Raw genomic sequence first — 72,089 nt, forward strand, 5'->3', positions numbered from 1 at the left:
TCAACATCACAAGTGATGCGTTAGCGTTAACAAACTTGACTTAACCCGGTCTGGTGGAGCACTCTAACAACTGCACAACTTGGGTTTTACCAAAAAAAATAGCGTTATTTTAGTTAAAAGTCAGCTCAAAAGCTGTTTGGCAATGTTTTGCTGGAGCTCTTTATGATATCTATTTCATAATTAATCCACCAACTACCAGTAGTGTGGAAACAAGCAGCTTTGGGGTTTGTTGGAGGATGATCCCGGTGCGTAAAATAGGCAGCGCCAGTATCGAATACGGTTTTCTTGGCCTATCAAAAAGAAAACTGCTCTCGCCTCACGAATATCAACATTGGTGCGGTGCGACAGGCCTGAAAGTTTATCATTAATCCGTGTGCCAAGGAAAAACGTTGTCTCATCTGATTCCAAGAGATTCACCCCCTCGATGACATACCCACATATACAGCCATCGTCCATCTATCGGCCTATTGTGCTCGACCGGGATGTCTTACTCGATAAGCTCAGCATGTAGATCACTGGACCAGCAATTAAAACATCCCGGTTCGACTCGCAGCAGTTCCAAGGAGAAAAATTATGATTGTGACGCGTATTTACACAAACACGGCTCAAGGCCAAAGCCCATGAAGCTCTTCTCAAGACTCAGAAACACCTGAAGACGGCCGAAGATTTAATTGGCTGAAACGTTATGTGTATGCTAACGCACCAGAGGACGATGCTTCAAACCAATATTCAATCTGTGTTTCCAAAGACCACCATTTCAAAGATCGCACCAAGCGGGGACAGCCACTATTAACACGTGGAAAGCAAACACTGTACTCAATCGAAGCTCAGTTTACAAGCCACATGTGACCCAGGTCTTGCCGATATGCACAGTACTGTTCAACGGTTTCTGTGCATTTGGTCGCATTTGATAGACACTTCTACAGCACAGCGCGTGTGAACACAACTACCAGCCCTTTGAGGCGCATCCAGAAGCTGCCCAACTTTTGTGCCAGAGAAGAGCCTGGAAGATTTAGGCGTGCACATGTGCGTGAAGCGAGCCTGACTGATCGCATGGCCACGATCGCGCGACGTACGGCGCGCTGTGTCTGCTCAGAGCTACCATTGCCCACAGGCAGCCCGGCAGCCTGGCTCAGCGCTGTACATTCACAGAGAGCGATCGGCGGCGGTCCGCGAAGCCCGACGGTCAGCTGGCTATGCCAGACTTCAGCACAGAATCCGGACGGCGCCCATTCACTAACCGCGCCGATTCATCTACCGCGCCCATTCATCTACCGCGCCCGTTCATCTACCGCGCCCATTCATCTACCGCGCCCATTCATCTACCGTGGCGATTTAGCTACCGTGGCGGTTCAGCTACCGTGCCGATTCACCAACCGTGCCAATTCGCCAACCGCACCGATTTATTTACCGCGTCCATTCATCTACCGCGCCCATTTATCTACCGCGCCCATTCATCTACCGCGGCTATTCATCTACCGCGCCGGTTCACCAACCGCACCGATTCATCCACCGTGCCGATTCACCAACCGTGCCGATTCACCAACCGGGCCGATTTATCTACCGCGCCCATTCATCTACCGCGCCGATGTATCTATCGCGGCGATTCATCTACCGCGCCGGTTCACCAGCCGCGCCGATTTATCTACCGCGCCCATTCATCTACTGTGCCGATTCACCAACCGCACCGATTCATCTACCGCAGCGATTCATCTACTTCGCCGGTTCACCAACCGCGTCGGTTCACCTACCGCGCCGGATCATCTAACGCGCCCATTCATCTACCCACCGCCCGAGCCTGCAAGGTTTTTTCATTTGTCAACAGGAAAATTGATGTAGTCTTTTTTAAGAATGTTAGATTGCAAGTTAACTAAAAGTTTTTTAAGGATGCACATTAGACCGGCATAGAGTGTTGGTTTATGTTTATTATTTCAATTATTTTATCCTGCATCCATCAACTTTATCGTCTCCACAGGTGGACGCGAGTGCAGGACGAGACAGACTGTTCCTGGATGTGCTTTGAGTGCATACGTACTTAAATTTTTGCATGAAGACTCAGATGTGGCAAAACCTTCTTTGCGCTACATAGAACGCCGCGACAGTTGGGGAACGGTCCGCTCTACTTTAGCAACCCGCCGCTGCTGAGAATGGCGCCTCATGCTGTAAGGGCCCCGTAGACATTTCGCTGCCATAGAGAATCCTGTCTCAAGCAAGTGACCATCGGTACCAGTAACACCAGCTGGCTCTGCCCTGATTCTAGAACTGACTTCATTGGTCGAATGAAATGCATTTCATGTCAGAAAAGGCATATCAAATTCATCTCATCAACCATATGATTCAAACGGATTTCAGTTACACTTTGGCGATAAAGCATGTCAGAGCTCATTCACGTATATGGAAGACTTTCGATGCGCTGTGCCATACGGCTCCTGTACTGGGCTGGCGAGGAGGGAACGGGCATTTTGGCGTCAGTCACGTATTCCAGCATTTTCACAGCTGCTGGCTATCATGCCCGATCTTATCGATTTGAAGTCCTTGATAATGCGCAAAGTAGCGGTAAATCCACTGAAGGTAATTAAGGAACATCTGCATCACACCACACGTCGAATGTCACTCCGCAGCCTACTGCCCACGTGGCGCGCTCACACCCGCTTACAGAGCAGCACAACGCGCGCGATTCCAGCCAGATGTATGGCCCGACAAACCTGGCGCACGTGCCGCTTTCAGCGTGGTAGGGCTGGTCCCCGCAGGCCGTGTTTGGAGTGCGGTGACGGACGTGCAGTGGTTATTTGGAGCGCAGCACACCCGGCGCCGCTGATGGACAGGCCCTAGAAGCGAGAGGTAGGCGGCTCTGGTTTGAAACAAAGCACTGCGCCGGCTTCGGACTTCGTGGAAGGCGTGCGTGTCTCCAGCACCGGGAAAAGAAACATTTCCCGCAGGTGGGCAGACGGTGAACTTTGGCGCGTGTCAAATATCTGGCAGCGCAGGCTGGCCGAGCCTTCAGACAAATTGCCCTATGTTTAGAAAATTATTTGGACGGGGGTGTGAGAGCTTGACAGGCCGACCCGAATGGCTCCACACTTGGCGTCAGTGTCGTCCAGGTCAGACAGTGCATTTACGAAAATAGCTGGAGACGCACTTGCTAAGTGTAGCTCAAAATTATAAAATGAAGCACGCATTGAAACAATATCATTGAGTTGGCCGTCTTCAACTATCCGAGATTGTGCAAATATGAGACATGACCTAACGCACTCTATTACGATTAGGTCCCGGGGTATACGTAAGCAATGCTGGCATGGTAGATACCCATGCACCAAACCTGAGCACGATTGGTGCAGCATGAAATTATTTCTTCTGAAGCGGCTTGGCCGTTTTAAATGCCGAACCCAGTCTGACTTCGATCGATCAAAAGGTGGTTTGGGCAAACTGCACTAACGCTGATTTCATGAAGCATGGTGTAGTACTCAGTTGATAGCAGCCAATCAAATTCAGCAGGTTTACCGGCAGCAGATTCTTTTGATACATCGCTCTCGTGGATGCAGTGCGTTTGCCCGCTATTAAAGTGACCGGGCATTTTCCAGAGAATGTGCCATCTAAATCGGCGGGGACTATATTTTTCATTTTCTTCTTGTGTGCACTGCCTCACCTCTACCCTGAATATCCCTCGAACTGATTGACCAAATGGGCTGTTCCAACCGGTGAAATATGCTTCTGGACCGTGCTGTCCCAACGGGTGTCAGTTCGCTAACTCACAGATATTTGATTGCGTCACACGCCTGGTCAAATACCACGGTTTTTAAACAAAATTATTCTTGATTACGAGACCTCACCTCGCTGCTGCAGCACAGAGGACACAAACTATGACTTGGCATGTCTGCTGCATGTCAAACACAATATGTACGCGGTAGGCCTAGTGCCGTATCACGTCAATCTATCCTGGAATCATTGCACGGTCTCGTCCCAAAATACGTGACTGACTGCTCAAATCTGACTCAAGTCATGACTGCCTGGCCACCGTTCTTACACTGCGCGATGCACCAATCTGTGGATGCATGGCACAGTGCAGTGCAGATGTAAGGGACATGAAAATGTTAACTCATCTTAAGCATGTGTTGGCTTCGTACGTGTACGTACGTACGTGCACGTACAAAGTACGTGCGCTTCTAAGGTCGGAGCGTGAGGAAACATGCAAGACTGGGCTCAAGCAGGCCTTCTAAGGCCAGAGAGCAAGGAGGCCCCCTAAGGCTGGGGCGCAAGGGGTCCTTGTGAGTTCGGGCGTAAGGAGCCATGAGGCTTGGTGTAAGGAGACCTAGGGTCGGGGCGTAAACAGACCTTCCAAGGGCGGGGCGTCAGGAGACCTTCTGAGGGTGGGACGAAAAGACCTTCTGAGGACGGGGCGTCAGGAGACCTTCTGAGGGTGGGGCGTAAACAGACCTTCTGAGGACGGGGCGTAAGGAGGCCTTGTGAGGACGAGGCGTAAGGAGACCTTCTGAGGAGAGTGTCATCTAAGCATGGTGCCTCAAGGGGTTGGCATGCCCAGGATTTCCGCGGAGGCAACTTGCTGAGCACCATCAACGCCGTTCCATCAAACCAAAACTATCATCGCTTAACCGGGGAAACGGTGGTAGACATTATGACGTAGTATCCGGCATTGCAATGTGAACGAAGCTTGTCACGTCATCACGTATGCTGAGTTTGACCAGCAACGCCTGCTGGTCAAAGCAACTAGCGGTGGCTGCCGGCCACCACGACAGGCGCTGACTGACCGTCACCACGACAGGTGCTGACTGCCGGTCACTACGATTAGCGCTGACTGGTCACCACAGCTCGTTGGCGCGAATACCTGTCCCGTGCGTTTAATCAGGTCAGCAGGCTATAGTCGTTGTAGCCAGCCGTCAGTTCAGGCCAGGCCAGGTCAGGCCAGGTCAGGCTAGGTTAGGTCAGGCCAGGTCAGGTCAGGTCAGGACAGGACAGGACAGGACAGGACAGGACAGGACAGGACAGGACAGAACAGGACAGGACAGGCCAGGTCAGGACAGGACAGGTCAGGTCAGATCAGGTCATGTCGGGTGTCAGGTCTCGCTGTCGTATGTCGTCCACCACGGCGACAGAACCGGCGCTGGCGCTCGAGGCTAATTTGATTCCGCTTCGCCGCAACCAGGGCAAGGGATGACCAGATTTCTGTCCTTAAAAATGCGTATGATTGACGATTTGAGCCGTAGCAATGGGTAACTTTGTCGCTTTATCCTTAGGTGCGCTAGGGCAGCCTGACCTTTCTGTTGAAGTAATGCCTATTAATTGGGGCTTCGCGTTTTACCGACTGCCAGCGCCGTTTCGAGACGGATGGCTTTGTCGGCATCACGTGGGGTGTGGTGGTTGCGTGGCAGGGATGCAAACCCAAGACCGACAGAACCCGAGCCGAGCACCCTAACCATATGCTTAAGGCACTCTAACCATATAGCCGAGCGCCGTAACCATGCCGCCACCACCCTGTTCGCTGCCAAGGGTCAGCTCTTCATGGAACAAGCCGGATCTTATCAGCCAAATATCCTTTACGATCAGTCCCCTTTGTGACGCTATTTTGACCTTGCGTAAGACTAGCGAAACTTCAGTTTATGAAAATGAGGATTCATCAGGATGTGTCACCAGGTGCTGAGAGTTACAGATCCTTTGTCAAACCCGCCCCTTTCCCTTGCAGATGGCACAACTGTATTGTCGTACATTTTAGGCCGGAGAAACTCCTTGCGGGTGACCGGCAGGGTCTACAGGGCGTTCAGGACCACAGGCCGGGTGAGAATTGCCCCATTCAACTTGCTAGACTCGGCAGCTTGGAGGTGACAAACACGACGACGAAGACTTTGTGATGTGGCGAGTGATCCTTGTCAGCGTTATTCGTGCCGAAAAGCGTTGGTGCTCTGGAGACTGAGGTGCGATCGCAGCGGTCACAGACCATGGAACAAGGTAACGCCAACGCTTGAGGCGAATGTTCTGTCTTGATAAGAAGCTAATTCTTGGGCAAGATTATTTGTGATTCTATTAATTTTTCTTTAGTTCTGCTTCTTTCAGTTTTGCTTTTGACTTCGTTTGCGCTTTGGCTTCTGCGCAATATGCGTAACAGTCGACTTATCCGAAATCCCCTAAATATCATTTACTTCAATTGAAATCCTTCAGGCGGCACACTTTCAGTTTTGAGGGCGGTGAGATTGTAGGCAGGGCCACGGTTTTCATTCGCCGAGGTTATTCCTACGAACTGTAAGTGACCCAAATAACGAAACTCCACCAGAATCCCGGCGCCGCGCGAGCCGCTTTCCAAATGAGCCAGCGATCCACTCCCTTCAAAAATACGCGGATTTGCAGTGTTAATTATTCCAGACGCCGCCGGCTTTGCCTGCCGACTAAATTCCACGGGGAGCTGATCGTCGCAAGCGGCGGGAGCGAAGCGCAGTTTGCTTCGGAGGGAACTAAAAAATGGAGCGTTTGTTTAACAGCTTAAGTCAAAAGGAAATGCGGATCAGTCATTTGATTTCAATGCGCCACGCATCCCGTTTCGTACCTTAGATTAACACCCATGCCACACATCATGTAAGAAAGCCGAATATTTTCTCGCGACAGCTCATGATTGATGAACTTTCTCTCACGGTCATGTCAGTGGTGTTTTGCTCAAAATCGAGAAACAGCGTTTATCAAAAGAAACGCGCTCCAAAAAGATTTTAAAGAGTCATTTTCTTACATTTCGCTATCTTCTTTATGCCTCTTGTAACGTCAGGTCATTCAAGGTCAAACTTGGGAAAGCTTTGACATTTCTAACAAGTTTGACCATTTGAAGGCCGTACTATTTAAACCCCAATTACTTGATAGTTTTGGAGGTATCTCTCCGGCATACATTGCAATGGTGTGGAAAATTTTAGTACTGTATGGGACGCGCAGTTCAATATTTTGACACAAAAGGCGTGTCTCTACCTTCTCTGATTTCCGAGCAGTGGTAGTGTTTTGAACAATCCGTGCAGGCGTGGGCGGCGGGCCAACACTGTAACATTAACAAAGCTCTAAATCATGAATATAACGTCAAAACACAAAGCTACCTATCAAGGTGCTCAGAATTAGCTCAAAATGTTTGTGTAAGTTTCATGTCGCCACGGCTCATGATTTTTAACACGCGCTCAGGTGGTCGGCTGGGTACCCTTTGCTCGGGTGGGGGTCATCTTGCCCAATATCTCAGGATCACAGGAACTGAAAAAGCTAAAGACACCAAACTCACAGTACGTGTTTGCTTGCATGGAAACTCACGTAGCTTAAAGTTTGAGCTTCCTAGGTTATGATCTTCGGGTCAAATAATTCAAACAAGATCAAACTTCAAGAAGGTCTCCAAAGTGCCCCCGGAGCCCATATAGCCGTTCTAAGCAAAAGTTCGCATATTTGAGTTTTGCATTTGAATTAGTGACAAAGACTAATCTAGGCAGTCCGTTCCTAAAACAAAATGCTGACCGGAGTCATTTTAGGTCAGTGACCTATTCTTACCTTTAAGAAGTTCATGGAAGATGTATAATGCAGTTCCCGTTATCAACAGATTCGAAACGTGCGCCGGAAACTACCCAGACAGCTAGCCCTGGCGTAATAAGGCCGGTTGGTTTTCACCGTCGTCTGACCTTCATGCCTGGCGTAAGATCAATGGAATTTATTCATTAAATTCTTTCGTTCCTTAAGAAAACATCTCAGAGATGCATGGCTCCGTCTAACGCTCTGTTGTTCCATCAGATTCATTGATTCCCTAGAAATTGACTTCGAACCCATGGTCTGGCTTTGACCTGCCTTGGGTCAGCGACCTTACAAGATGCATCTGAATTTATGAGACTAAATGTCCTGCTATTCAATTGTTAACGGCTACGTTAAATTTGGCATGACTACGCTGCACCTTCCGGAAACCATCACGGAAAAACCTTTGGGGGGGTCAATTTGACCCTCACCCGAGGGCGTGCCAAATGTGGGAATGTACAGCTGGAAATTTCGATGTTCGGGGAAAATGACCTGTCACTAAAGAAAGTAGGATCAATGGACTAGCAGCATACAAGTTGTTACTGATTATACAATGTCGTTGAGAGCAATCCACTGGTGCTTCCGGCAAGACCCTTTCGGTCTTAGCTGAAACGGCAGGGTATTGCATCGACCTCACTCGTATCAATCCATAGGGGAATCAAGGCAAGGGCTGATGTAGCCGCATGGACCAAAGCAGCAATGACCTACGCCAGTTTAACCTGGCAGGTGATTACAGGCCACATGTGTGACTATCCACCCGTGCCTATCGCGTCATTATTTTCCCAGCTCCAGAAAGCAACGTGGCCCCATCATTGGCTTGTGAGGCCGGTCGCTGACATCATAATCGCTCGGACGAGTCCATTTCACCCACATGAAAGGTATGATCGCTTGGACGAGTTCATTTCACGTATACGGAAGGTATGATCGCCCGGTCGGGTTCATTTTACGGTTACGAAAGGTATGACCACTCAGACGGGTCCATTTCACGCATATGAAATGTTCTTTCCGCCATGCAGGTACTGTCACTCCTGTCGACAAGAACGTTTCTTTACTTGGCACGGAACCCTCTTGTTTCAAAGAGGGCGGACTATCAGCAGTGACAACGCACGTTACTTCAAGCTAGTATCGATTTGTTTTCTTTTTAGACTCTTTTTAAGAACGCTCCAGTCCAGGCTACTGGAGACGGCCACGCAGACGTGACGTCACCATAGGACTAAAGTTTCGTAGCCGTAGCATGGTCCGTGGCTGATATTACGCGAAGGCTGGTAGATACTAGAAACATGATTACGAACGGAGATTTCACCCAGTAACTGCGTGGCTACCCTGTTCTACATATTTGTTTCAAGTGCTATGCGAATAGATATTGTACATTTGCATTCAAAGCCTTCTAAACACAAATCATTACTACGGTCTGCTTCCAAAAACAGATCCTGCTAAACGATGTTTTCTATGTTCAGTGTCCGCACCATATTCGTCGTTATCAACGCGCCTGAACATAGATATGTAATGCCTCTTTGTGAATGAATGAATATCATGTGTAATGTTTACATTAAATTGATACCTGGGCAATCATTGTCCATTTATCGTCCTACTGCAGTGACTAAATAGCGTGAAATGTGAATACAAGTTAACGTGAGGAGGGCAGGTGTCAAAAATGTCACTGTTTCTTTAGTATGATCCTGCTAGTCGTTGGTTAAGTTGCAGATCTACAGTGTCTGATGGACTAGGTGAAAAAGTTACGCAGGGAATAATACCCCGACCACCCTTATTTGTCCCCAAGACTATTTCCCAGCTGAGATAAGGGCCACCACTCTTGACCGCCGGAAATCGCAAAACTTGCCAGAAATCGTCACGTTTTACAGGGAAATATGCGAACTGAAATGGCGCGCTTTGCATTTACGCCTCCCGGGGTTTTCCCCTCAGTGCTCTTATTAGGGCAAGCTAGCCCTGCATTCAATCCGGCAACGCCCCTCCTAAGGCTACAAGATGTGCATTCCAACTTCTCAATGCGCGTCCCAGGGTGCTACGAGCTCGTCTGGCCGCCGCATCTCAACCCCCCCCCCCCCCCTTTATGTTATTGTGGTTGTTGCATGATGTACTCTTTCACACAGACTGTTTCTAAGCGCTTCTGCCTTGAGTTCTCCGGGATGAATCACTGGTGAATGGGTGAGTGGGTTACCCCATGTCTTTGTCGGAGGCGGACTGATAGCACATTTCAGCAATGATTTTGTACCTCTGGGGCAAACTAACACCATTTCCCAGCTATAAATGCTTCATTAAATGTGCTAGGACTTAAGAAATTGGTATGTGGAAATATTTATGCTTAAACCAGCACGCAAAAAGCAGCGATTTCACGCGACCGTAGCATTGGTGCCATGCGACTTAGCCCCATGATGACGTCACGGCATCGCTACCCAGAATGCAGTAATTCGGGGGGCCTACTTCAGTGTAGTCTCCACGGGAGCAGCGGATTCCAACTCGGTGCGGCTCGATCGAAAGCAACTCCCAATTCCTGTCCAAGCCGGCTAACAATTTTACAATTTTACGATTGACCGGAAACGGTACTGGTTGCTCCTTAAATGCTAAAACCAAAACATGTGTCTCACCTACCCTGCACGACGATGCTAGAATCACGTGACATATGATCAGGCCCTGCGACCGAGCGGAACGACGCACTTGCTCCAAATTCAGCGGCCCGTCTGCAGCAGTGCTGCTTAACGCGCAGGTGAATCATTTGGACACTTTTCTGAACCGCGTGTGTGGGAAGCCGCAATAAAAAGTGCTTGCAATCTGTGACTCCTGAAAAGTTTTGCTATGTGTGGCCCGTGACGACGTAAGCACCTGCATCATTGTTGAATTTGCTGACGAGCTTTTGATCCCGTTACTAAGTTGTGTCAGTTAGATTTGGTGTCTTTTCCGATGCGTGGGAGCAGGCGCAGATTGTTCCTTTGATCAATAAAGGTGACAAAAGCACCACTGAATAACCGGTCGGCGTCCCTGCTCCCTCTCTTCCGTAAGATCCTATTGCAAACGTGATTGCTGATGTCGTGTTTTGCCAGTTCTGCTCACCGAACAGTGTGGTTCATCGCTAGGCGATTTGGCGGTACGAATCTATAACGTTGACTTCCGGCAGCGTGGGAGGTCTTATCGGACGAATACGAGACAGCTGCCATATACACTGACCACTTGGCGGCTTTTGAAAGTGTCAATCACGCACTTGTCATCAAAAACGTACTCAGTCCTGCCATTGTGAGTTTTACACTAAAGTGGATTGTTTCCAGTGCGCAGCCTGGATTTTCTGAGGGAAGGAGGAGGGGGAAACTCGTTGAGAGCGCATCACGACGAGTTTTTAAACTTTTTGCCAGGAGCCATCTATGGTGAAACGCATGCGGACCTAAGCGGATGGGGTGGAACCCCACCTCTTGACTGTACTCCGTGTCGTCATGTACCGGTCAGATAGGCGCTAGAGAGGGATGGTCAACGGAAAAACTACCAACTGAAAACCAGCAACCTCTCGCGCTCCAGAAGGACCACTTTTAGCTTCACTCTTCTTTGCAATATTCATAACAATTTACCGCAAGTTGCTCTGTCGAGTTGCTCTCGGTATGCCGCTTAATATCCAATGTTGTGTTGTCAAATTGTGTCGCCATCTCACCATAGCTGCTCGAACTCGACTTCCATCTGGTAACAGCATAGTCCGTCAAGTGGCGACTGACACTCAATCGCATCAAATGCAAATCGTAAGAACTGACGCTTAGGCGCGCGCCCGTACAAAACATTCTATCATTAGTGCAGAGAATGAACACATTACGGAGATGCGTGACCTGGTGCCCTCCCCCCCCCCCCCCCCCCACCCCCCACCCCCCACCCCCACCCCGCGCAGAATCAAGCGCAAATTTTCACCTGGACACGATTACACTCCAGTTATCTGATGATCACGATATGCTGTACTTACACCCCATTGACAACAACAGAAAGCAGGATGCTACATCCATCATCAGTAATTTAGTGCCAAGGTCGGCGCATGTACGGCGCGTCATTACCGTCATCCCGAGGGTTCTCAGTTTGTTACGTCACTAAAACACCAATAATCTACAAAACAACAGGGGGACTCCGTGCCGGGGGTACGTGAAGTCAAGCTCCCAGCGGGAAGTCGGCGAGACGCTGCCTGCAAAACTATCCGTGCAAGCAAAACGGGCTCTCCAAGCGGCCATAACGCCAAGGGATGGCTCCAGCAACCAATAAACCAGCACGCATCTCTTCCTAATACTAGAGAAAAATGCTGACGCATGCCTATTCGATACAGTTCCTCAAGAGCGACGCCGTCCTCCGCATTGTCGTAGCACGCTTGGTTTTTATTAGCTTGAACCCTTTGACCCAGTTTGACTCTTCAAAGGTTACATTCACCATCATTCAGCCACACCTGTGTGATGCAGACCAGCGGAGCGTTCCTGCGCCTTCTTTCGGGAGGCTTAGATTGCTTAGTTTTGGAGAGCTTCAGAGACGCCCTCAACGGTGACGAAAATACAAAAGCCCCTGGAAGGCAAATATCAACGGAACCAATCCATGATGGAAATGGCCACCGAGGACGCAAATAAGCTGAGTGAATGTGGCCGAAGACGTAAAACTCTTGAAATGCAACGGTCAGAAATTTAGCTGACAAGTCCTAAATGCACGGCAGGATGTTTGTATTCTAAGCTGTGCGTATTGCTTGCATATTACACTTGACGGCAACCAAGACAACCATCACCAGCCGTTATCGCGAGACACCGTCGCCAGCTGCTATCTCGAGACAAGATACCATCGCCAGCCGTTATCGCGAGACAAGAGACCATTGCCAGCCGTTATCGCGAGACAAGACACCATCGCCAGCCGTTATCGCGAGACAAGACACCATCGCCAGCCGTTATCGCGAGACAAGACACCATCGCCAGCCGTTATCGCGAGACAAGACACCACCGCCAGCCGTTATCGTGAGACAAGACATCATTGCCAGCCGCTATCACGAGACAAGACACCATCGCCAGCCGTTATCGCGAGACAAGACACCATTGTCAGCCGTTATCGTGAGACAAGACACCATTGTCAGCCGTTATCGCGAGACAAGACACTTGTTCTAGACTCCCTTCGCAAGACACCCCTTCCAGCCAAGCAACCCCCAAAACAGGCTATGGCTTTGTTTGTTGGTTTTTGTTTAGGGGCTGTTTTGGCAAACGTGCACACGGCTCGACTGGAATATGATGCGTAAGGTCCTGAAAATGGCGTGGGGTGTGAATATAGTCAGTGAATAACGGGCTAGGCCAGCATAGAAAACAGAGCTTTCTATTAAATACCTCACCTTAAAAACGTTAAAGTTGGAGTGTCACAAAACACATCTGTGTTTCCTAACATGTGTAAATTTCCTGACTATCCTGCCGTCTTTTGTCTTTCGCTATACGTAAGAACCATAGCTTTTCCCAACTGTCAAGTTCACAAATGTTTTCAAATGCCCAAATTATCACAGTCAAACACTTTGCTGTCGAAATATTTTGTTCTCAATAAGTTTCCTCTGCACTCCACCTCGCTGTGCTCAAACGCTCCTAGCTGGACGTGGGTGTGATGCGCCACTCTAAACAGAGTACATTGGCAGCATTTGGCATGAGATTCAGCTAAGACTGAGCTCCACATCACCATCACGACCACCATCCCCATCATCGTCGTTGTCGTCGTCGTCGTCGTTGTCATCAATGTCATCATCATCATCGTCGTCGTTGTCGTCGTCGTCGTCGTCGCCATATCAGCATCAGCATCAGCATCATCATCGCCACCGTCGTTTTCGTCGTCATCGTCGTCGTCGTCATCATCATCATCATCGCCATCGTCATCATCAACAACAGCAACTCAACATCATCATAACCAGGAACGGAATAAGGCGCCGCCACCAACCTAAATACCCAATGTGATTTGAAATTCATCGCTCCAGATCGATTTAACACCAACCGTCGAAATGATGATACAGTAGCACGCATACAGTAGTCGCTGAAGGTTAACAGACAGCATACATACAATTATTTCACCTATGGTCAACGGTTAAGGTGAATGCGTGTTTTGCAAAACCACCGCGACTCACCATGCCGAGCTGTGCTGTGTACCGGGTTGCACTTTACGAGACATTGAACGTTATTTGAGAGTGTTTGGCATGGCATACATTGACATACAAGAGGCAGAATGCACCGAGAGGCAATCAACGGTCAGAGTACAGCAGGACACAGTGCAAAAATCACATACTTTGCCAAAGGATGGCCGCAAAGGCATCCTTCCCAAACGTATTGAACAGTCAATTGAATTGAATTAAACAGCCGATGTCCGGATACCAGAGAACCGCAGAATGACGCAAACAGCGAAGTGCACCCCTTATGGTGTGCAAATGCCGCATCCCTTCATGCTCACATTTCTTGTGGCATAAGAAAACACTCCAATCCAATTCAACATGAGAGCGCTGTCCGAAAAGGGAAGGTGCCCGCGGGCCGCTGTCACCGCTGTCACTTCAGTGACATGAGCTTCCAAGCGCGGCGTCTTCTCTTTGCGAGATCGCGAATGCAGTGGCTGTAGGAACAAGACCAGCAAACAGGCAGCGGTGAATGACTGACGCGAGGTGCAGTGCGTGCATGTAGGAGCTGCACATATAACTGGAGCTACCGATGTGAACCACCAAAAACCATCTATCACAAATACTGTCGACCAGTCATGCCAGCGTTGAGAAATATGTTTCACTCGCGCACACTGAGTTAGTTCACGTGGATTGCATTGCAAAATAAAAGCGTGCATGGGCCGATACCGGTAAGTCTACAGACGGCCGACTTGACCCGAGGCACCATAACCCGTCCATTCCAGTGCCCAGAGTGCGAAGCAGTGATATAGCCAAGTGGCCACCCGCCATCTGCCAGACCGTCTGTGTGCTCATGGCCGTGCTGGAGGCGCCAACCTGTCCACACGGCGGCACTGGGGGCGCCAACCTATCCACACGGCGGCACTGGGGGCGCCAACCTGTCCACACGGCGGCACTGGGGGCGCCAACCTGTCCACACGGCGGCACTGGGAGCGCCAACCTGTCCACACGGCGGCACTGGGGGCGCCAACCTGTCCACTATAGCTTCCTTCGGTTGTGCAACCCTCCTCCTCCCACCGCGCACACGCACACGCACACGCACACGCATACGCACGTGCACAGGCATACGCACGCGCACACGCACACGCACATGCACACGCACACGCACACGCACACACGCACACGCATACACGCACACGCACACGCACACGCTCACGCTCACGCACACATGTACACGCAAATACACACGCACACGCATACACGCACACGGTGGAACACAAGCACACAATTTACAGAAGTTATCGTGTGAATGAAGAGAGCATAATCCATCTCGTGAACGCTGATCTACGCGCCGTAACAAATACAGAAAGTAACACATGGAATGCCGCATAGCGAGGCTCCGCCGAGTGGCCGTGTACTGGAAGCGGGACTCCGCTGAGTGGCCGTGTACTGACAGCGAGGCTCCGCCGAGTGGCCGTGTACTGACAGCAGGACTCAGCTGAGTGGCTGTGTGCTGATAGCAAGACTCCGCCGAGTGGCCGTGTACTAGCAGCGAGGCTCCGCTGAGTGGCCGTGTACTGACAGCGAGGCTCCGCCGAGTGGCCGTGTACTGACAGCAAGACTCAGCTGAGTGGCTGTGTGCTGATAGCAAGACTCCGCTGAGTGGCCGTGTACTATCAGCGAGACTCCGCTGAGTGGCCGTGTACTAGCAGTGAGACTCCGCTGAATGGCTTTGTACTGACAGCAAGACTCCGCCGAGTGGCCATGTACTAGCGGTGAGACTCCGCTGAGTGACCGTGTACTGACAGCGAGACTCCGCTGAGTGGCCGTGTACTAGCAGTGAGACTCCGCCGAGTGGCCGTGCACTAGCAGCGAGACTCCGCTGAGTGGCCGTGTACTATCAGCGTGACTCCGCTGAGTGACCGTGTACTGACAGCAGGACGCCGCTGAGTAGCCGTACACTGGCAGCTCTTCAGTTGATCCGCACACGAAAACGGGCCTAACTGACACGGTAACGGTACTGTACACGGACAACGGTACACGGTAAAACTGACACTGTACGCTGACAGCAGCTCCATGGCATCTTCTCTTCCGAATCGGCGCTATCATTTGGCTAGAGCTGGCTGGTATGCTAACGTATGTCGCCTTCCTTAAGGGAAGCAGTGCTCGTTCGGTTTGTGCTCGCTCTTTACTGAAAGAAGTGATTCCACTACGGCAGGCTCTCTTGTCGTCGGCCACATAGACATTCCAGCCCGGGGTGGCGCCACGGATTCTGAGTTGGGGGGGGGGGGGGGGGCAGGATTTCCCAGGTGGCCCCCTCACAGAAGGGCCTTCTGCGCATTGTTGTTTTCAAGGGGAGGGGGCACCGAGGGCATGCATCTGTCATCAGTTTCTAGATGTATTATATCCAAGTAAGGGAGTGAACAGAGTTCAAATTTCCGAAATGGGGCCTTATTATATGTAGCAAATGGTCTCGCTAACTTTGAACGGGGCATCCTGTTCCAGAGAGGGGCCTAGAGGTAGAAGCCGGCCGTAGCCATAGTCGGCCCCGAGCTATGCCTAAAGGTAGTATATAATCCAGAGCGGTATGCTTCCGAATCAGACAGGAGCCCCTGAATCTAGCCGAGGGGTCCTGCTGTCCCAAAACAGGCATCCGAATCTGGAACTGCGGCCATTTGATGCATGCAAGGGGCCTACTGTTCCGGAAATGGGGCCTCTTGAAAATGAAGGGTGCCTTCCAACCCAGAAAAGAGGCCTACTAGTTTGCAACGAGGTCTCTCGAGCCGGCAAAGCAGCCCCCTCAACACGACATTTGGCCGCCTGGTCTGAAGCATTGGCTACCTTATTCACAACAGTGATCTCATGATTCAGAAATGACTCTATTGGTGAAGTAAAGGTTCTTCTGCGGCCGATTCGTTACTCCCGACACTTGCCGACGCCACTACGTTTTGGCAGGCACGCTCGCCTCCGTCCAGGGGATCAAGCCGACATGGCTCTGTTCACGGCATCAAGTCCACCATCTTGCTCCGAGCTCCACTCAGTGCTCATTGCTCCATCTCCATGGCAGCGGCGTGAACTCTGGCTGCAATCTTCCACCATTTATCTCTGACGTCCCACGCCCCATCCGAGGTGCCTGACCCCGACCCCGGCCCCGATATTTGGCATCACTTTCCCCCGCCCCCGCCCTGCATATCGCTGGGGTAGCGTAGCGGGTAGCCAAGGGCCTGCAGCACGGCACCGCATTCCCGCTCGGCGGCGCGCCGGTCGGCGGCGGCCAGCTCGCGCCTCCAGTGCAGCTCGTCGAACTTGGCACTGCGGACTGTGCCGTAATAGAGGTCGACCTGCGGCATGTGCGAACGCACCGCCCGAATCTTCCTGTCCGCGGCGCGTGTGGCGCGGCGCAGTCCGGAATGCGCGGCGCGTCGGCGCGGCGGGTGTTCAGCAGCCGAGCTTCGGTGGTGGCGTCGCGTGGTGTGCTGATGGAGAGGTTCAAGTGTATTCGGCAGCCGCTGGGTGGCGACGCTACGCCGTGCGCGAGTGGCGTTTGCATGCGATGGAGCTGATTCATTACTGTACCTGGCGGCGGAGAAAGCGGATGTCACTACAGGTATGGCCGATGCGCCCGCTTGATTACCTCGTAAGTATTACCTTTATCACACTTATCTGGACGTAAGGGCTGAAGGTCGTGCAGTCCAGAGAGATGTGTGGCGAAAAACGGCGACCGCCGTCGCGAAAGGGACGTGCAACTCCCAGTTTCCCCAGAGTGAATGGACGGATATAAGCATCTTGCTCAAGCTGCAAATAAAACCCTAGCACGTGTTTTGTGTCAATGCAGGGATTTCCTCAAAGCACCCCTGGGCGTGGGGATCTAGTAGTAAAGCACATGCTCAAAGTAAAACCGAGCACAAAACTGTCCATGTCGACCCAGCCACATGTCGCGCATCAAAATGGAGTCAATCCCGAGTCAAAGTAAGTGAGAACATTGAACAGTCAAATCCCTAGCGCTGAACCCAAGTGATGTTATGTTTGTTTACAATATCATAGGTATTCTTAGCGCCATAGATAGGTGAAGCGTGTTTGAAGACTACAAGAATCTTGCCTGTTCCTGTCACTTCCGTTGCCGCCGTTCTCTTCTGGTAGCTTTGTTTTGCCGCCTTTTTCTTCGGTGACGACTCTAGTGTGAGTCTCAACAAACTTGAAGACGTCCCGAGGCAGCGGTACCTTCATGTTGGCGAACAATCGACGGGCTTCCCTCAGGGGATTGGCAGCTACATCCTCATACCTGCAGCCGGGCAGATCGCTCGCTCACGACAGTGCGGCCCGCTCTGCTGGCCTCATAACAGCAGCAGAGGCGACCAAAGTGTCACATCGGAGACAAGACAGACATGGCCCGGTACGCCACATGGCGGGACAGACATGGCCCGGTGCGCCATATGCTAGGAGAGACAGGCCCGGTGCGCCACATGGCGGGACAGACATGGCCCGGTGCGCTACATGGCAGGACAGACATAGACTGGTACCCATATGATAACACTCCGCCCTCCCAGCTTCCACAGGACAGAGACTGTACCTAATCGGCCTGGACGCGGCGGTAGCATGCCAGCCAGCGGGCTCGACTGGTGCCACAGCGCGACGGTACAGTCTCTGACAATGATTCGCAATTCGGGGGTCGAGATTTGCTTCGGGCTGTGTTTGGGTTTTCGTGCTGTCAGGGTAAAAAGCAAGCTAGCCATTTTTCTTTCAAAATGATGTTTTTTTATGAAACCTTGAAGGGATTGGCAAAACCACCAAACAGGAGACAGCCTAATGCATGTTTAAATCTAAAACATATTTTAATGGGGGGGGGGGGGGGGCTAGCGGCGGCCAATAACGACCAGACATGGAGGCATGGTATGATTGGAAGCAGATGTATGATCTATCATTGAAACGAGATCGACATTGATAATTATTGATAAGCTTACGCACTGGTTTAAAGCTGAGAGAATGGCGATATCTACGGATGACTGCAGAATACGTATCCGAAGAAGTGGGAGCTGATGTTCAGGAATTTAACGTAATACCACGAGATGTAACGTATATCCATTGTGTGTGTGTGTGTGTGTGTGTGTGTGTGTGTGTGTGTGTGTGTGTGTGTGTGTGTGTGTGTGTGTGTGTGTGTGTGTGTGTGTGTGTGTGTGTGTGTGTGTGTGTGTGTGTGTTGTGTGTGTGTGTGTGTGTGTGTGTGTGTGTGTGTGTGTGTGTGTGTGTGTGTGTGTGTGTGTGTGTGTGTGTGTCTATATATTATATAACGTGCTTCAAGACTCGCTTGAACTTTTTTCAAGGCCCAATAACTTGCACTCGATTTGTGTGTGGTGAAAGCCACCTGTTTATTGTTTTCTGCCGCAAGCGTGACATTGTATGGGGGTAAAAAGTGAAAATGTTACGTACATATTTATCAGCAAAACATTGGTTACATGTTCACATCGGATAAAACAAGACATCGCTTAAAATAAAAACATTGTTCACATGTCCGCATCGGGAGAGTCCCTATATCCACCCAAACAGGTGAAAAGAAAAAAAATCTTTTTTTTCTTTCTTCAGCTGAAGACTGCCTCATGGCAGCGACGGCCTGAAGAGGCCGGCCTTCACGCAGTGGTTCTCAATGACAACGGGTGGAGGACTCCGTTCTAGAGGTCACGCTTATATATGGCTTCGGGAAGGTCGGAGTCGATCATGGAATCGAAAGAATTGAGTCAAAGTTGAATAGATCTCACACGGAAGCAGGGACTAAACACGGCATTGCTTTGGATCGTCGATGAGGTGCATATGAACACAACTGATTCCAATGTTCATGGTTGTTTATTTATACCCTGGTTCCCTCCAAGGTTGCAGGCGCCCGGTTCACCACCTTCGATGCCTGTCCACGGAGATTGGGCGGCGACGAAAACAAAACACCAGATACAACCCAATTTCATCGTCAACCAACACGTCAAGCGTGATATTTTTACAGTATACAGACGCTATTTTGTTAATCCCTGCAACCGGATCGGCTACACTCACATCCGTTGCGGAATCCAGCAATCTCCCATAGATAAGGCATCGTGTCCGTACGCCGCACGGATGTGCCCGGCGCATGGCTCGCAATCAGTCCGGGGCGGTGCACTTCCTCGTCGCAGCCGACTCGGCGTCTAGTGAGCGCCGGCCAGCTGGACACCGATCTGACGATGCTGAGACGTGAGATTGTGACGTCACGCCATGATCGGGTGTCACCCGTGAGCGCAAGCCAGCTGGACGCTGACCTGACAGTACTGAGACGTGAGCTTGTGACGTCACGCCATGATTGGGTGTCACCCGTGAGCGCAAGCCAGCTGGACACTGACCTGACGATGCTGAGACGTGGACTTGTGACGTCACGCCACAATTGGATGTCTTCCCACATGTCGCCGCAGATATGCTGCGGCACATGTAGTCGCTCGGGCCACTCGTGCCTCTGGCGCAGAAGGGAGTTGAGGATGCCGCGCGGGTCGCGCACCAAGTGCACGATGTACACATTAAGACCCTCCGCCTGTCGGAGAGAGGCAGGCCACGTGACAGATCCGATCACAGAGGTCGTCAGCACGTGGAGGAAAAAGGTGTTGGGGACCGAGGAACAGACTAAAGCGAGAAAGCGTATGATTGTCATGCACAGGCTTTACCACAGATCCCGCACGGTGCATTTTTGTCTAGGATTGCCCGGCGTGGCTTCTCTCGAGTGAATCCGGAGCTCGTGTTACGTCAGTGGCGAGGTCACTGACCTCCAGCAGGGGGAGCAGGTTACGTAGGCGGATGCGAATTATCTTGACGACACGCATCGGCTGCTTCAGGCAGGTAGCGGTCATTTGGTCCAGGGAGGTCTCCGGTGGCAGCATCGGTTTCCTCCAGATGAAGTCGCGGGTGCTCCGCTGGGCGAACATGCGCGGCAGCGACGACAGGCTGAAACAGGCGCCGACATGGCTTCAGAGGACAGGCTGAAACAGGCGCCGACATGGCTTCAGAGGACAGGCTGAAACAGGCGCCGACATGGCGTCAAGGAGCATGCTTAAACGGGCGCCGACGTGATCAGGACACAGTCTGAAACAGGCGTCGGCATGACCTCAGTGGACAGACTGAAACAGGCGTCGGCATGACCTCAGGAGACAGGCTGAAACAGGCGCCGGCATGGCCTTACGAGACAGACTGAGAAACAGGCGTGGGCATAACCTCAGGATACCGACTGAAACAGACGCCGGCATGCCCTCAGGCAACAGACTGAAACGGGCGTCGGCATGACCTCAGTAGACAGACTAAAACAGGCGTCAGCATGAGCCCAGGAGACAGGCTAAAACAGGCGCCGGCATAACTTCAGGACATAGCGTAGCAAACATGGGTGGGGGAGAGGGGGAGGGGGAGCAAGCCACAATCCATCAAATCCAGAGTTCCCAGTCACGCCAGGCTGAATGCTGATGGCTGCGGTGACGCTGGATGAGGCCGGCAGGTGCTGGACCGCGACTCCTAGAAGCACCAGACGGAACGTCCGGCAACCGCACGCACGTCCATTGCTGTGCTCAGCCTTGACTAGTTTGGGCTCAACAACCCAACCAGCACTTCATAGTCATTCAGTGTCGCAACGGCTCTCGTCAGCCGCAGCCGAGCACACCGACACCCTGCGACGTGCCGACACTCGGCGGCTTACCGACACTCGGCGGCTTACCGACACCCGGCGGCCTTCCCGACACCCGGCGACTTTCTGACACCCGGCGGCTTACTGACACCCGGCGGCTTACTGACACCCGGCGGCTTACTGACACCCGGCGGCTTACTGACACCCGACGGCTTACTGACACCCGACGGCTTACTGACACCCGACGGCTTACAGGCACCCGGTGACGCACGACACCCGGCGATTCACCGACACCCGGCGACTCATCGACACCCGGCGGCTTACCGACACCCGGCGACTCACCGACACTCGGCGACTCACCGACACCCGGCAACCCACCGACACCCGGCAAATCACCGACACCCGGCGACTCATCGACACCCGGCGGCTTACCGACACCCGGCGACTCACCGACACCCGGCGACTCACCGACACGTGAGCAGGTTGTAGAGGTCAATGTGGGCCGTTGAATTTGCGGTGTTCATTTCCTGGGACAGCGTGACCTCGTGAAACCAGAAGGGCTCGAACATAAAGGCCGAGCGACTCGGGCTGGACATCATCTCACCTGGGGACAACCATTATCATCATCAGCAGCAGCAGCAGCTTCGGCATCACTATCACCAACATCATCATGATCGTCCCTGGGGCTCGGAGCGGAAGGACCGCAGTCCGATCCGACCCGGCTCTCAGCGAACTATTTCACTTTTCTATACCTTACTCAAGAACAGGTTACCAGGAGTGCCCCTCCCTCTATACCAGCGACGCAATGAGCCGTATGTTGCCATCAGAAAACATAAAATCAAGTCGCGGCACTCCCAGCTAGGAAGAGCAAGAAGCAAACGTTAAGAAGCAGGCGAAGGGGCGGTGCAGAGTCAGTAGGAATCGTATAATGCAACAGGCAAGGGCATATCGTACATGGGAACGCTTAAAGCACTCATAGCCAAAGTCAACAAATGACAGCCCGCTAGAACCACTCAACAAGCTACTACCACTCATTCACGGAGCTTAGTAAGGTTTGTGCAGTCACTCAAGTCGGAAAAGCAATTAACTGGTCATTTTCGTGTTGTGTTTTGAGCTGGATGTCCAGGGAGTCCACCAGCTAAGTGGAGCTTGTTGCTGGGAGAACTCCCGGAGCCAGCGCCATGAATTTGGGTACAAGTTTATCAATATGGCTATATCATAACGTGATTATGGGGCAGCGACGCAAGTTTCGTATGAAGTGAGTTAAATACGTACAGGGCAAAAAATTGCAATATCTTCAAATATGTTGATACGTTAACATGCATTCACGAAATACTGGTGGATGATGTTCTTAATGATGGTTTTTGATTCAGAGATATCAGTTATTCTCGGAAAGATGAAACTATAATATCGTTCCACAGCTTAAGGTCAAGGAAAGATGTTGTAAATAACCCCTAGTTACGATTAGGAAGGGTAATCTAAATGTCCTCCTCGCCTCGTATCCATTTCATTTGATTCGTAGACCTTGTATATTGAATCGAATGATGCATAAACCTGTTAAGTTAGAAGTTTTTGCATCACAATTAACATTTGGGATTTAGCGATGCCTGATGATTTCAAAATTGTGTACCGTTCTAAGATTGGCTCGGAGTATGGAGGGGGTAAGCGTTTTCTATAAAACGCACAGCCCTTTTTTGCGAAAGTATTATCGGATGTAGTTGAGAAGCACAATTAACACCCCAAAGCAAACGACAGTAATTCAACTAAGGAAGAATTAAAGTGTTATAGAGTAGACGTGACGATGATTTATCAATGAAGTACCTAATCCTACTAATTGTTCCAAAAATTATAGTTTATATGCTTGCATCGAAAATAATGTGAGGCTTACATATACGAGACTTGTCAACGAGCACAAGGTATTTTGTTTTTTTCTTCAATAGGTGAATGGTTAATATTTACATTTAGTTGGAGATGCAAGAAAAGGGTAGTTTAATGCTTTGTTAATGTGATTTATACCTTCAGTGAAAGAAAATTGGCACTTCACCAGGAAATCATTGGAAGCAAAGTTCACTGACATTGCTTTCAAGTTTCATAGTGCTTTTATTTTTGAAAACAGTCGCAGCATCATCAGTGTAAGAGACGCAAGTCATGTTACTACTTAAGTTAGGCAAGTCATTTGCGTGTATTTTGAACAGAATTGGGCAACGAAACGATCCTTCGGGGAACATCCGCCGCCACGTTTTTGAATGATGATGGAATAATTCCTTATTTTGACGCACTGAGTTTTGCCACACAAATAAGAAGACAGGTTTATGTTAACAGCATCCGAAGCGTTTTTCAAATATAAATTCAAACCTAGCACACATTCTCCGTTTTCAACACCCTTACATTACTACGCGGCATTGGCCCTTACTGATAGTTTCCTGGAGAAGATGGATTGGCATGTAGGTACTCTTGTTCTTCGGAAATCAGAGCTGATTTTGGTGAATTAAGTGGCATTGGTTTCGATGAAGAATTGGTCTATTATATATATATATATATATATATATATATATATATATACGTTTTTTGAGAATCATGGACATGAGCAGCAGAATGCTGATGGGTGTAAATATTTCTGACCATAGAACGCTAGTGCAGTATTAAAAATTGCTTTGAGTATTACGCTATAACATAACTAGATTTTTTGCATCGATATTGCCAACTCCATCTCCGATATTTTTTACTCGATCGATAACAAAAATTAATTCCTCTTAACTAGTAGGGGGTGGATCCGTTTCATTTTCCACATTTGTCGTGACCTGAAGTGGATAAAATGATGTTTTAGAAATGTTTTCCTGTAGCTTTTGTTCCATTTCAGTGAAGAAACAATTCAATTATTCTACGATACCCTGATCATCAACGAAAATTTTATCATTAGCCTTAATAATCTAAGTTGGATCTGCGTCCCCTTTTGCTTTGAATTTATGAGCGTGTCATACTTTCCATGTTTCCTTGGAGATCCCAGAATGTTTAATAAATTCATCCGTATAGTATTTGTTATTTGCTAGTCTTAGCGATGTAGTGAGGATGTTGCGGTGGGAAGTGTATTTTGTTGTTATTTTGGGGATTGGGGTGCTTCAATTTTTGTTCAAACAGCTCACTCTTATGTGAAATTAGTAGGAGAAGAGCAGGTGACACCCATGGTTTGTATGGACTGACGTTTTTCAGCAATATGCCTTGAATGAGAGAAGGGGTGATTTTCGCCTTGCAAACACAAACAGTTTGATTTGCGACAGCATCAGGTCCGGGTTCATCTTCAGTGCTAACAAGATGATCAAGAAGACTTTTTTGAAACCTTCCAGCCTTCTGTAATCAAATGTACAAGTATGTGCTTTAACATCAGGAGTGTGTGTGTGTGTGTGTGTGTGTGTGTGTGTGTGTGTGTGTGTGTGTGTGTGTGTGTGTGTGTTGTGTGTGTGTGTGTGTGTTTGTGGTTGTGTGGTGTGTGTGTGGTGTGTTGTTGTGTGTGGCAAACTTCACGTTGAACGACTTCATCCCGTCCGGGCCACTGCTGGCCCGGCACCTCCTCTCAGAACCGGTCCACCCAGAACTATCCATCCCAAAATAATAAACTTGAGGGGGGGGGGTGATAGAAGCCGTCCGTGCACGCGCCTGGGGGTAATTCGCGCGTCTCCGGGTTGTGCTTGCGCGTAACGTCCATCAGATACACGCACACGTCTCCTGCACGTCCCCATGTGAAGGCTAGCGTCACGTGCATCATCCTTATCATATATATATATATATATATATATATATATATATATATATATATATATATATATATATATATATATATATATATATATATATATATATATATATATATATATATACATATATACATATACACATGTATATACATATATATATATACATATATACATATACACACACACATATATATATACATATATACATATACACACACACACATATATATATATATATATATAAATGTATATATATTTACGTTTCTTACACGTCCCATGTGAAGGCCAGCGTCATGTCCATCAGATTAGACGCACACGTCTCTTACATGCTCACGTGTGAAGGCCATCGTCGCGTTGGTCGAACGCATCCATACGCGCTTTTTGGAGCCTACCTGGTCAAAAATCATTCTCATTAACCATCTTGATATCATCCTTTTGAAATAATGCATACACTTGTCAGCGGACGGCTGGTAAATGTGACAAATTTATAACTCCACAGGAAATAAATAACCTGTGCGGGGATCGATGAGTGCTTTACTGGCTTACTTTCCGGAAAAGTGTGAGAGTTTTGAGCATGTCATCCAAAACTCGGCATTCATCGGCCATTCTATTGTCTCAAGCATTGAATCATTCCATGACAGCCTTATCGAACAGCATGAGCGGTGTGAATAACCTGAGTTAATGGGAGTGTTCGTTTGTTTTCAATGAGCATTAAATTACATCCTGACATAACTGAGCATAACGCTGGAAGTCAATGGGCACCAGATGCTGTATTGAAAGCGGTTATATGTGCCCGCGATTACTTCAGGAAATGGAAACCGTTGCAACTAAACAAAGCACCACTGATTCAGTCACTCAGTATTCGCTCGTGCCTTGGATGTGGTTTAACTTTTTACCACGTACGGCCTAGAAAAAGTGACAGGCAATATCCTTGATGAAATACTTATGATCTGTTAACTTCTGAAAGTTAAAGTGCCATGTCACTGTTTTGTAAGACGATTGACACTAAAATAAACGCTGAAGCAAGTTGGATATTGCTATGAGCTGCGTACAGCTCGTAAAAAGATAGATTATCGCATTCCTTGCCATGTCTCATACCTGACTGCATCATAAACGAGGCAACGGATCCATTCCAATCTAGCTATTGAATGATGATAATCAGGATTTCAGGTACAGACTAACCTGAAGCATGATGCCATCCGCAAACTCCTCACAAGATACCAATACACTCTTAGGGGCTCACAAACCACGGGCATATTTTGAAATGAATAGCGCGCCTCGCGTCAATGAGCTCTGGGGCTTCTGATCATGCACTTCATGTCTGCTCCTTGTCCGGACCACCTCTTTGACGTCCCGCATCTCCAGATCACCCATGCTGCCTTTAGTAGGGCTGCTGAAGTAAGGAGGTGCCTCTATACAACCATCCAAAACACCCAGCGTCGGTCAGACAACCTGTGTAGTGTAGGACGAACGCGGCGGCAATAGATGCACAACAGCCGTTGCCATTAGATGATGTCAAAAGCTGAGCGGGCCAGATGTCAGATTCTTCAGGCAAAATATTGGACCATTTGAAGCAGTGAACCTGCCATTGCAGTGAGCACACATTCAAACGTCTGCCTCCCATGAACGTTTCACGGATTGACGTCAACTGACGTCGCATAGGTGTAATAATTCATAAAAACAGGCTTTTAAACTGGCAAGTCGGAGCAATCGCACCATAGAAGATTGATGAATTGGTAACGTTGTACGTTTCTGGCAATGGTGACCAACGTTTTGAGTGAAATGTAATGTTTGGAATTGGCGAGGGGTGAGGGCGTACGCAAAACTTGAGCTTCCGCTCCCCTACCTTTGTGAAGAAAGTGGACCAAACCACGGGAGAAACTCGTTTGTTAGCGCATCTTGGGGCGGAAAGTTACAACTTTTCCAGTGCTTAGCCTTCCCCCTACTCATTTTGCGCAACCACGCCCCTGCCTTACGTTTGTAAAATATAGGACAGTAGTATAAGCCTTTTTGTTCGGAGAAAACCAATGAGAATGGAGATATAGCTGGGCTGATTTTTCAGCAACATGCCTTTATCGAAACCATAGCAGAAGTGAATTTACTTTTATTGTTTCGATAAAGGCATGTTGCCGAAATATCAACCCAACTATATCTCTATTCTCCTGGTTTTTCTCCGAGGAATAAGGCTAATACTGCTGTTTTATCTATGTGATTAATGTTCGTTGCCAATGCACTGAACAACTTACGTTAGTAATGCTTAAATCTCACTTGATCTGCTGGCCTCCAAAATGCCCCTAGAACCTAAATAAGTATTCTAAGCAATAAGCAGCATGCCCATTCAAGGTCAGTGACCCTGTTTCATGTTTAGAAGGTCATAGTGATCAAAATCACACAAAACTGGTTTGCGTTTAGCATTTGAATAAGTGACAAAGATTATGCTAGGCGGTTGTTCCGAAATGCAAAATGTTGACCTGGGTCATTTAGGTCAGTGACCTGTTATGACCTTAAATAACTCCACGGAACGTGCATAATGCGGTTCCTGTTATCAATAAATTGTAAATGAACATCTGAAATCACGCCATATTGGTCTGACCTTCATACCTGATTCTAGGTCAATGAAACTTGCTGATTCAATTATTGTGATGCCTAAGAAAGTGCCTCAGAGATGTATAGCTTGGTCTAGCACTCCGTTGTTGCGCCAGACTGAACGATTGCTTGGAAATTAACTCCGCTGAATCCATGGCCTAACTTTGGCCTGCCGTAGATAAGTGAACTTAACAGGTACATCTACATCTCTGATACTAAACGATCCACTATTCAGTTGTCTATAGCTATGTATAATTTGGCGCGGCTACGCGGCGCCATTCGGAAACCATTCTCAAAAACCTTCGGGGTTTTCCCCACCGAAAACCCCCGCCCAAACGCGTGTTAATGCCTGGCGCACCATGAGCAAGATCATTCTGAGATGCGAGTATCAACTGCAGCGGGTGTTGATCCACGCTCTCTTGCGGGTGTCATGATGTCATCTGTTACGCCTGCTGAGATAGAATTGACGCATTGTAAATATCCCCAAAATAGCGGTTTCCAGGACGGTTAGCCGAAAAAAGGGCTGTTTCATGCCTCGCGCACGAAGGCGCGTGACTGCCTGCATTCGTCGACCAGCACTTTTGCCGACACGGCTGTCCATTTTCTGATCTACCAATGTCTGTTGCTTTGTGTAGTTCTGTGCTGCAGCGTCCTGTCGTCTGTTTCTGGTTCGTGAAAAGTGCTTGCACTTGTAATCAGTAAATGAATGACATAAAATTCCAAAAAACGTGACAGCCCAGCATGGCGCAAGTTCAACATCAGATTGTTATCAGTATGATTTGACATCAGCTGACGTTGCGCAAGTTGTGAAGTTTTTTTGCGATGAACGTTAGGCATACAGATAAAGCAGTACTTATAGCCCTATTCCCCGCAAAATAATCAGAAGAATGGAGGGATAGATGTATTGATCTATCGGCTACGTGGCTTTATCAAAACAAATATCAGTAGCACTGGTATAGTCCTGCTGATAGTTGTTTCGAGAGAAGTATGACGCCGAAATGTCAATGCATCAATTTCTCCATTCTCCTGGTTATTACACGAGGAATGAGGCCAATAGCACTGCTTGATCTCTCAGCTGACACTCCACATAAATACGGCCACTTAACCACGTAACCATATATATATATATATATATATATATATATATATATATATATATATATATATATATATATATATATATATATGATAGCTATTGCATGCCATTTGTCAGAGATAAAACAGAAAGTACAAAACAACAGAAAGTCATTAGGGATAGAAGCAAACGAACCCAGGCATGTGCAAACAGTATGGGACAACTTTATTGCACAAAGAACGACCTGGCAGGTTTGACGAATCGAGTCCTCTCACATCCCTGTTTAGGTAAGGCTACTCGCCTTGCCGCCTCCTTCATTACACTTGCAGGGTGACTGTAACACTGCATTTTAGCAGCTGATTATGGATGCCAGCTTTACTTCAGTCAGTCGCAGTCCGCCATCTCCCATGTTACAAAGAGCGGCGACGTGTATAGACGCAGAGTAGTTGCAATCACTTGCTTCACAACTTGTCTAGATGGTAGTAAACATCCTATATTACTCTGGATTGTCCTTTAAGACAAAAACTACTTTCTTATTATTACCAAGGAAGCCTTTATGAAAATTTTGAGGCATGCTATTGGTACTCGCTCACAAATTTCTCTAATTTGCTCGCTCTAAAGTCATGCGTAAAAAGAGGCAGATTTAGGTAAGGCCAACGAATGACCACGTAATTTTTAGAGCTGGTTTATATGGTGCCGGAATATGCGTTACGTGGTGAGAAGGTTTTGATCCAAACCAGCCCAGAAAGATGCAACCAAGCGCCTACCGACCAAGAAAGACGAGAAATAGCGTTGACGCTCACAGGCCTCTGTGGCCGTTAGGGCTTAACAACGTGTTTAATTTGCTGAGATTATATAGCGTTGCCTGTCTCTCATCCTGGGAGGAGAGGTGAGCAGTGCAGCAATCAAACCTGGTGCCTCTGTTCCCCAGACGCCCAGCCTAACCACCGCACTGCCTGCACCACCAACCACAAACCTAGGAAGCTAGAGCCGCTGCGTGGCGAGGATGCCGTGATGATAAGAAGCACCGGCTTCGACGGGTCATCCAACGTGTTCACCGGTGCGGAATTGAGGTTCACTGAGGGCAGAGAGAAAGTGCAGGTGTCAACCTCAATCCCAGGGGCGTGTTTTTGTTCCAATACATATGTGCAGCCTGACAGGGGGGTGCAACACCTCCTGAAGGGCCTGGCAGCCTGACAGGGGGGTGCAACACCTCCTGAAGGGCCTGGCAGCCTGACAGGGGGGTGCAACACCTCCTGAAGGGCCTGGCTCAAATTGTTGACTTGGACCCCAGATGTTGGTTTGGGCCCCCTCATATCATTATGAAAATGTTATGAAATTGAGGAAAGCGAATCAACTATTCAAAAACCAATCTGACTTTTGGGGCAGGTATCGTCTAATGATTTTGATTCTCAATTTCTCAAACAAGGGACCTCGGATAAATAAGACAGTAGTAATAGCGTTATTCCTGGGAGACAAAAAAAAAACAGGAGAATGGAGATATAGTTGGGTTGATATTTCGAGACCATGCCTTTATCGAAACGATAGTAGAAGTGAAGTTAAAAATGCCTGCCGATTTCCTACTAGATTTTTCAGTTTTTTTTTCAACAGCAAACAACAGTTTTTACAGAACACCAACATTCAGGGATTAAACAAAAAGCGATTGCCAGCCATTACCACGATACTGTGCCTATCTGAGAATTAGAATGCGTGAACATACGTGTACATGTAAACGAATTCAAGCAAACAGGCATCACGCATAACGCTTCGTTAAAACATGTAAGCGAGTTGAAGTAAACAGGCATCACATGTTGCGCATCAATTATACATGCAAGCGATTTCAATTGAATAGACATCGCATATCACGCGACAGGCATCACTCACACATGTCAACGACTTTAAGCTAGCACACATCACACATAAAGGCACATATCGCCTTCGCATAATCGGCCGTGACGAGCCCTGTGTGTTGAGATTTGGTCGCCGACTTTTTTAAGAATACGTTCTCTTCATTTCCTGTCTGTGTGGTCCAGGGCTCTGTAGGTGACTTTGACCTCTAGAAGTGGCATAGAGCCTATTTTTCTGACAAAACCATCGAATAGTTGACACCTAGACACGGTAAAGCGCCTGTGTATGCGTAAACAGGGTGTCCAAAGAATACCAACCTGCAGTGCCCATTAGACCTGGTATATGTGCGTGCGGTGGTGGCAGAGAAAAAACTTCGTGTCTTTTAGAGAAAATTCTTAGCCAACTCTTGAGGTTTGTTCCCACTAATCTGTGGGACACAACAGACTTTTAAAAAAAGGTTTTACTAATTCGCAGGCAGAAGGATAACCAGAGGGCAACATTTTCTTCAGTGTAAATGTTGTCATTTTATATGGTAATATACCATTCAATGAGGCTGTCACTGCCGTGAAAGCCATGAAGGACAAACATTCCAATGAAATTGATGTTTTCGGTTTATCAAAAGAACATATCTGCGGCCTTTTGGAACAGTGTCTCCATTATGTTTTCTCGTTCGCAGATTAACTCTACCGACAAAATTGAGAAAAGCAATGCGTAACCCACGCGCTCCTCTGGAGATAATATTTCTAGACCAAACTGAAACGAAGGTACTGGCAGCAAGCCCATTAAAACCAACTTTTTTAGCTAGATGCATTGATTATTACGCGGGGGTATGGACGCACGGACAGCGTGCCCTAGAAAAAAAATTAGAGTTCCTAAACAACCAGCATCCAAATCTAGCTTTTACGCTGGAGCATGCAGGGGGCAGAAATGGGTCCCCTGCTTGGATACGCTAGTGACGGTGGAAAGGAGGGACAGCCGCACAACGTTAGAAACGGAACTCTTTGTCAGGCCCACCAACTCTGGTATAATTCTGCACGGCGAATCTAGGCATCCCACGCCCACTAGGCACAACACACTTCGCAACATGCTCCATAGGGCTCTAAGCAACTCATCAAATAGTGAAAATAAACGAAAAGCATAAACGAGATTTGGGCTTTGCAGTGGGGCAATGGCTATTTTCCGCAACTTTAAGGTAGAATGTTGGAAGAAGTAAAACAAAGTCAAAAGCGCGCGGGGATGGGTGGCAGGAGGCGGGAACACGTCCTATCGGAAGACAGATTCTTAACCCTACCTTTTATAGCATATTATATTATATCATGTTATATTATATAGCATATTATATACCCTACCTTAAACAAAGCATTTGCTTTGGAAAATTAAACACATAAGCAAACAAAAAAAAGCACAAAAACAAACGCATTGCTAAAAAATCGAAACTGCGCGTATGCATAACTTGTAAGAGCGACAGTAAGCTAAAAAAGTATCTGGTAAAATCTCCCATCTGAAAGCCTAAGTGCTCGGGTGACAGTAGATGTCATATATGCAGTTCTGGGTTTCAAGAGCTTTGCACGCAAAAAAAAACGTGGTTTACGAAACCAAATGTAGGCTATGTGAAAAACATGGAAGGGACGTAGTTTATGTTGGGGAGTCCATGCGCTCTGTTCGTTTGAGATATAATGAACACCTGCGAAACGCTAAAAACAAAACACGGAATACCTATTTCGGTGACCATTTTTGGGGCAAAACACGCTCAGGCTGAAATCGAGGAAGGTATGAACCCTATCCCCCTGTTAGAGCCTAAAGTCATCTACAGAGCACAGGACCACCCGAACAGGAAATTAAGTGAACCTATTCTTATCAAAAGTCGACGACCAAATCTTAACATACAGGGCTCATCATGGCCGATTATGCGAACGTGATATGTTCCTTTATGTGTAATGTGTGCTAGCTTAAAATCGTTCACATGTGTGAGTGATGCCTGACGCGTGATTTGCGACGTCTGTTCAATTTGAACCGCTTGCATATATAATAAATGCGCGATGTGGGATACCTGTTTACTTCAACTCGCTTGCATGTTTGAATGAAGCGTGATGCGTGATGCCTTTTTGCTTGAATTCGTGTGCCTGGACACGTATGTTCGCGCATTCTAATTTTTAGATAGGCACTGTATCGTGGTAATGGCTGGCGGTTGCTCTATGCTTAATTCCCTGAATGTTGGTGTCCTGTAAAATCTGTGGCCTGCTGTTTCAAAAAAAAATAACTGAAAATTCCAGTAGGATCATTGGCGGGAAATTTAACGGCAGGTTGCCAAAATCTCAACCCACCTATATCTCCATTCTCCTGGTTGCTCTCCTGAAATAAGGTGATTGCTACTGTCTTATCTAGGTGAATAATGTTCCTCGCTAATGCACTGAACAACTTACGTGACTTCGGATAACTGTTATAGCGTTTAGCAGCATGACGTTGACTTCATCTGTTCAGGAACACAGGTTTGGCGGGTGGTTAGGCTTGCCTGACCTTGCTTTGACGCCGCTATCACGTGCAAAGCCTGTTCTGTTGCTGGGTCATGGAGTACGTAGAAAACCCCAGCGCCAACTAGGACGCTAGTCGTGACCTCCTCCACAGGCCATTAGCTGGCGGATGCCTGGCCACGTGGCGCGCGGATAGTTGGTGGAGAGTTCTGTTCAGCTCCCACTACAAGTCAGGGCCCTCACGAGCACCGGTGGCGAGTTCACCACGGTCTGTCGACTCTCGCACACCTGCCTCACTGCACTCATGATGGACACCCTAAATGTCTGCAGGATTCCAAACAGCTGGCCGATGATGTGTCCATTGTTTCACTTGCCTTTAGCAGTTGTCAAACGAGACCACGCCATGTGTGGTTCGAATCTGTGTGTGATATGTGTATGTGAGGCTGGAGGTGCATCTGGTACGAGCCTGCCGCGGTCGGCCGCCGCCTGACCCTGGGTCAGCAGGCGTCCGCCCGTAGCCGGCGGCGGTGGGTCATGTGACCGGGCGGCGAGGTCAGCTCGGAGCGGGGCGTGCGGGAGGATCGGGGCGGCCGTAGATGGGGATTGTGGTGATCCGCAACGCGCCACAAATACAAGATGAAAAAATGCAGGCTTTAATTATAGGCTGAATATGGGTATGGGTTTCTTATAACATTTATCATACGATTATTATTTTTATAGTCTAATATCATACAATATAAATATATAAATAAATATCATTTTAATGTTTATCAACAAAAAGTGTACTCTCCTAGAGGTTGGAGCACGCCTTTTGCGCTGAAACGCGGAGCCGAGTACACGAGATATTCGGCGTCAGCATCCGCCTTCAGCCCTACAAAACCGCTTCATGATCAGATACGCCTGCCAGCTTAAGCGAATGCATATGCTGGCACCGATTTCTCTCAACGGGATCACATCAGAGTACAATGTCGTACAACGTCGTACGTCCCTGTGGTGTGCGCCCTCCTTGCCAGGGCTTCAGGCAGGCGACACCACACAGCCTCAGTAGCTGTCTGCGTTGTAAAACCCCAGGGACGAAATATGCGTCACCTTTGGCAAGAAAACATCACGCGCAATGGAGGCTCCGGTAAACCGCGTGGAGCTGGGTGTCCTGGCATCGATCTAAGAGGATCTGAGTTAATCAAAGGAATCAAAGCTGCTAGATTACGGCGTTCTATCGAGCGTCGATAATGCATGTCCACAAATAAGGCCGCTATAAGTCGCAATAACGAGAAAATCATCCATTTTTCATACGCTCATCCGGAAAGACCTAAGCTGTGGGCTGGGCCGTGGATAAATGGGACATTGGATGCCGTGTCCACTGATCATATCACCATATTAGACCAGACAGACGGCCACCATATTAAACCAGACATGCAACGAAGGCCGACCACGCCGCGGCTGCCTGCGCTGCCGGCTCCACAAAGAAACTCAAACTAGACGCGACCGAATTTCAGGCCGCCACGCGCCAGCCCCGACGGGACCGGTGTGTCCTGCGTTGGCTTTGATTCAAAAGGCGCTTGGGACCCGAGGAATCCGGAGGCAGCTCTGTGACGGTGAAACCGTTACTATGGAGAAAGTGACTAGGGGGTTCGCCACGATTCGCTCGCCTTCCCAGTATGGTTGACCGGGAAACGAACCGTGCCACTTTATGGCGTCACTCGCAGTCCATATAATCGATGTATGTTTATTTGTATTTGTATTTGTATTTGACATCAGCTGACACTACACATACGTGAGTGGCTTTTGCGGGTCATTAGTCTGAGAGAGAAAACAGCACGTCAAAGAAACAACGTAAAGTGAGAAGGAAAAAAATACCTAACCGCATGCACGCATAAACAGCATGAGACAACCCTATCGCACAGAAAAGGGCCTGGCAGCGTGCTTGAAACTTGTTGAATTCGGTCGTTGAGCATCCACAGGCAACTCATTAATGACCGCCCGGTATGCAAAAGGCCGTTGCCGTGCCGTCGTGCACGCTGCCGGGGGGGGGGGGGGGGGGAGGAGCGCAGGTTGTAGTCCGTGTGGGTAGTTCGGTCGCTGGTCCGCGCGTCAGGGTATGTTTGAAGTAAACAGGCAAGATCCCCAGAGTCACCTCGCTCACAAGCTTTGCGCGCAGCGATAACAGTTTGTACGTCACGCATTCGGCGAGGGCTGGGAAAGTGCAGGTCATCCCGTGTGGGAGACCGGTTGTCTTACTTTCGTAGACCAGTAATTGCCCTGGTAGCGACGTGAACTACTTTAGACAATCTGGCCTTGATAGCAGCTGATCCCAGGTCATAACCGAAATGCAGTGTGTCGCGCGCGAGACGACTAGACCCTGCACTATGGGTCAGCAGCACTCGTTGCGAGAGCAAATGCTCCAGGAGGTGGCGACAGATCAGAAAGCCGATACGTTTTTTACGACACCACTGACGTGTGCGTCGCAGCTGAGATGGCGGTCAGATAGTACCCCAGGCGGTCAGATAGATAGTATAAGGTTTTTACGGTCGGGCTCTCCCGAACGGTCTCCCACCGACCCGTACGCTAACAGGGGAAAGTTCGCGGGTGTGCCAATGAGAAGGAATTCGGTTTTGGATCCGGTGGGCTTGAGACCGTGGACATGGGACCGCGATGTTAGGGAGGACAGGGTGATTTCCATGCGTTGGATGAGGGAAGAGATGCTGCTTTTAGCATCGGATGTGGGGATTTGGGTGTCGGCAGCGTACTGGGCCACATGAGCATCCGGCGCGTGCAGGCCGAGGTCGTTGGCGAAGATTGTGAATAAGAGAGGACCAAGGGCTGATCCCTGGAAGACTCCCATGGTAGTGGGGAGGGGCCTGGAGATCACTCTGTCACCAAAAGAAGAAGAGATGCAGACTGATTAGGGGAATGATCAGAGAGATGGACCAAGAACCAAGCCGGATCAATGTCGTGGAGCTGGATCGTGGAAAGTAGTTGAACATAAGGAATGACGTCGAACCATTTGCTGAGATCCAAGAGGCAGAGGAGTGGAAGATGACCACGATCCATGTTGAAAAGATTCGGTTGGTCACGATGAGCAGAGCAGCCTCAGTGGGATGGCGGGGACGAAAACCATGTTGGGAAGAGGACAAGATGATTGTCGAGCACGAAGGTGAACACTTGGCGCCGCACCGCACGCCTGACAATCTTGGCCCTGAGAGGAACGATAGAGATGGAACAGTGACTGGAGACTAGGGCTGGATCGCCGGATTTGAAAATAGGATGAGCCAGGGAGTGCGTCTAGGAATCGTAAAAATAGCAGAAGGGGATGCAGGTGTTGATATTATGGAGAGGGATAGGGTCAATGACGTCAAAACAGAGGAGTAGGACACGAACACGAACGCTATCAGATCCATACGCCCCGGACCGCTTCATGCAGAACATGGCCTCGTGCAGCCCGCCAAAGGTCGTGCCAGTCACCTGGGTACCGCAAGCGCCCACCCTGGGCGGGCGACATGGGGCCTCAGGTGGTTGAGACCTGCCAAGTTGGCTGCAACACGGGGGTCAGTATTGACAAAATAATCCTTCATCTCTTCCGGAGTTGCGGCTGGGAGGTTGCGAAGCACTGCTCTTTTCCCCCGCTAGCAGTGGGCGAATAATGCGGTATAGAGAACTGCTCCCACACTCACGCAGCCTCTCCGCATTATCGGCCCGGCAGTCACGCCTGGTCGCCAACTCCACCCTCCGGACCGGTTCGCGGAAAGCCGGCGATCTCCCCTCGCGACACCGAATGCCCTCCGCTGTGTCATTAGGTCAAGGGTCACCGTGGCGACAGCTGGTGCGCTTGGATTCCATTCCTCAATGGCATTAGTGTGATCGGAGCGGTGGTCCGGTCAGACAACGGTAATCGATCCATCTACCTGTCTGCTGACCCTGACGCCGCACCCGGCCAACCCAGGTGAGCTCACCCTGGGACGCGCCAGCGCCGGAGGTCAAACTACCGCGGCCGCAGGGGTGGTGTCAGGTGGAGCCGGCACGGTGATGTCAACTCTTAGGATCTGCTGATGGACAATTAAACGTACAGTCAATCAAGCCAAAAATAGCTTATCTATGTAAGCATCTATCCGATGTGTACCAAAGTTGTTAGCCATGACTGACATATCGCTCACCACAAGCGTCCCAGCTCGTGTACTGGAACAGACGGATACAACATGCACAGAGCGGATCACTCTAAGGTCAGCAAGCTGACAAGGGGTCATGGTGGCGTGGCGATCCTGGCACGGGACGCTATGACGTGGAAACAGAAACGTTGCCGACGCCCTCAACGGTGACCAACGCTGCATCGAACCTGGAGGCAGTGTGGTGCCTCGTCCGAACAGACTAACACAAACGTCTAGTGGTCGCGTCTACCTACCGGCATCCTACCAACACCAGTCAGCAACTGACAGCCGACTTCGATGACCTCGAGCGGCAGCTGCAGCACATGTTCGCAACGTACCTAGATACAACACTGATAACCGCCAGAGACTTGAACGTCTGTGTGCTGAGGAGACTATCCGTGACCACGGCAGGCTGTTCCCGTGATGGGCTTCGTCAGCTGGCTCCGACGTAAGGCCCACAGGTCTGCAATGCTGCCATCACGACCTACTGACCAGCCGCCACTCTGCTTGACTTGATCATCACCAGCAGACAGCAGCTCGCGGCGAGGAGCGGTGTGACGCGGCGCCATTACGGCGGGCGGCATGATTTTTATCGTGCGCTGCTGCAACAGAGCGGTCCGTCATCCCAGCGCTGCGGAGCCGACCAGTCACGCTGTCTCAACCGAGAAGACGTCAACAGCTTTAACGAGACGCCTGCTAGCACGGACTGGACCCCTGTTCTTGCTGTTGGCAACCGGACAGAGAAATCGGACGCATTCCCACCAATTTTCATCTCTCTTCTGGACGGGGTGGCTCCCGTGAGCCGCGGTCTGCGCCCGGCATCTTGCCGCTGTCCGGGAAAACCCGCCAGCTGCTAGCCGGCCGGCGTGCAGCGATGGCGGCCGGGCCGACTGAGCGGGCCCTCTACCGTTAGCTGAATCGAGGCAGCCGCGCTGCGATACGTCGGACAGCCGTGAACGCCTTCAGCGTAAGCTCAACGAAGCTGGCCCCAGCCGTACGTGGCAGTTACTGCGGTCTATCATCGGAACCAAGACGAAAGGACGAGCCACCGCATCATACATCACAGCTGATGCCAGCGACTCTTTATTTCGTAAGTGTAGGACATAACATAGGCGCTAGCGTGCCACCGCAGTGACGGGACGTGCCTTTCAGGCTCCCTCGTGTGCCTGGATGCGCCATGCGAGTGGACCCGGTAATTTACTATGATTTATGCCTAACAGCAGGATCTATGAAGCCATCCAAGTCAACCGGAACCGATGGAGTGAATGCATCTATGTTGCAACAATTTTTCGCGGGCCTTTGCTACGTGTTGCTACGTGTTGCTACGTGTTGCTACGTGGACGTTGTTGTGGGGAGGGAGGGGGGTTCTGCGGTGGTGTTCGCATGCTGCGCTGCTACCGGGCTGCCGCTGGATGGTTGTGCGCCGCCGGCTGCTGCCGTCACGCCTAAACAAAGAGAGAATTTGTGATGACAAGCTCATTGGTCAGCATACGAGCCAGAAGATGTTACTGTACGACTCGACACCCTATGACTCCGGTACACCCGTTATCAACACACACTCATGTGGGCCGCAGAGCTAGGAAAAAGCGGGTGACTGGGGCATTGGTGAGATGGTACGCCCGGCCAGGCACCATCAACGGCTCTCTTCAAGCACATGGCTGTGCACCATTAACCGTGGTACACCACCTCCACCTTTTTAGCTTATGGTAGTATTCAAACGGGGCAAAAACGGAGCCGGGTGCGCTGATAATACGCCCAACTGGCAAGGATCCCACGCAACTGGCCGATCACATAGGCAAGTGCCCGCTGGATAACAACCCTGGGAACCTCCCTCGGCCTTAACTCATCCACACGGACTCCATGCATTCAGCGCCCCACCACACTCACTCCAAGAATGCACATACTCTGGTGGCGCCCACGTCATCCCACTCATTCCTGGCTCGCACACGGATCCCCCCCCCCCCTCCCCCATTTAGTCCGCCGCCTTGACATTGTAATTAACTCGTCTGTGTAAGTCCTAGTTAAGCTAACTTATGTTCCTGTAGCACGTTTCAAACATTCCATAAAGCCATACTTAAGCTCTGTTTAAAATATATCATGCTAATTTCTCAGTTCGGCTCCGACGCGGCTGCTGGGCCGACATCGGGTGCCCGAAGCTGGATGACGACTCGTTCCCCCGCCTGACCCTCAGGGTGACAGCTCCTTGTTCGGACGACGCTTCCCGCGCTCCGTCCACGGTGGGCGGCCAATCATTCACTCGGCCACGTCCGCCGCTTGCAGCTTTCCGCTGCCGCGCTCGCGCCTCAGGCACTGCCTCGCCCAGCACAGGGACGTCACGTCCGGCGCTCATGCGGCCTCGCATCCCGCCTGCCGGAGCGAGCTGTGCAAGGCATCGTCCCACGGCGCGTCCCTCAGGGGCCTGGAGGTAGACAGCGCGCCCGATGGGATGGTGGAGCTCCTCGGCAGACGACAAACGCCCAGCGTGACCCGTGTTTACGCCTTACGGTCTCCTCGGCCGGCACGCCCTTGAGACTCGGCCTGACCGGCCTGTCCGGCGACCTGATTCCTCGTCGCCTTTCCTATGAGCGTCGATGGCGGTATCTCTTTTCGTCCCAAACAGACCGTCCTCAAGCGCTTATAAGGTCCGGCGTACACCGCGTCGGATGAGAGCGGGCTGTGTCCTGTTCTCTCCCAAGGTGGGAACACCACGAATAGATCCCGCTACCACCGTGTGCAATCCGGCATCCCGGTAAGTCCTCACGGGTCACCTGGGTCACATCATGGCCTATGCCTCCGTATGCCGTCCTGTAACTGTGTAATTCATGCATACCCAACGGGGGATTTCTTTACGGAAATAACGTGATTTAACTGTTTATAAGTGTCAAGGTGTGGACATGGCATCATCTCCTTTTCAAAGATTTACATGCAGTTAACCACTCATCCAAAGAGTACTCATGGGGGCTGGACTAAAGCAGAAAACGAAAGAGATGACTCCCCAGCCAAACACCAACCAAGAGAAAATTAAAAACCATATGTGAAACATATGCTAAATATATGTAAAGGCTTATGTCACCCATTCACGAAATGATGTGCCATGCAGTGATGATGTAAGCTGCTAAGTGCATTTGCAATGAACATTATGTGTATAGGTGAGGCTACCAATAGCCTTATTGCTCGTTGAATAGCTACTAGAATGGAGCGATAGATGTATTGAATAACCGACTTGATTTGATTGCAATACATTGTCATCATACCATTGCATGAAGGTGATTCAATAGGAGAAATAAATGCATCCATCTCACATTTTCCTGGCTATTCTACGAAGAATACGGCTATTGGTGCCGTCAAGTAATATGGCTATTAGCTTTGCAATGATGGTTGTTATGCTAGCCATGATGGAGACACTCCAAACTATGTAAAGTTGAAGCCCACGGAAGGATGCCGAGCAAGATGATGGTTTGGATAGATGGTTAGGATAGATAGATAGGTTTGGACAGCGACTGTGGCATCTCGGATTCAGCTCATCAGTTACTGTGGCATCTCGGGTCCAGCTCATCAGCCGCTGTAGCACCTCAGATCCACCTTATCAGTCACTTTGGCATCTCGGATGGCTCATGAGCCTCTGTGGTATCTCGGACTCGGCTCATCAGCCACTGAGGCATCTCGGATCCATCTCATCAGCCACTGGGACATCTCGGATCCAGCTCATCAGCCACTGTAGCATCTCGGATCCATTTTCCTGCAGGCGGATGGCCACCTAAGCGGCGAGTTCTACAAACCAAGCACAGTGCATGATAGCGAAAAGTGTGCCCTGTTCTGAATGATCAATATGCAGAAAAGGATTATCGGTGATCTCGCGACGAGCCGCTACGCGAGCGCGACACTTGCTTTCTTTAAGGAGCTGGCCATGTCGTTCGCCAAGAAGATGAGGGTCACCTCAATATGCCAAAGCTGTTTCCAATATAGGACAGGTGGGTTAGTATGAGGCAAGATGTGTATAGAGGAAATCAGATGAACGCAATGGATCAACAGCTGATCGCCCTCATCCACTGGGCCATCCGATCCACGAGCCCAGGGACCCCAGGCGAACGGATGCGGCACCTCCCTGTGCGCGAGTGCCAAACTGATGCGCCGCCCCCCTCTCCGCGAGCGCCAAACTGATGCGGCACCTCCCTGCGCGCGAGGGCCAAACTGAAGCGGCACCTCCCTCCGCGCGAGCGCCAAGACAAACTGATGCGGCATCTCCCTCTGCGCGAGGGCCAAACTGATGCGGCACCCTCCTCTGCGCGGGCGCCAAACTGATGCGGCACCTCCCTGCGCGCGAGCGCCAAGGCAAACTGATGCGGCACCCTCCTCTGCGCGGGCGCCAAACTGAAGCGCCCCCCCCCCCCCCCTCTGCGCGAGCGCCAAGCTGACCGGTATAGTGGTCTGTCTGCTGTTCATTAAAAGAGCAAGATAATATCTAGCTCCAGCTTGAAAGTACTGTTTGCATTGTGCCTTTCTTTGAATTATGCACTAATCTGTACCATTTTCGATTTCATCTGGACTCAAGCAATCATCTGCTAATAACAGGCAGTCTGTTTCGTCGCGTCTGCGCCAGACACGCCCCGAACGTTTGACAATAGTTTTTAACAATTTCGGGTAAGATCTGTCATCATAAATGAGCGCAATGTTGGCTGGCTTTAAGCCAAAAACGATACTGCAACAACAACAAAGGCCTTACAGCCATGTTTTTAATTGTCTGGAGGCTTTTCTAGCTTACAATGGAAAATGAAAGCTGTATCATTGGGAACGAAATGAACTCTGACAACGTTTTGAAAGCTAATGAAAAATTTTGCACGGTTATCCTCTGAGAAGCGGGTAGAAGTGTTTATTTACATTTCTGTTGTTGCTAGCATCCCGTTAGGGCCCTCTTAGTTACCTGATGATGGGTGTCAAGACCCTCTTAATTACCTGATGATGGATGTTAGGACCCTCTTAGTTACCTGATGATGGATGTTAGGACCCCCTAGTTATCGGATGATGGATACTGGTTGGAAAATAATGCATTCCACAAAATGCCTAAACACGGGTCGAAACTGGTGACGCACCTCTGCGTCATGTGGGTTTGAAACTGGTGATGGACCGGTGGGTCATGGGGGTTTGAAACTGGTGATGCACCAATGCATCATCTGGGTTTAAAATTGGTGATGGACCACTGCGTCACGTGAGTTTGAAACCACCTGACCACTGCATCACTTGAGTTTGAAACAAACTGACCACTGCATCACGTGAGTTTGATGTCATAAATAAACCGTGGGTATGTCGGACTGTTTAAATCAAGAGTCAATGTGCTACGAAACGTATACCCGCCATGGGTTTTGCAAAACTCTGGTGATAAAGTCACTAAAAATGCTCGATGTTGCTTACTGATGTTCTTTCTCTGGCGCAGTTAAGCTGAACTGATATCACGAGACGCGCTAGGATGAGTACCTAATAAGATGATTATTGGATAGTAAATGAGACGTGTTGTCATCTAAAGAAAAGTAGCTCAAAACGAAAAGTTTCGGAAAAACTGTAAATATGAGGACGGCTAGACGTTGAAATTAATTACACTTACCTGTACTCAGAAACGTAATTGCACCGTTCGATGGCCTCGCAATCTATTCATGTGAACTACACCAAATATCGTTTTGTGTGCGTGTTTTAACCGTCTTCGGGATGATTGTGTACATTTGTCTATGATTAAGTGTTTTAACTTGCATTTGCGCACTCAGCTTGGCGCTATTCGTAATCCTCGCTCTGATCGGGAAAGACAATGTACTCCTTCCCCTAAGCTTTTCTTAAGATATCTCTCCGGTATTTCGTGAAATTGTATCCAAAAACCAGCTCAAGCCTTTCAGTCAGCGTCATGAAAAATAGCTATTCAGGACAACGGCCCGGAGAAAATAGAGCCGGTAGAAGCAGAAACGAATGTCATTGCTACGCAGTGAAGGCATCACTGTCATGGCGATGCGAAAAAATTTGGGAAGACGTATCGGTTTACAATAATCAGATCCGTCCTCAGTAAAGGCTGGCACTTAAAACAGGAGTGCTTCTTCAGAATACACACATAAATGGGTCGTCTTGACTGCCAACCCATCCTGAAAGACAAGATTAATGCCAACGAATTTGTAACTACAACAACTGAGTCCTTACCAAACTTTCTGATGTGCGGTTGCGGCCGGAGCACTTGAAAACAGCTGATGAGCAGCAACAATACACATGTACAGAAGAAAAGCTCCTTTGCTGTCCTTCGAGACGTCATGTTAAAGTCTTGCACTTCTTTGCTGCAAGTTGTAATCAAGCTTTAGGTTACAGAGTTGCCCAGGATCATCTGCAACGGGATAACGCAGAAGAAGTTGGTGGACATGCTGTTCGTGCATGCGGCCTGAGCTAACAAATCTTAGATGATTGAGTAATGCAAAGACGCAGTCAATGCATAACACTTTCATGGCACCTGAGCAGTAAATCTACATCTATTCAAACATTCAAGTTAAGGTAAGTGGCATATTTGCCCAATTTGGGCATTATGTTCTGCACAATGCTTCCTGCAGTATATTTAACAGGCTTATGGCGACAGCGCTGAGTGAATTTGTAACGAAACAAGGGATGCATCTCACTGTTTCTTTGACAATAGCCTTAACACGCGGCCGGGTGGGGGCAATTTGTTCCCCCCCCCCTCAAAGGTTCGTCCAGAATGGTTTACGAACGGCGCGGCAAAGCCGCGCCATATTTTGCCTAGCTGCAGACAACTGAAAACCAAGTCGCTTGGTATTAAAAATTTATATGTACCTTGTAAGGTCGCTGACTTACGGCAGGTTAAAGTCAGGTCATGGATTTTGCGAAGTCGAGATCTTGGCAATCGTTCATCCTGATGCAACAACTGGGTGTTAGACGAGACCATGCACCTCTGGGATACTATCTCAGGGAACACAACAATTGAAAGAGCAAATCCAATCGGCCTAAGGTCAGTTTTGAACTCTGGACCAAGGCCAAAGCCAATCTGTTTTAGTATTCCAGGGCTTGCTGTATGGGATAGTTTCTGGTGCCCATTGCAAACTTATTGATAACAGAAATTGCACCCTACGTCTTACATGGACTTTCCAAAGGTCAGAGCAGGTCAGTGACCTTAAATGACCCAGGGATCTCAATGTCTGGCCTGAATTAGCTCAGATACAGGTCAACACACCCTGTAATTTTGGTGTCACTAGCTTCCTTAGTTCCTAAGGTCTCAGGGAGCTAAACTGACTTCCCACCAAGCCTGCCACCCTGGCGCGTGTTAACTATCACATCTGGTTCTTTATTCACATGTATCTCATCAACATGATCACTTATAGCAGCCAGAAACCTATGTCGAACCTGACTATATTTAGCGCTGTGTCATTCCCACCAACGTGAAAAAACAGTGTTTACAACATTGGAGAACGTTTATCAGCTGCTCTGTCCCTCGCATTAACACGCGCCCGGGTGGCCGGCTAAATACCCTTCGCTCAGGTGGGGGAGGGGGGGTGGCAATTTTATCCCCTCCCACCCCTGAGATCCCGAGAACTAAGAGAGCTAGAGACACCAAAGTCACAGGGTGTATTTACCTGTACGGGTACTCACTTAAGTCAAAGTTTGAGATTCCTAGATCATGCCCTTCGGGTCAAGTAAGGTCAAATAAGGTCAACTGCTAGAATGTTCTCCAAAGCGCCCCCAGAACCTGGATAACTTTTTATAAGCAAAAGGTCACATGCCCAGTTACAGTCAATGACCTTGCTTGACCTTTTGAAGGTCATGATGACCAAAATCATGCAAGTGCGCTCTGAGTTTTGCGTTTGGAAAACTGACAAAGATTATGGTAGACAGTGTGTTTCTAAAAACAATATGTTGGCCTGGGCTATTTTAGGTAAGTGACCTAATATGATATCAAAGAAGTCCATGGAAGATGCATAATACGGTTCCTGTTATCAATAAATTCGAAATGAGCACCAGAAACTATCACTGTTGCCTCAGGAAGCATTCCAGAGATGTACGGCTTCGTCTAACACTCCGTTCTTGAATAATATGAAATGATTCCCTAGAAATTGACCGCTGAAACCATGGCTTGACTTTGACCTGCCATAGGTCAGCTACCTTACAAGGTACATATAATTTTTTACGCCAAACGACCTGCTATTCAATTGTCTACAGCGATGCAAAATTGGGCGTGGCTGCGCCGCGCCGTTTGGAAACCATTCTGGAAAAACCTTCGGGGGTCAACTTGACCCCCACCCGAGCGCGTGTCAACACGAGCCCGGGTGGCCGGCTAGATACCCTTCTCTCGGGTGGGGGTCAAATTGACCCCCTGAGATCTCGGGAACTAAAAAAGCTAGAGACACAAAATTTACAGGGTGTCTTGACCTATACGTGAAATCACTTCGGTTAAAGTTTGAGCTTCGTAACTTGTGATCTTCAGGTCAAATAAGGTAAAACAAGGTCAAATTCCAGGTTGGTCTCCAAAGTGCCCCCAGAACCTAGGCAACTGTTTCTAAGCAAAAGGTGACAATCCCATTTGAGGTCAGTGACCTTGTTTGACCAACTGAAGGTCGCGTTGACCGAAATCATACAATACAGCTCTGAGTTTTACATTTGAATAAGCAACACAGATTACGCTAGGCAGTATGCTCCCAAAACAAAACGTCGGCTCGGGTCATACTAGGTCAATGACTTGTTCTGACCTCCAAGAAGTCAATGGAAGATGTATAGTGCGGTTCCTGCTGTCATTAAATTTACTATGAGTACCACAAACTGTCGAATACATCAAGCCCTAGAGTAGTAAATCAGGTTGGTTTTGACCTTGGTCTGACCTTCGTACCCGACCAAGGTCAACGTAATTTGCTCATTCAATATTTGTGGTGCCTGAGAAAGCATCTCAGAGGTGTATGGCTTCGTCAAACAATCCGGTATTGTATCAGATTGGACGATCCCCTAGAAATTTCCTTTGCTGAAACCATGACCTGACTTTGATCTGCCATAGGTCAGAGACCTTACAAGGTACACCTAAATTTGTTATGTCAAGCGATTTTCTATGCAATTGCCCACAGCTATGCAAATCGTTGCGCGGCTACGCCACGTCATTCGGAAACCATTCTGGAAAACCTTCGGGGGGTCAGTTTGACCACCCTCCCCCGAGCGCGTGTTAAGATGAGCTGGCAAGGCATTTGAAATACGGCACTGCAGTGCATTACTCAGAAGAGTATGCTACCCTTATACATTCATGTCACATGCGGCCAAGCTTTGTCGCATAACAACTCTGACAAACACCCACTATCCGCTTTATAGAAGCTGGTTTTGTAACACGTGGAAAGTTCCTTCAATTTCAAACATTTGCGCGGCACTCTACGTCGTGTTTTACAGATAGCCATTTCTTTTCACAGCATACCAATCTGCTTTGATTCCCAAAGTTGCGCTTATCTTTATAAATGTTAGCAGGGTCTTCTTCATAGCTTGGACTGATGAAACGTTTACATGTGATAATCGCATGTGCAATAACGCTGTTATCACAAGGACTCACAAATCTTTTTGTTCAGCAATTAAAACCCTATCACTTCGATTCAGTCCATTTGCAGCCAAAGACCCTAGCAAATGCCTGCGTTATCAGTTGCATGGAATTTGTGCGGTGTCCTAATACCTTGATGACAAGTATCATGCCTTTAAACATGTTCTGAGAAGTCGCAGGCATGACTTTCAAGATGGAAACTGGAACGATCGCAATGTGTCGGATGACCTACGTCACATGAAAAAGAAACCTTCTGTCACTGATCTTCAGCACGTTCTTTCTGACCGCGCCCTACCTGAGGAACTGTGCCTTTATTCACCTGCCGGAACGCACGCCGCACAGCCGCCCGACTCTGCGGATCAACACCGAACCCCGACTCTGGCCCCGCGCGCCCGCCTCCGCCGACCAACACCGACCCCTACGCTGACCCCGCGCGCCCGCCTCCGCCGACTAACACCGATCCCCGATCCTGGCCCCGCGTGTCCACCTAAACACGACCCCCGACCCCGCGCGCCCTTTTCCGCCGACCAACACCGAACTCCGACCCTGGCCCCGCGTGCCCGCCTCCGCCGACCAACACCGCCTCCCGACCTCACGCGTCCGCCTCAACGACGACCTCCGAACCTAGCCCCGCGCGCCTGCCTGCGCCAACCAACACCGACCCCCGACCCTGGCCCCGCGCACCCACCTCCGCCAACCAACACAGCCTCCCGACCTCATGCGTCTGCCTCTGCTGGCCAACACCACCTCCCGACCGCGGGCGCCCGCCTCTGCCAACCAACACCGCCCCCCAACAGCAAGCGCCCGCCTCCGCCAACCCACATTTTGCATATGTTCAGCAATGACATGTTACTCACTCATGGCTGCATTTTCGGTTACGACACTATTATAAATGTGGTTTAGTTTTCAGCCTCATGCCCGTCATATTTAATGGTTCCTTAAGTCTCTGTACTAGTTAAGGCGAAGCGCAGTTCGTGATCGAAACGCCTATCCCATAATCTTCGCTATTGCTCTGCACTGAATCCTTACAACATCCCGTTAATTCGGAGTATGCTACAGGCACGCACGCACGCACGCACGCACCGGCCGTGAATGGGCTATTGCCTTTCATTGTTGGGACACTTTGAACTGCATCACCGTTAACACGAGTGTTTCCGTGACCATGCTTTCTTGGCTGGGAGCACCACACAGCCAATGAGGTCCTTGCTCACACGGCGCCTCCATGACGTCATACACGTCAGGGTGACCTACCTACGGGCGGCGCGTAATAGGTTGTACAAGTTCGCGTGCAACAAGCTCAGAAGCAATAGGATGTGCAGTTTTAAAAAGAACATGGCTGTGAACCGCACAACTTAACACGCGCCCGGGTGGCCGGTTGAATACCCTTCGCTCGGGTGGGGGGTCATTTTGACCCCCTCAGATCTTGGGAACAAAGAGAGCTAGAGACACTAAATGTACAGGGTGTGTTGACCTGTACGTGAATTCACTTAGTTCAAAGTTTGAGGTTCCTGGGCTATGACCTTTAGTTCATATAAGGTTCAAACAAGGTAAAGTTCCAGATTGGTCTCCAAAGGGCCACTAGAACCTAGGCAACTGTCCTAAGCAAAATTTATCACGCCCGTTTAAGGTCAGTGACCTTGTTTGACCTTTTAGAGGTCACGATGACCAAGATGATGCAAGACTGTTTTGAGTTTTGCATTTGGATAAGCGGCAAAGATTGCGCTAGGGAGTATGTTCCTAAAAACAAAATGTTGACCCGGGTCTTTTTAGGTCAGTAACCTATTCTGACCTATAAGAAGTCCATGGAAGGTATATAATACGGTTTCTGCTATCAATATATTCGAAATGAGCAATGGAAACCAGCTCATACAGCAAGCCCGACAGTAATAAGACAGGTTGGTTTTGACCTTGGTGTGACCTTCATGTCTGCCCCTATGTCACATCTATTTGTTTATTCAACTATTGTGTTGCCTAAGAAAGTATCTCAGAGATGTCTGGCTTCGTCTAACATTCCGTTGTTTGATCGGATTGAACGACTCTCCAAAACGTGCCTTTGCTTAAACCATGGTCTAACTTTGACATGCCATATGTCAGTAACCTTAACAGATACATCTAAGTCTTTGATGTCAGGCGATCTGCTATTTAATTTTCAACCGCCAAGCAAAATTTGGCGTAGCTGCGCCGCGCCGTTCGGAAACCATTCCGCAAAAACCTTTGCGGGGGTCCATTTGACCCCCACCCGAGCGCGTGTTTATCATCAACCATTAAATTCGGTGCGCCCCAAAGCCCACATTATCATCATCCCCAACTTCATCATGAAATGGGTGTCTCAATTCAAAATCCCATACAAATCGGAAACAGCCCCCTTGAGTCGCTCGCTATTTACCCCCGGCTGAGATGGCCTCCAGCCATTAGCGCCGGCCAAACTGAAAGTCAGATGAGGTCAAAAAGCATGGCCAACGAAGTGTGCAGTACAAATCAGTAAGGCTTCGTTTCCGCTGCAAAAGCATGTCGCTGACCCGGAGTTTCACGATCATATGGTGGAGTCAGGGCTTACACAACAAACGCTGCTGTACTTTTGCACGTCTGCCGTGTTTAAGCAACTTTCAAGCTGTCTTTCCTGTTCTCTGCTGACCCACACTCCGTGACGAGTGTTGCACTGAATGCTTTTGATGTTGATCAGTAATTTAAAAAAAACAAGATACAGCTCTCTTGCAAACACAAATGCAACGAACTAGTACGTTTTTGGTATCAAAAACAGCCATATCAAGACATAAACAACATAAAAGCCCCGGGATTTGGAGTAATTTCGGTACAGGAATCCTGGGACTGACACCCTTAGTGGTTACTTGACCTCTAGTTGAGCTACGCTGGTGACATTGGCGCACCGCCATCTTCCCATCCGCATATTGTCCAAGTGCAGGACAGGACAGGACAGCAGGACAGCCGGGGGGTCATACGCCCGGTGGTCGCCCATAAGGTTATGCGCCCATAAGGTTAGTTACCTGCACCTGTATTTGTACATGGGTGTGCGGTCACTTGGGCGTGCGAAATGAATGATAATTACTATCTTTTTCGGCGCCGTTAAGTCCTCGATTGCAGCGGAGCAACACATATGATTGCAGGTCGACGTGTGTGAATTTTGCAGGTGATTACTTTGCCGCTATTGCCGCTGTGGTCCAATGGGTTAGTGCGGCAAAATGTATACAAAAACCTCAAAGCTTGCCATCTGCAACAGCGGGCATGTGGTGTTGACCGCATAGCTTGCAAGTGGATCTTGTAAGGTAGCTTATGATCTTTTGTTTTGTGTACTGGTCAGTTGTATTAATGCGGCTAGTGATGGCCTTCTGATGGAGCAGACATCGCACTGAAATGGCGACTTTAGCCAAAATGTTGTCTTCTTCAACAGCGGCGTATGGGGTCATTCAGATCAATAGATTTACTACGAAGTGGATCTAGTGATATGATGTGATCAATATGTTAGCAAACTGTTGCTCTAAAAAATGTGATGATGGATTTAGTCCATCAAATCAGAGGTAAATCAACGTTAAGGCACAGAACCAACAAGAAAGGACTTATATGTCATGACCAAACACTTTTTTTGTAGTACTCCAGCATTTCACAGAGCTGCTTATGGTGCAGGGACCCGAAGAACCGCTGACCGGGCCGGATCTGACTCGATCGAGCCTGCGCCTTCTGTCATTGGACGCCATAAATGACGGCTAGCCAGGTCGAGACCGTCATCTTGATAAACACCATGGGCTCTCAATTGCGATACGTTATGGTGATGTATCGCGGGCAGATGTGCCGACATAATTGCGGGGCATGCAGGCGCAAATGACGAAATGCAGACGAGAAAGCTGATGTTTCGGTGGCACTGACACATATCGGGGTCAGCTACTCCAACAGGCTGCTCGCACCGCCTGCCCAGCTTGGCCAGGTCTGCTGGCCGGAGGCCGAAGGGTTTGGAAGTTGAGTGAGCAATGGCTCCTACAGTGCCTCACGAATGTAAAGTTGTAATGTAATGCTTCTCAGCCAGGCTGCGGTCACCTTTATTACTATGAGATTAATTAGTGAAATATACTATTGTTTATTTTTTAGATTTATTATATTATATGCTATACTATATATTATATTATATATTGTTGTTCATTGTTTATTTATATATTAAAATGCATTATTATTATAAAATTATTCATGGCTTTGGCCAGGACGCCTCTGTGAATCTGTCACCTGGTGAAAAGTCGGCTTTGGCGGTTTCACTCGGGTGAAAAAGGGTCGGCCCTCGGTGATGAAGCAAAAGAGTCGACCCTCACCGGGTGGTGGAACAGCAAACGTGTATGGGAGTATGGTATATCAAACAAGTTTGCAACACAGCGGATGGTGAAAAAGGCCTCTGTGCCTGGTACGCGGTACACAACACGTTGTAAACAGCACATCTGCCAAGCTTATTTTATTATATTATTATAAGTAAATTGGTGTCGCGCAAGATACGGGACGTGATTACCATCGCGTATCTAGGTCCACGTTGGATAACTATGCCGTGAAAGTTAGGGAGGCTGTCTCCGGCCAGCGGCAGGCTGGATGGTCATGAGGAGAATCGGCGCCTGTTGTTGAAAGACCCGGGAATTTTGCACGCGGGCGGAACGGGCTGAGGCGAGGCTAGGCTGAGGCCAAAATATATATATATATATATATATATATGTATATATATATACGCATATATGTGTGTGTGTGTGTGTGTGTGTGTGTGTGTGCGTGTGTGCACGCGTAAATATATGTATATATATATATATATATATATATATATATATATATATATATATATATATACATATATACATGCATATATCTACATCACGATCGTTCCAATATTGCACACGCAGCATGTCCATCTTTCATCCTACGAGAGACCATGTGGAGAGATGACCGTGCAGGATGCTCCTAATGTGTACAACTGCGAGTAAGAAACCTGGTTGAGATGGCACAGTAGCGAAACATGGTTGCTAAAGGTAGAGCACGCTTTCGTCAAAAACTACAACACCTGCGCGTGACAAAACTGTCCACACATCGCACTCGCATGGCAAGTGTGATGCGGATGACACTAAACCAAACCAACCAAAATGCAATAGTACATATCAACCAAACCAAAATGCAATGGTACGTATCGCTGCGCGCGACAACCAGGCCAAAATGGGCATCTCAAAGTTTCGACGATCGGCCTCCCCGTTCGCGAGGTTTCGAAGAGTGGACGAACGAATGAACGAAACGAAACGAAAAAACGAAAAAAACGAAATGAAAAAACGAGTGAGTGAATCTGGCGCTTCTAACTCACTTAGTTCCTGAGATCTCAGCGGGTCAAATTGATCCCCACCCGAGCGAAGGATATCTAACCGGCCACCCGAGTGTGATTTAAGTTTGAGAACCAGTTTTCCATCGTGGATTGCAAAGTATCGCATGCACCAAAGCGAAAGGTTCAAATGCTATATTTCGACATCCTCGACACGCATCCATTACACCAGAATGGACCAGGACGTGCCCTCGGGTCGCTACTTTCGCCGCACTGCCTCCGAAAAAGGTGTCAGGTCGTTTGTCCCAGCCCCCGCCGAAGTACGCTGGTAGCACAACCGCTCTAAAACGCACTTCTCCTACTAGCCCATAGGGTTTGCGTGTTAGTCTTGCTTTTTACAAAGCTTTAAACACAATTCTGTCTCGGCGATTTCGATGCACTGGACACCAAACAGGTTTTTTTTCGTTAAATTTTTTAGTGTTGATCCACTGACCTTTCTTGTGGTCTGGAGAAACCAAACTCTTGCGATGCACACGATCAGCGTGTTTATTTTGTTTTTCATTCAAGGCAATTTTTTACGCCACGCTGATAATTTCCGACTTTCAAAGCGTATGCGTTAGTATAGTATTAGTATATAGTAGTTAGTATATAGCAGTGGTATTAGTAGCTGAATCAGCGACGTGCAGGCTACGTAATCGCAAGATTGTGAGTTCGAAGCTGACCCGTTTCATAATTGTTCTACCAGTCCTTTGTGGAATATGCTGAATTGTTTGTTTACGGCCAATGCGTGCTGTCAGAGTGATGAAGTACGCAATTCAACGTGAGTTTTTTATATGAACGGAACATTCAGTTAACCTTTAATTACATTCACTATTGTTGCATCCGCGCCACGCTATCTTCAGTTACAGACTGTCGAATATTTTGTGTAAGCTTAAGTGTCAGTACTTAAACCGAAATAGGATACCTGCAACTTGTGCACTGAGCTTCATTCTACCCGGCATCTGTTCCCCCGGTTCGTTGTCTCGCCGAACCGCTGAGAAGTTGCATTTCCTAACAGTCCAAGCTCCCACCGAGTGAGAACCGAACTGATGAATTTTCCACCACCGGTCGCCACATTTCCCACCCCGGTTCACACCGTCAGCGCAGGTGCAGTCTGTGCTGCGCTGGCTGTCCAGTCTGGCGGGCGTGTCGCGGTGTGAACCGGGCTTTACAGGAAGCTTCCTTTTGTAATTGTCAGAAAAAAGTAGATCGTTGATCGCGAAATTAAACACGCATCTAAGATATCCAGCGGCTTTCCTATCCAACTTAAGTGTCTTACATGCCATCAGCACAGTGTCTACCAGGGGCGGCGGATAAGGAGAAGAGAGTAGGGCAGCTCCCCCCCCCCCCCCCCTCCGAACCCCGTAACCCCGGGGAACGTTTCACACTCACCCTATGTCGGTGAATTGAAAGAAACGAGATAAAATAATGTTTAATGGAGGTTCCGGATGGTCAACCAAGCTGTCGATTGTTAAGAATAAACTAATAAAAATGATATAATACCGGTGTGCAAACATCTGGCTGGAGCTTTAACTTGATGTCATCATCATGCCGCAGTGTGTTAGAGTTTCTCGCACCTCGGCATGATCCGCAGTTTCCAACACACCTTCATTCACCCACCACCCCGCCACACAGCAATCGTCGAGCTGTAGTCAACTGACTTCGCACATGGAAACCGAACATCCGAACATAAACCGCAACCCGACGCAGGCCGCTGCCCATGCATTCTGTGCTCGTTGATGCGTTCTGTGCGCACTGCTGCAGCCTTGCATCTAGCGAGGTTCGAGGGGCTAAAGAACTTTCCCAGTCAGGCTTCATTCCCCCGGCTTGATCACCACAGTCGCACGCTCCAAACCGGGTGTTACGCGGCTAAGAATAGGCCAAGAAGTTGTGTGTGTGTGTGTGTGTTGCGTGTTGTATCTATGTCGGCAATGCACTCGGTGAGCTTGCCGCCTGTTTCGTTGGTGAATATTCCGATGACTGTAGATTGTTTATGGCGTCCGTTGTGCGTGGCTATGATTTTAGCACAATGTTGCCATGTAGATGCCTGGGGGGGTGGGGGTGGTTCTGGCCCTATTTTGCAGCTGTGCACTGACCTCCAGCCTCACGGACGCTCCGTTTACTCCTCATATCACTTCCCCCACGACTTACACTAAAGTTCAAACCCTATGTATGTAGTATGACACTTGCCATTCTTAAGTCCTGCTTACCATTCATGTCATCGAGCCGAGGACTTTAGTTCAGAACTTCAGACTCCCGGTTTAGCAGTTAGATTTTTTTCAAATGCTTTCTGTGTTTAAAAAAAAAATGAATACGTGCACTTGGCGATTTACCGCCGCCAGTTCACTTCAGTTTTGAGTATGTTTAGCAACAGCATAGCGTACGTGCATTTGGAATTTTTGTACTTCAAGTCTTCCAAGGTGTTTTCATCAATTTCTTTACTTGCAGATATCAGTCTGCTCAAGTAATTATCTTCTGATATCGACATCGTTGTTTCCAAGCCTGGCAAAGGGAGGGTATAGTTGTCATGAACAGTCATACTTTCACAAAATGTGTTTCGTTACCAGTGACTGCTTTAAGGTGGTTGAGTCGCGAGAACCAATTTTGAAATATGTTGTGCTGGTACAGGATAGAATTGATGGATTTCTAAGCTGTTTATTTTCAATGACAAACTGTGTAAACAAAAAAAGGCATGGGGATTAGATTTCCACTTGGACTGACTCATGCAAAAATAATTACGTGCTTCCACTAAAGTACTGGCTATTCACGTCTCTCCTGACTTTCGGCCAGCGTTCTGTCGGCGATATAATGACAGCTGCTTTTTGTTTCTTCGGCATTGGTTTCATATTGAGCAACTTGCCACTACCATAACGTCCAGCATTGTAACATCAAGTTAACGAAGCGGGATGAAGAGGATGAGATTGGCTGTTTGCTCTCCCTTGATGTGTGAATTGGCAAGTAACAAGGGAAAGTTGAAACCGCCCTCTGTGTGCACAGTGCCATAATTTACTAGTCTTGCATTGAGCATTTTGCATTCAATCGTGACGCTTTTCAGCCGTGCGTTGAGAAAACGGCTATTTACGGAGCTTTCCGTTTAAGTTCCAGCTATAGCCCAATTTTTCCGAACTTGATCTGCTCAGATAATTATTTTAGTGACACGGCTTTTTACTAGCATTGCAAGTATTTTCCACTCTTCTGTCCCCAAGAATCATGCCAATAAATTATTTTATTGTTGGATCTTTCTCCAAATGAAAAGACAGGGTTCCCAAATGTGTTGTCTCCGCAGTCATCTATAGATATGTTAATGCCTCCTGGGGAGCATCATGCGGCTCTATCCTGCGCATCTTGCACTGCTGGGTGCTGCAGCATTTGGGAAGATCTGATCGTATCGGTAACATTCTTTCTAACCCAGACTCTCCACTTATCCGAGGCGTTCCAATTATTGTGACACTCCCTTTAACATTGTCATTTTGCATTTTAGGACTTTGCAGCAATCCTCTCGATCTCAGGATTTTAGAATCCCTTTGTATTCACCAAAAAATCCGTGGTCTAAAGACCGTGCAATTATGGAGTCTGCATATTTTTTGCAATTCATAAGGCAACCTTTTTCGAACGGAGTTTAAAAGACTTTTCATCGCGTGGTTTTGCATTTTTTTAAGCTGCCTTGTTTCCGCGCAGAGAAGTGGTGTGCTTGTGTTTGGTTGTGTTAACCAATACTATTGGTATGGGCGATATAGGTGATGTAACTTAGCGATGCATGATAGATGTATCCTTGAAACAAGCGTCACTGGACCTTCATGTCTTTGTTTCCTGATGACGATACTCAATACTGTATTGATGCGTTGAAGGATTACTTAAATGATGGTGGCTGATGTCCTGGCTATCAAGTTGTTATTGTTCCTATATCTATGCATATATATATATATATATATATATATATATATATATATATATATTTAAGATCTTGAGAAAAAGCAAGAGCTTATGAGGACGCATGATAATAAATACCACATAGACGCATGCATATCAAAACAAGCATGATATGTGGGACGCTATGATAATAGATGCCGCATAGTAAATGCATAAATATAGGCGTGATGCGGGGGGGGGCTATATCATAACAAATACCAGGGGACTGAAAGAAGTTATACCTTTTTGCAAGCGAGGGAAATACGAAGGGTGTGCATGGCAAGATCAGGTCATCCATCACGGAAGACTGCATGCAGTCAGCGACTCAGAAGCGCCACATGCACATGATCTGCATTAACTGAGTGGCTCACCTGTTCCGCTGACGACGACGGCGCGCGTACCATCCACGGCCAGCGCTGATGGAGCACTGCCATCGGCTGTGGGTCGGCCGAAGTAGTACAGTCAGGCAGAGATGATGCCAGATGCGGCGCAGGGGCAGTCCTGGGCGTGACGTGGGACCGTTATGTGGCTCTTCAATGCACCTCAGCGAGGGGGGGGGGGATTGTGTAGACGTCAGTCTGCGCACTGTGTGCTCGCCACCGGGGCGCTGTTTGGAATTCATGTGATGCATCCTCTGCACACCGGTTTCTGCGAATTTATTCAGCATCAACACATCAGAGACTGTTGCACGAATATTGAAGCGAGCCTGGGGCTGCTTTCATAACTGGTTTGCACGCTCACAGTGCCTACCCTCATCATGGTAAATGGGAGGCTGGTGTAGAACAAACGTCCGTCGATATGCAGGTGCAAATATTCTTCACAGGGAGTGCAAAAGAACATGGCTTCACATCTTAACACTCACCCGGGTAGGGGCCAATCCCCCCCCCCCGCTCCGGGATATTTGCACAATAATTTCTGAACGGGGCGGCCTGGCAGCGCCTAAATGTGCATAACTGTAGACAATAGCGGGTCTTTTGGTATAAAATGATTAGATATACCGTTTCAGGTGGCTGACCTATGGTGGATCAAGGTCAGGACGTGGCTGTCGGCAAAGGTAATTTCTCGAGAATTGTTCGATCTGATGTGACAACGGAGAGTTAGACGAATCCATGCATATATAATATAATTTGTTTACTTTTAGTATAGTATAATTTGTTTACTTTTAGTATAATACAACGTAGTTCACTTAAGAATTGGAGCAAATCTTACTGATCGGGAGCCAGGTATGACGGGTTGGCTCGGGTCAAAACCAATTTTTTTTGCATGGAGGGCTTGCTTTATGTGGTATTTATTGACGGTCATTTCACATTTATTGATTACAGGGACTGCAACAGACATCTTCCATACACTTCGTAAAGTCAGAAGTTATTCACGTAAATGGCTCACATAAACTTTTTGTTTTTAGGAATGTACGGCCTGGTGTTATTCTTGAAGCTTACTCCAATTACAATATTTAAACAATATGATGGGTTTTCGATCATCACGACTTGCTTACAGTCAAATAAGTAAGTTGACTGACCTCAAATCAACATCGATGACCCTTTGTTTTGACAGGTATCTTGGTTCAAAGCGGATACATGAGGTCAGAAGGCTATTTAGACGTCAATTTGACGTTTGATCTTTGGCCTTATTTGACCCAAGTGTCAAGGCACATGGACCTCAACTTTTGACAAAAGTGAGTTCACAAACAGACCAGCCACCCTGTGAATTTGGTGTCTTAGATCCTTTTCATTTTTTTTTTATCTAAGGGAGCTTAAACTCACATCTACCTGAGCGAAGAGTATTTGACCGGCCACTTGGGCGCGTGCGCAGCTTGAGGACACAAAACACAAAACTTCCGTGCTTTGAACAGATACGGTAGAAAACTATTCATGCATATGAGGTCAACAACAAAATCTCGCATTTAGAGCCGCCTCCAGCGATGGGATTGAGGGCAACTCATAGTATCTGGAGCCCAAAGGCTTAAGTTCTGAGCTTAATCTTAAAATTCTGAAATTGGCCCAGGCCTGAAATTGGCCCAGGCGGACCGTTTCGTTCCAAGAGTCCGCCTACAGATAACTGACCTAAAGCTTTAGCGTTTTAAGTAGTGGGTGCGGGCCCGTGCTCGGTGTCTGGACCAATGACCTTCGCTGTATATAACTCATATCGTGTCCTAGATAAAGTCACTGATCCGAAAAGCTTAAGGACGATCTTTGCCGAGCTATTCATTCTCGTGCTTCACCACCGAAATATACGCTACTTTCCATCACCAGATACGTGCCCAAAAGCAGGGCAATAATGTCACCCCAAGGCGCAGACTGACTGGCGGAATTGTGATATGTGTGGCGCAATGCGTGTGTGCGTTTGTGCAAATGCATTAACACGCGCTCGGGTGGGGACTAATTTGTCCCCCCCCCCCCTCCCCGAGGGTAATCCCATAATAATTTCAAAACAGCGCTCCGCGGCCGCACCAAGTTCTGCGTAGCTGCACACAGCTGAATAGCGAATCACTCAGCATCAAACATTTAGATGTACATTGTAAGGTCGCTGACCTGTGGCAGGTCAAAGTCAGGTCATGGATTCAGCAAAAGCAATTACTAGGAAATCGTTGAACCTGACACAACAACGGAGTGTTAGGCGAAGCCATACTTATCAGGGCCAGTGATAAAAAGTTTGTATTCTCCTTATGCCAAAAAGCCCTCCTGCAAATGGTTTTAGGGAGCATGGTGACTTAAGTCATAGGTCTGTCAGGTGTTTAAGCTTTTCAAGGCAATTAAAAAAGTTGTTTAAATTTCGTCATATAAGGGCCACCGTACAGTACAGCCCACCGCCATGGCACTTATCGTTATAATGTTTACCATCCTGCCTTTAAACACATCTGCTCCCCAATCAGAGGTGCTCGCAATGTTATTGTGCCATCGTTGCTGCACTGGCCCTGAGTCGGCATTGCCGGCCCTGCACAGCAGTGGCCGCCAGCATCACAACTTAACCACCTAGCACAGTGCTGGTCCTACATCTGGCCGAGTTGGGGACGGCCAGCTTTGGACCGCTACCGTCGCGATAGGTTCCCTGCGTCTGGGGCAGTCATGCTATGCACCCCAGCTATAGGCTGTTGCGTGTAGCCCATGACCGCATAGCACCTGTATAGCCCCCGTATATTCTCATATCTATCAAAATATGCATAGCACCGAGTACATTCTATAGGTATAAAAAAGATCATGTGTATTTCTTGTAATAACTTGCAGCACGTTTCACAGCACACCAGCTGCATCTTCAGGTTATACAATATGCATGAATATATATATATATATATATATATATATATATATATATTCATGCCGAGGAGTTAAATTCATCCGTTTTCTTTTTATGTTGAACTTATTTAACTGACGGGAATCATTAAGGTACCGGAAAATGCAATCTGGTATGCATTAAGAAGCCAATAAACAAATAAAGTCGAAGTCAAATGACACTATCCAATGGATCACGGACGCCCTACACCCTGCACGGGTTTGTTGGACCACGTTTGCGAGACGACTACAGTCAGCGACGCTGCCGGATTTTCTCGGGAGTTAACAGATATTGGGGGATGCATGGACTGGACGACAGCGTAGACTGAAGATCGAAACAGAGTCAAATGTTTGCATTGATGCGTCGTACCCTTGTCCGCAGGTGAAACTTCATCCATTTTCAGAATCTATCAGCGGAAATTATCGCGAATACCTTTGAGCATGCGCACGAACCGTCTAGGAGAAAGCACTCCGGTTACTGGTGTTACAGTCTCCATGGGCTGCGCGGTTAATGCCCGGCGGTAGTCAATGGGCTGGCGAAGACGACCACGTATCTGAAACTGCCGATTTGGAGTGCTTTATGGGATCAATCGGTGTACGTGTAGAAAATATTACTGGTCGTGAGTTTCTCCTGTGCGACATTTAGATTGATGCTCGTCACGGGTTATCAAGTACAGTGATACGCACCCACGACGCAATAACGTAATCGCCACTGCTCGTGTTGCCGTAACAAGTGATTGCGTTCAGTGAATCGACTTAGAAGATGCGCAGGTAGCTTCTTCTGATCAGAAGCTGAAGTTCCAACCCGAAGTTCCTGGGCACTGCCAATCTGACGAGACGGGTACAGGGTCCTCCTTGTCGATACGAAGACCCACGGAGGAATATATCGTACACCAGTCCCCTTCCATGATGCGACAGGTCCTCTGGCAAAAACGTCTGACAACAAATCAACACAGGGGCCGTTATTGATGGACAAGGATCCCTTACCAGCGCGTGCTGTTTGGTGATTGGTATCGAGACACTAATTCGGGTTATCAACTCGTCGTTGAAACTGTGAGGAGGGGCCTCCATTCCGCACCGGCGTTTCTGATCGACACAGGCGCTCTGTACTGTCTCGTTGTAGATGTGAGCCCTTGGATTGTCATTTCTAATATCACTTCTCAATGTCAAAAAGGCCCCGGCCACCGCAAAGAGCCTTTTGACATTCAAGGTTTCGTCCACGTCCCCATTCCGCAAATGTCCCCCTGGCCGCCCTGGGGCCCATCATCGACACAGGGTCCCTTGTTTGGCACTGTCGGTTCCTGACCAGTACAGAGGCTGCTCACTGTTCCAAGCCCCCTGATCGACGCTAGAGCCCTTCTGATTGATATTTGCAGGCTCGGCCTTGCCCCTGCATGCGTAGAGGATTATTTCTAGGACCCAATGACAAATCCTGGCAGGGAACCGACTATTCAGCACTGGTAGCTTCAGTCTGGTGACTGAAGAGAGGCCCTCACTGTCTTAGGCGGGCCCTGATCAGTGCATAAGGCCTCTGACTGACATTTGACATTTTGACATTTTAGTGTGCGGTCTTCCGGCTAGGGTCTCCTCATATAACCATTGGCCTGACTTTCGTATCCTAAAGTGGACCATTCACCACCGGCCACGAAGGCTCAAAGGGCTCATCGGGAATCCCGGGGTCTAAGGATCGCGGAGGGAGAGTGCCTTCGTGTCCAGTGCTTTCCATTTTTACGCGCCTAATGGTTGTACCCTTGAAATTTGGTTTCTCTTCAAAATAAAGATGCTGGGATTTTTGTGGTGTCCCCTGGAATTTCCTGGAAGAGAAGATCACGATGCCGCAAATGACGGCTTTTGATGCCCTGTAGCGAGAGGGGCCGATCCAAGAGTGCATCATGATGGAAAACAAAGAAATTGTGATGTCCAGAATTTTGATTCCTTTGAGAAAAAAGTTTTGTGGTCATTTCAACGGCCCGCTTGGTTTGGAACCTGCCGGAAAGAAATGTTATGCTGCCCTAACGTGAAGAGCTTGATGTCCTCTCGTTGACCGGGCCAATCCAGGATATTGTCAGTCGAAAGACATATCCATTGTGGTGTGTTGTATTGGTCCGGACTGCTGCTCACAACATGCCGGTGTAAATGGCCAGCCCCGGCCGAGTCGCCCACACACGGCCCGCCCACAGCCAGAACCCCGCTCAGCCTGCCACGGCGGCAGACGGCGGCTACCCGGTCAACACCGCACCCTCGGGCAGTGCATGGCGCCCTCGGCCAGTACATGGCGCCCTCTGGCGGCACATGGGTAGTACGTGACGCCTTCGGGCGGTACATGGCGTCCTCGGGCAGTGCACGACTCCCTCGGGCAGTACATGGTGCCCTCGGCCAGTACATGACGCCCTCGGCTAGTACATGGCGCGTTCATATACTGTATGCATTATGCAGCATATGGTACAGTATATCCCATACATCACTGAATGGTACATGACGCAATGGTAAAATGAGATAGCGAATGACCATGTCGAGCTACCGCACTCCTCCACAGCAGAATGTCTGCACCGGGCCATGACAGTCGATTGGTACCAGCCCGGTACACCACTGCGGGGTTCCTGGTGCGATCGGTGCGACACCGGTACCCCGACGGTAGCGTGCAGTCCGGCTACTTCTGCTGGCAAGATGATCCCGAGGTTGATGCTAGGTTGGTATAGGATGTAAGCAATAGAGACTCTGGCTGAACTATGGAAGACGCTACGTAAAGTTTGGTGACGGCGATGGGATTCGAACACGCGCGTGCATGAGTGAACATGAGCATGAGTCTACCAATATAAGTTTTGTGCCACGCAGGCTTCAGCCACAAAAATACCAACCACGCAGGCTCCTTCCCCAATGTGACGACCTCGCTCGTGCCGGGCCTTCGCGTGAGTCAGGCAAAAATAGCTTTTGTCAGTCTTACTTTAGCAACAGTATCATTAGAATAATATCTTTAGATAATCACGCATGGGATCGCAAAGACCTATTTTTCTAGCAAATGCCGGCCCATTCGATCCTGAAGTCCCAAGGTGACCCTGTATTGAACTAAATAAACGGAGGTGGTGAGTGAACGGGGGACCTCTTCAGCAGACACCATGTGAAGGACCGCGGCTCTGTCGCGCTGCCGGGCAGGGCGCTTCTTGCGAGGAACCCTCGCTCAATACCCGGGCACGACTTCCCACCTCCCCCCCCTCCCCTTCGGATCGGTGGTGGTATTTTAAGCTAGTCGCGATTGCCATCATATCCTTTTTGTTCACCGTACTCATGGTCTTTGCTAAAGCTCTAACTCTTGTTTCAGAAAATTTGTGTCTTGTTTTAACTTATTCTTCCTCCGCTTACTTATGTTTTGTAACTATATTCTGAAATGTTCCCTTCTTTCTTCCATCCTACGGATGCTTCTGCTAAGTCGCCCAGACACTTAACGGGGCTGTAAGTGGCCCCGGAAAATAGAGCGTACGTTGGAGGTACCACCGAGATCAGAAGGCTCAGCCCGAGTGGAGGACTCATTGCTAATTTGGATCCTGAGTGATATTAATGCGTCCAGAAATGACTTAACTGTTGATATTCAGGAACGTAGGAGAAACACCACTAACACATAGCCTTACCGTCCTCGGCTGATTGACGCTCCCCTTTCCACTTCAGAAACGCTATTACCTATTAAACAGTCGAGCCACATCAAAGTAAAGGCAAGTAACATGAAAACTCGTGGTGCATGGATGGTTGTTAGATCCCTTGCGCCACGCCAAACATTCGCTTTTAATGTCTTCAAAAGTAACAAATAGATGAGGTTCAGCAAAATAAGGAGGAAGTTTTGACCTCTTCTATGCTCTTGCCAAAATCCCAGCTGACTTTGTCTGGTTACGGCTGTTTGATCACTGCCTAATAAGGCTGCCCCAAAGTAAATTGTTCACACACGTGTTTTGACAAACGAGTAAAAACTATCCGGATTCCTGAGTATTTACCGCAGGCGCATTGATTCCTTTCGTAAAATTAATCCACAAAGTTATGTCGCAGGTGCATTTAGTGCAATATAAGTCTAGCGCCTGGCTACCTGCCTCTGTAACACTCCCCCGAATGATACCCTCCTGGTTTCGTGGGGATTGATGAGTAGAGTCATAGCGTAGGTTTCAAAAAAGTATTGACAACCCACTTTACTGCATCGGGTGGTAAATCGCACGGGTTTACGTATAGCCTAAACCATAGGCGTACTTGCGTCGTTAATTGCTAATTTTGGCGTTTTGTATAAGAGCCCTTTCGGCAAGAAATGGTCAATGCAGGCCCATTGGACGAATGAGAATGGATAACGGTAGGGCCAGACTACACGTGCATGGGGAGAGTCGACAGCCGCCGACCCTCAACTCGCGCAGGACGCATTGCGGGGTATGCATTGGAGGTCCGGTCGGCGTTCTCCAATGATCCCCTCGGTTTACACGTGGATGGTCTCGGATCAGCAAGGCGCTGCGGGGATGCATAATGAAACTATGCATGATGAACGAGTCGAGCGGTGACCGGAGGGCATTCTTTCACTAATAAATCATCCAGCAGGACACGCGAGAGCGCTGACGCGGTGCGCCACCATACGCTCATCCCGGCCGATGCAGACCACGTGTGTTCTGTTCCCGCCCTGACGTCACCTCGCTTTCGCTCTGCATTTCTGCCGCAGCCCACGCGGTGTACGGAATGGGCGCGGTGAGAGCCGTGCAAGGTGTAGCACAGACCCAGATCGGGACTATTAGCGCCACCTGTGAGATTACCTGAGAACTAGCGGTTCCGACCAGGGGTCTCCGATCTAAGCCATCGCGGCGTGTAAAACGACTTAATAAAGCGACCGCCCGACCACCCGGAGGCTGGAGCAAGCGTGTGGTTTGACGAACGAGGGACGCACGATCCTAAAATGAGAGGCGTAAGGCCAGTCCGTAACCGCGAGTTTTGCCTTCCACTGGGTGGAGGTGCCCTCCGCATGTAGTCGTGGGTATCATTCTGAATGGATGCGAGCGTAGTTTGGTACGACGTTCCTTACTCTTACCCACCCGATGTAACCAGGGGCGATGTTCTGAGCTGCGCACTCTCTCTCTCTCTCTCTCTCTCTCTCTCTCTCTCTCTCTCTCTCTCTCTCTCTCTCTCTCTCTCTCTCTCTCTCTCTCCTCTCTCTCTCTCTCTCTCTCTCTCTCTCTTCTCTCTCTCTCTCTCTCCTCTCTCTCTCTCTCTCTCTCTGCCGCCTGCAGCGATCAACAGGGGGCTAACTCACAGTAGATAACGTGGCCGAGAGTGAGCCGACGGGAACGCCGGCTGACGCCCGCGAACATTGAACGGCCCGGCATCAGGCTTGTGCCATCCTATGCCCTAGAAAATCACAGACGACAAACTATTTCCGGAGGCAGGTGCAACTGCTGCGTCGACTGGGCAAGAAAAGCATTCGCCTTTGAAGACGATCTAACGACCGAATCCAAATCTTACGTGTATTCGGTGTCCGCACCTGGGCACCGAACGCGTGTACCAGCTAGCGGAAGTGGGTAACGAAACGGCTGGAAAATTTGAGGGACAGCCTCCTCTCCCGGCCGTCCCCTCTCTTGTCCTCGCCGATCAGGTTATACCCGTGCCCATGAAGCTCTCGCAGAGACAGGGGCCGGACACTGCAATGAACTCCTCCCCGCCCCTCGAGGCAATCTAACGCAGTTTTGACTCATCCATACCCCGCAACACGAACATCTTCAAAGTTGAATACAACTGGGACGGCATTTACCGATTGGATCCGCAATATTGACTTCCTCAAAAGTACTCCGAGGAGCGCCGATGCGGATCTTTTTTGACTCCTGCCCTCAGGATGGAAGTGCGCGTCCATGGACTTTCTACAGGGTCTCCTTAATCAACTTCAATCGACCAAACGAAACTGGATCAAGGAAAAGCCGACTTCCCTTACGCAATATAGGTGGATTGTAAATCCCAACAAATTGATTAGTCAACAAACTGCAATCTATTCGCGTGGAGCGTGACAAGCCTGTGGAAAATTTGCCCAGGAAATACATTATCTAGCCCGTCAGGCCTACCCAAAAATCGTCAGCGGTCTTGGCACGGCGGGACAGAGTGCCGTACAAAAAGTATGCTCAATCGCATTACGGTTGAGCAGTGTATTTGTGGACTACCTCGGCCACCGAGCCGCCCTATTGTTGAACGACAGATCGGCACTTATGAGGAAGCTGTTAAACTGGCACCCCACATGGAAGAAGCGGTGAATATAGCGGCCCGCATGACAGAAGTGAACTCGCGCTATCTTACGCGCTCCACAATCAATGCGTCTCTCTACGCAAATGGCGCATCGGAGGAGGCGCCGCCGCCAACCACGCGCGACCCGACCCCGCCTAGCCAAGGAAACGTGGACCAATACGGCCGGGGTTCCCGGCCTGGGAGCGGCGCCAAGCCTACAAGAAATCGGAATGACCGAAATAGCGGAGGCTGATGTCGTCTCGCGACCTGGATCGCTGCCTCCGCTGCCAGCGCGTCGGCCGCTGGGGTCGTAACTGTACGGCCTGCTTCACTTGCGGAGAAGGAGGTCACCCCGGCGAAAAATGTCCTAACATCGTGTGCGCTGGAGGTAAGCAGACCGGACAACAGGTGCAAAAAATATGGGGGGGGGGGGGCAAGATCGACCCCGCGCATCGGCTCATGCTTCTCACGGCTGGAGGTCAGCAAGAGTATACTTCCGCCAACAGTCGCGCGTTTTCATCACTGCTTGACGTTCACCTCCACAAACAATCATTAGATCGACCTTGGGACAGGCAAACCAATCTCTTCAATCGGTTATAGGCCAACTGTTGGAAATACTGGACACTTGTGAGCTGACCTTCAGCCTTATGAAAGATATTTCCACTCGGCATCGGTCTCATGTGGTTCAAAACTTAGGATCCTATAAAGTCGTCCTCGAGTTCGATGTCTTAGCGGATCCGGAGCAAAAGAACTAGCATGCCCTTCCAGAAAGCGGGCACGACGTACTTACCATAACTATCTGTAGGGGAGTGTAGTTTCCTATTCAGTTGGGAAATTGTGCCTCCCATCCAGGGATGCATTCAACTGTATTTAATTATCATTTTTTATTCATCATCTTTCACCATTCATTATTTCATAGAATTCATCTCCTCATCAACTTCACGATCTCAGTCAAAAGAATTTAGCGCAAACTCCACTTCTCTGCACCTGCATTTAGCTCTATGTCCAACCAACTTACAATACGAAGCGTTTTATCTCACGCTTGTTAACCGGTCAGTTCGCTAAATCTGAGGTGTGGCGGGCAGTGTGAGAGGCCTATACTGATACTTGGTCTCTTACCTCAAAGTCTCTGTTCCTCTCGGCAGCAGAAAGCCCTGGTGAATCCTTGGCATGCGTCGCCTCGACGTGCTCCGTTGACCTCTTAAGCTACAGCTCAGGTATTCACAAACAAGCCTCCTGGATTGGAAGAGCTATTAACGCTATCACTAGGGACGCCCTCCATGGGAGACCCTTAGAAGGGCCGCACAGGGCCTTAAAAAAATTGATGATAAGCTGTTTTAAGGCCAGTGAGCTTTTCAAGACACGAACACAGCCAATGGCAGCCCAGTCTTGCACGGAACCCAATTAGAACCCACCTGACTAGCACGACGCCTGAAAACGGCATGTAGCAGAATGATCACGTGCGCCGCAAAATGCTGTGGCCAACCACAATTCCTGGTCACCTGATCAACCCCGGGCCTGAAAGGTCAGATGGCAGGCGTTACAAGAACAACAGGCTAAGCGGGCAATGCTGTTCAGCAGTCAGATGGATTGAGCAAGGAGAAAAACTTACTGGGCACTTCTTGAAATTCCAATCACAAGCCGGAAAGGATAGGGCAGATAGGAAGAATAGGGATAGAAAGGGGGGGGGGGGCGTCATCTGATGTTGTTTCAACCAAAGAGGTGACCAAGTTCTTGGTTGAGTGCTATGAACGTACAAGGCTGTTGCTGACTTCAACGCCCGGGGCAGACTAACAAGAGCCGCCGTCTGAAGCAGTGTATCACACGCAAACTTTGTGAAAACATCATCACCTTAAACCCGAAGGAATGTAAAGTCCCAGCGGAGTCAGTCGACTTCTGTGGCTATCCCTATCGGAGTTGATGGCCATACGCCTGATGGCAAGGACGCGACAACAGTCTTCAACTACCCACAGCCCGAGAATCTGACTGACTTCAGCCACTTACCTGGCCTTGAGCAAAGTCAAGGCACCGCTGGTCAAGCAGACAGTTCTCGGTTTATTCCCTCCGACGAGGAGGATAGTTCTCGGGGTTGCAATGACCCAGGAGTTTGCTACGCATAGATCCATGGTACGAGCTGTCCGGCTGCTTTCCCCTCCACGCCAAGACTGGGCTTCTTACTTCTTTCTGCTCTGTCAAGCATGTCGGCGACGCCCTGATCCTGCACCGGCAGCGGGTCGCCACAAAGTCCCGCGTCCCCCAGTCATGGCCACCGCCGTCATCGGCAACACGCGCCCCCCTCCGATCCTGGCCCGCGTGTTTCTGGAAAGGTCTCCTCCGTCCTGTCGATCGTGAACTCGTCAGACCTGGGATCCAGGGCCCGGCGACGACTGACTTACTGATTGACTGACAGCAGCGCAACTGGACACAGACGGTTACATGCTCCAAGCACCAGTGTTTGTTGAAACGTGCGGGCAGCACATGAGCTGCAGTCATTGGGTACACAGTCCGTGTCTGGTTCCAAGCGGTGAAGGTTATTAAGCCCGCCCACTGGCACCTGACTGCCGGTTAGCTATGTTTATTTCGTGTACGAGCTCCTTACATTCGAGACGTATCCCCATTAAAGAGCGGAAACAGTAACCGGCAAGACGAAAGTCTGCGCCCGACTTAGAACTGGACGACCACCATGAGCAATACCGCTGAATAACGGGCGCTTAGCACGGTGACCTTGGCGGAAGAAAAGGTCAGCGTAGACAAATGGCAAATGCTGATCCTCGGCGCTCCAGTTTGATGTCATTGCCATTGCGGGACAGGAGAAAGCCTGTTAGGTCCAAAACGTCAATACCATCGACACAAGCAAACAGCTGAACTAACAACAGTGCCAAACAACTAAAGCACGTTCCATTTCCACCATCCAAATGAAAATCTGATCGCGTTTAGCGCGATGTTATGCTGGCGACCGACAGAACAGGACGAAGCGCACCAGACCCGTTGCTGGTTGAATCGAACGTTGCTGGTTGAATCGAACGTTGCTGGTTGAATCGCACGCACGTTGCTGGTTGAATCGAAGGACGCATTCAGCGGGGAAATTGACTTAGAACTTTCCACCCGAAATTTAAATACACAGGCTCCTCAGTTGTGTTCGGCAAACCAGGAAATCTATATTTTACCAACTTTTGTCCGATACTCACCATGCATGGCCGCAACCAAGCCTATAGAACTATTATTGGCCGCAATGCAACCAGTGATCATCTAAATGCGCAGCGAAAATTATGTTCCTTATGTACTACACTCCGAAAACTATTTGTATTCTCACTTTGTGCGGAAATTTACCCGGATCGATTTTCGGTTTTGTCAGCGCAGGCTACCATTTTAGAAGAATCCGAAATTCTGGATCATTGCCCCAGATATTTCGCCTGCCGAACTCGGCCAGTCTGGATCTCCTTATGTAAAGACGTGCTCCAAGACGATCATAGCACTGACGGCACTATGATCAGTTTGGGTACTGACGGTACGATGAATCCGCCAGCGTTACACCTGCGTCCGGATGTAAGAAAACCGCCTTAGATGACAATGAGCTGAGCAAGTCATTGAACAGCGTGTCCATCATCTACAGTGTCGTGCACACCTGCTGGTTGGACCCCTCGCTCGTGACAATGGCTGTCGTGAGTTGGTACAGGTGTCCTCCGTTGAGATCGGCTCGCAGAGAGGGCCCTTTCAGGCCATCGAAGTCACGCCGTCGAGCAGAATTATCGGCTATATAAGTCATGCCGTCGAGCAGAATTGTCGGCTATGTAAGAAGCCGGCGGGGTAGGCGGGCGGTACATCAGATGCCGAGCAGGCCTATCATGAAGTCCTTCCTGGTTCTGCTGCTGCTGGCGGCCGCGTCCGCCAACGGGCGCCGCACTGCGTCCCACCACTGCTGGCACCACCGAGGCCACCACCACCACTGAGGCAACCACCACCACTGAGACCATCACCTCTGAGGCCACCACCGAGGCCACCACCGAGGCAACCACCACCACTGAGACCACCACCTCCGAGGCCGCCACGACCACCACCGGCCTGAGTGAGTATGCGCAGGAGGTGTTGACTGCGGCCCAGGAGGTCATGTCCGCAGGCACGTGCCTCAGCAGCAACCAGGCCGACCAGTGCACCGGCAGCTGCTACGGCGAGGTCGAGTCGGTGTATGTCGAGTATGAAGAAGACGGCTACCGCTACGTCGTCGTCAACGGCATCCCAGGCCATACGGCCAACGAAGGAGCTCAGAGGCCCAACCCCAACGACGCGTGCGAGAACCGCGCCTATCTGAAGGTGGCGGCCGAGCCCACGCTCACAACGCACGTCGCCAACGGCCTGGGTCCGATCGGAGTGTCCGTCACCGGCTCCTTCATCTACAATCCGCTCAGCAACCCTGACGGCGTGGATGACGTGGCTGCGCTAATGGAAGGCACCAGCTTCGACAGCTGCAACGGCCACGCCGACGCCAAGTGCTTCTGCCACTACCACGACGACGTCAGCTGTGTGTCTGACGACTCGGACTGTCCGCTGGTCGGCTACCTCCGGGACGGCGTGGCCATCTACGGCTACTGCACCGTCGACGGCACCCAGCTGCAGTCCTGCTACCAGCAGACGTCCGGAGACGGCAACTCCAGCGGCGACTACGAGTGGGTGGAGAGCGACGACTGTCACCTGGACGAGAACAACGGCTACACGTTCTCGGACGGCAGCTACGGCTACGTCATGACTGACAGCTATCCGTACACGCCGCCTGGCTACATGGCTGTCACAGGCGTGTTCTGCTACTTCTAGATGTTTCAACGCACGCAACGCTCCCGGCTGGATGCGACGTCTGTTCACTGCCTGAACACATTTCAGCCATTGTTTTATATTTTTCGTTTGCTTTCGGTTTAGAATCGGATGTGGGCCGAATCTTGAATATATTTTAGTAAGAATCGCCGGCATCTCCCTGCTGTTATGGATTAACAGGGCGAGTTCCACCTTTGAATGCTACAAAACCTTCCGTGTACAGTGTTTTACATATGGAGCGGAGTGCGGAATTTCCGAACTTTTGTGCTATGGTCGTTTATTTCCGTACATGGAAGGAAAACTCATTGCGATGCATATTCGGAAAACGTTATCAATGAATATCACACTGGAGCATGCACCTGGGTTTTTTCCACAAAGTCACATGCAGGCTAAACATTCGTGGCATTAAAACAATAAAGGGCAATCATCAGGCTGAAAAGGTCGCTGCAAATGTGTTCCCCAACTACTGCAAAACAAGCCATAAGCTCGCGTGCTGGCAGTGGTGTAATGCTCGCAAGCGGTCGTTGTTCTCAACATGCAGTACAAAAGCAATGCTCTTTTGCACGCATCGGCAGGAATGCTATAAGAATAAAGCCGAAAAGATTTCGGCTTTGTTGGCGGTTTATGGTACCTTAGCTCTCGCAGGCTTCGGCCGAGTCGCCACCCAGCGCAGCGCGAAGGCGGGTGGGCAGCGTGAAGGCGGGTGAACAGCGTGAAAGCGGGTGAGCAGTGTGAAAGCGGGTGAGCAGCGTGAAAGCGGGTGGGCAGCAGAAGGCGGGTGGACAGCGTGAAGGCGGGTGGACAGCGTGAGGGCGGGTGGAACAGCGCGAAGGCGGGTGGACAGCGTGAAGGCGGGTGGGCAGCGTGAAGGCGGGTGGACAGCGTGAAGGCGGGTGGACAGCGAACCTACTTCTGATTCCAAACCGGGCGTCCCAGAAAAGAAATTCATCTAAAAGATCCCCACAATCCCGCGTAATGCATAACTTTCACTCCTGCCTTTTTAGCCGGGTGTTACTGTTGACACACATTGTCGTATAGCACATCATATCACATTGTGATGTTCGCGATAAGTACCCACTTGCTCAATATGGGCCCAATGAAAACCATCGTTGGGCTTTTTAAGTACGCGCAATTCCCAGCATGCTGATCCAACTCGCGTAGTGCCACTAGTTCTTTACTGTCTTTGCGAATAGTTTCTGAAGGACAGACGTGCTTGGCAGTTAAACAGAAGCCCACTTGCGTGCGGTGATCGTGCTATGGTTGCTGAGTATAACGGGAGCAAGCGTCCGCACGCATGTATGTCATCACTGATACAGGAACTGAAATAAGGTATCCATTGCTATCCTTAGCATGGGCACGCTGGCCAGAGCAATCAACAGGCGTGTAGCCCTATTCATGCAGTTAGTCATGAACGGCCCGGGGGTTTTCGTGGTTGTGTATTGAGATGCGGAGTGAAGACTTTCTGAAAGTTCAGTGATGCAAAAAGTTGACAGATGCCAGAGGATTGTTAATGCGTGAGGGAAGATATTTATTCACTGCCTGATTTGCTGTATGAATTGCTCCAGTATTTGAAGTATGTGGATAAATGTGACCATACATCGGCCGTTTCACGCCAAGCTTTTAATGTTGCAGATTGAGGTTTTGTGATAAGCTGGGATTTCATGCATCTTATTCAGTGTATGTGCAAAATTTCATCATACCCGGAGTAGCCGATATAAGCAAAATAGCCCTTAAGCTTCTGGTTTTATCGGCATTTTATGTTCATAGTCTTGATACGACAGCTTCATGCTGGGTGTTAATTTGGATCGACCTTGAACACACCATGACGTACCGATTAGACATCATCAAGCAAAAATGGTTATGTTGTCATGTCATTTTTGTCATGTCGGTAAATGGT

At 49.2% G+C, this 72,089-nt stretch overlaps 1 protein-coding gene across 1 annotated transcript; it reads right to left on the reverse strand.

Annotated features, from left to right (window-relative positions):
* Positions 1–16,785: 16,785 nt before the first annotated feature.
* LOC119104349 (carbohydrate sulfotransferase 3) lies at positions 16,786–56,335 on the reverse strand. The gene is made up of 8 exons (XM_037228044.1): positions 56,264–56,335; positions 43,291–43,468; positions 29,629–29,730; positions 21,708–21,843; positions 20,395–20,572; positions 19,981–20,165; positions 17,721–17,903; positions 16,786–17,197 (listed from the first exon to the last, which is right to left on the reverse strand). Exons 2-8 carry the CDS (start codon positions 43,397–43,399, stop codon positions 16,786–16,788), a joined length of 1,305 nt encoding a protein of 434 aa, XP_037083939.1. The 5' UTR covers positions 43,400–43,468; positions 56,264–56,335.
* Between the last annotated feature and the right edge of the window lie 15,754 nt (positions 56,336–72,089).

This window comes from Pollicipes pollicipes, unplaced genomic scaffold (genome assembly GCF_011947565.3).
Source record: "Pollicipes pollicipes isolate AB1234 unplaced genomic scaffold, Ppol_2.1 Scaffold_6052;HRSCAF=7182_pilon_pilon_pilon, whole genome shotgun sequence".
NCBI lineage: Eukaryota > Metazoa > Arthropoda > Thecostraca > Pollicipedomorpha > Pollicipedidae > Pollicipes > Pollicipes pollicipes.

Coding starts and splice junctions, on each gene's coding strand:
- LOC119104349 (XM_037228044.1), bottom strand. CDS start 43,399: ATGACGTCTCGAAGGACAGCAAAGGAGCTTTTCTTCTGTACATGTGTA. Junction 29,731..43,290: donor ACCGCACATCAGAAAGTTTG/GTAAGGACTCAG, acceptor CTCTGCCCTCAG/TGAACCTCAATTCCGCACCG. Junction 21,844..29,628: donor CAGCGGCTCTAGCTTCCTAG/GTTTGTGGTTGG, acceptor GGTTGTCCCCAG/GTGAGATGATGTCCAGCCCG.